This window comes from Sarcophilus harrisii, chromosome 2 (genome assembly GCF_902635505.1).
Source record: "Sarcophilus harrisii chromosome 2, mSarHar1.11, whole genome shotgun sequence".
Lineage (NCBI taxonomy): Eukaryota > Metazoa > Chordata > Mammalia > Dasyuromorphia > Dasyuridae > Sarcophilus > Sarcophilus harrisii.
The window spans coordinates 161,677,879-161,749,967 of record NC_045427.1 but is presented as its reverse complement, the minus strand read 5'-3'; the positions used below and the strand labels follow the sequence as shown (position 1 = coordinate 161,749,967).

At 34.4% G+C, this 72,089-nt stretch overlaps 1 protein-coding gene and 1 long non-coding RNA gene across 13 annotated transcripts in view; one reads left to right on the top strand and one right to left on the bottom strand.

The window, feature by feature from the left end:
* Window positions 1–34,199: 34,199 nt before the first annotated feature.
* Window positions 34,200–66,948, bottom strand: MKKS (McKusick-Kaufman syndrome). Of its 12 annotated transcripts, none has more exons than XM_031951093.1 (8): window positions 66,841–66,948; window positions 66,239–66,488; window positions 64,820–64,914; window positions 54,110–54,347; window positions 47,016–48,444; window positions 41,260–41,435; window positions 40,183–40,293; window positions 34,200–34,953 (listed from the first exon to the last, which is right to left on the bottom strand). In XM_031951093.1, exons 5-8 carry the CDS (start codon window positions 48,001–48,003, stop codon window positions 34,516–34,518), a joined length of 1,713 nt encoding a protein of 570 aa, XP_031806953.1. In that variant the 5' UTR covers window positions 48,004–48,444; window positions 54,110–54,347; window positions 64,820–64,914; window positions 66,239–66,488; window positions 66,841–66,948; the 3' UTR covers window positions 34,200–34,515. The 12 variants fall into 12 exon arrangements, with proteins under 12 accessions (XP_031806953.1, XP_031806959.1, XP_031806957.1 ...); XM_031951099.1 differs by having other exon boundaries at window positions 66,394–66,488; XM_031951097.1 differs by lacking the exon at window positions 66,239–66,488 and adding an exon at window positions 56,316–56,418 and having other exon boundaries at window positions 66,841–66,946.
* A 4,202-nt stretch (window positions 66,949–71,150) lies between these two features.
* The window catches only part of LOC116421467, a 23,789-nt gene continuing 22,850 nt past the window's right edge, over window positions 71,151–72,089 (top strand). Inside the window, exon 1 of the long non-coding RNA XR_004231827.1 lies at window positions 71,151–72,089. This exon is cut by the window's right edge and continues 13 nt beyond it. This is a non-coding gene — a long non-coding RNA (uncharacterized LOC116421467).

Genomic DNA, 72,089 nt, shown 5'->3' with positions numbered 1-72,089 from the left:
TATGGTTTATAAGATCACAAAGAGTTGGACATGGCTGAAGGACTAAATAATCATATGTAAATAAATAAAATATATGCATGCGTATAATGAAATATTTTATATATGTATGTATACATATTTACAATATAAACTTGTACATATTTGTTTGCTTTTAGATTGTGAGCTCCTTGAGAACAATCTTTTGCCTCTATTTGTATCTTTAATGCTTAGCACTTTACCTGGTACATCATAGGCATTTAATAAATGGTTTTTTGTCTGACTGACTAGTTCATAACTGTAAACTTCTTGAGGGCAGGGATCATGTATTTTTTCCTCTTTTTTGCATCCTTAGTTCTTAGCATAACTCCTGGTATGTAGATACTTAATAAATGATTATTGACGGACTCAAAGGTCCCACAGTTTTTAGAATACAGCCAAAAAGCAACTGGTAATACATCATTTTTGGTATTATTCCCACTGATAAAATTATATCTATTTCTAATGTGGAACCATTTAACAAAGCCTAAGATTCGTGTTGTGAGAATATTCTTTTCTGGGACTTCAGCAGCTGTGGTTGAAAGAAAAGATCAGAGTAGCAGGGTAGCAACAGAAAATGCCATTTCAAGGTTTTATCTTCAGAGTTTGCTTCCTCGGGTGATGGTTGTGAGAATTAGCTGGAAACGATCTGCGGATCCATATATATCCCATTGGATTGAAATTTCTTAGAGAACTATTTTTCTTTTTTCTTATTTGTATCCCCAGCAATTAACACTGTGCCTGGCACATTTTGTTGCTTCATTTTACAGAAAATTTACTGAGGCAAACAGGGTTAAATGACTTGCCTAGGGTGATTCAGCTGGGTCATGCATCGATAATCTGGAAGGTACTGCTATCCCTTAGTGTTTGAATGGAAATAGTTGTCAAGGTAGTAGAGGTAGTTTGACTTGCCTTTCACATGTGTCATCTCTCTGTGTCTGTTTATTTCTGTTCTCTTTCTCTCACTTGCCTCATAAATGGCAGAAGGTAGGAATGGCAAAGAAATAAGACTTTCTCCCCCGTATTAGCAGTGAATTTGAAGAAGACTTGAATTTAAATGTTATAAGAAAGCAATTGCTTTTTTTTAATTCTGTAGTAAATGAAATTGAATTTTGAAATGCTATAAATACATTTTTCATGATACCTTTTATATGCATAAGTTTAGAAGTCCTTTGAGGGAGTACGAAAACAGTGTGATTAAATGAAAAATATTGAAAGAATCTTTCCTGTATGTGAGGTTTGTCTAAAAAAACCAAACTTATGCAGGGATTATCAGATTAATCCTGCAATTTCATACCTATTGAGAAGGCTTCTATTCTTCATTTTCATATTTATCAAACATTTTCAGCCACCTGGAAGGTGAATATGAATTCTCATATGAATTCAGGACTTGCTGGGTGAGGATGTGATTAATATGAACAAATGCTGGAGGGCTAACCAAGCTGGAGCTCAATGCTCTAGAGATACATTGGGAGAGAAGACTAGGTACTATTGTTACTTATTAGGAGTATAGGACTCAGGCCTGAGGGAAGAAGAATGCTATTGGTAAAAGACATTCCCTTGCTGCATCAAAGACAAAGTCATTTCTCATTCTTGACATCATTAAACTCAGACATATTAATGTGGGTTTTTATCTTTGCCATGTTAACTACCATCATTTTGTCACCAAAGACATAAAAACCATTAGAGCATTCACTCACTCCCTCCCACTGTAAATTGCAAGTTGCCTTTTCGTGAGAACTAAAATACCAAACTGTCACGCTTCATACCTTATTTTAACCATTTACCAGAAAAACACTTGGGCTTCCCAAACCTTTAATACACTATTTTCAGATTCAAATGCTAGGCAGCAGAATGAGAGTATGCCTGATATTAGGAAATACTGTGCTCCTGAACTGTTTTATGCAAATCAAGATTTTGTCAATTAAGTTATATGCAAAATCTTCTGATTTTAATTTAAATCAGACAAATTTAAAATTTGTCTTTATTAGTTATTTTAAGTGTGTCTTATGGATATAGTTTACATCATATTTGTTTCTAAAGATATCTTTCTCCTTTGTAATGAAGTTGTTTTTTTAAAAGCGGTTTGACAAAACTAATAAATTCATTGACTTTGGGTGACAATATGTATTTTACATCATGTAATTCTTCATCTGGCAATGAATCATGTTGGAAAATGCATCAAAACTGTGATATTGTAGAAAGGACACTAAATTTGGAGTTGGGGGAAAGGAACCCAAGTACAAAACCTCTACTTATCATCTCTGTGATCTCAAATAAATCACTTTAACTAACTTTCTGGGCCTAAGTTTCCCCATCTGTTAAATGAGAGAAATTGGTAGATGATTTCAGAGATCTCTTCTAGTTCTAAGTCTATGATCCTATAATCTGTTTTGTGGGTTGAAGTTTTACAACCTATAATTGTAAACAATTGAGGCTAATTTTGCCTCATCATGAAAATCTGTCTCTTTTAAGAGAAAGAATATATAATTTCACCTTGAATTTTAGATGTTCTTAAAGAGAGGCATACCTATCAAGTAATCAATGTGACTTCTTTAATAACACATGGATTGTATTTAATAGGTTAATCACACTCACTATTTGCCACGATTTCTTTAGTATCAGATACTCCTGCTCATTTTAGCACTGATATCGTCTATGAACCTGATATTTCCTAAGGAGCTGGTAGAGGGGGAAGCTCTGAAAAGACTTTTTTGTCTGAAATTCTCAGAAAGTGCTTAGAGATAAGCATTTTTAAATTTTGTGACCATTACAGCTACTAAAAATGTACATAATCACTTTAAATGACCAGAAGTTAATCATCTGCCAGCTATAGTTCTGCCTATAGGAATGACCCCGAGAAAGAAATTAAAGAATTTAGAGTAAACAATTATTGCACCATAAAAGACAACTTCAAAAGGTCTTTGCCATCCTTTTGGAGGGATTTAACCTATTAGGGTTCAGTACTGTACTATGGAAGAAACATGAAAGAGATGGAAAACATATTTTCTTAAGGATTTTAACTTGTTTTTTTGAATTGATGGATCCAAAACTAAGGGAATGGTTGCCACATGAGGCCTAGAAAATAATCATTAGGACTAGATTGAGAAAACCAGCAGAAACTTCCTCATTTGGTTTTTATGGCTTTCCAATTTACCATTTCTTTTCAATAATAGGTTATAATTCTTGAACTCCTTTCAATTAGAAAGTAACAAGAAAATATCTGAGGGAATGAATGTATTTCCCCCAGGTTTTCTTCTCTCATCCCAAGAAAAACATAGAGAAAGAATGGGGAAAAAGGAATTCTTAGGAGGTAAAACCATAAGATTTGAAGACAGGCCTTTGGAGAGTCACATAAGGCAGCAAGAACATTGGGTATTAGGATGTGCCAAGACATCCAGAACCACCCACCACTAACTACATTAATACATGAGAATTAAAAGGAAGGAAAAATAAAAGTGAGCCAGCTGTAAACTGCTTTGGAGTATGAATCAGCTTTGGGAATAATTAACTTACCTCCCAGATGCTGCTTCTAGGCCCTCCCACTCCTAACATTGCTTTTTGCCCTTCCACCCCCTCCTGCTTTTCTTTTCCTTTTCCACAATAAAATCAACTCCCCTGCCCAGTTCAGCTCACTTATTCCCTATGGCTGTTTAATTTTGCACAGCCTCTCTCCCTGTTGATTTACCCCAGAAGGCTCTGAGCCTCCTGCCAGTAGTGACAGTCTCCATTCCAAACACTGTTTGCAAGAAGAGCTGGGTTAATTTGGCCTCTGCATGCATGCTTTTGTTTGCCTTCTTTTCCTTAAAGCTTTATAGTTCAACTCCTTCCTTTCCTTTCAAAAGTTTTCTCTATTTTAGTAATGACACTGGAACTAGATGGTAACCCATAACTCTTCTTCAAAAAAGGAAATATGCATGATCAGTAGCCAGAGGGATGTAGGTTAGACTTAAGGGAGCATTTCTTGCAAGCTGTGATTCAATCATTTTAGCCATGTCCAACTCTTTATGATCCTTTTAAGGGTATTCTTGCAAAGATACCGGAGTAGTTTTCCATCTTGCAGATGGGGAAACTGAGGCAAATAGGCTTAAGCAATATGTCCATGTCACAGAGCAAGTAAGTGTGTGAATATGGATTTGAACTCAGGCAGAAACCTCTTCCTGGCTCCAAGTTCAGCATTCTAGCTCCTGACATTTAGCTGTTTCCCTCTTGGGAATAAAAGTTGTTGAAAACCAAAATCAGTTACTAAAAGAAGTTGGGAAATTTGTTGTTCAGGGTATGACTAACAGAATAAGAGCAACAAGCATCTTTACTCCTAATAGTTTGAATGATGTTGTCTGGCAAAAGCAACATAATTTGGTAGAATGAGTATTTATTAAATAGTGAGTGAAGGTTCAGATCCCACCAAACATTTACTGGCTGTCTGACCATGGACAAATCATTTAATTTCAATGAGAATGAAGCTTAGCTTTTTCATTTTCAAATAATCATTGTACCTTCCTCAAGTAATCATTGTACTTTTCTCAAGATATAATTTGAAATCCTCTAAATATAACACTTTGGAAAGTTTAAAGTGTTTACATAAATGTTATTATTATTAACAACAATAATAATTTTAGCACTTGCCTTGCTTTCATCTTAAGCTAACAATAGCCTCTAAAATAGCATTTATATTGCATTTAAAGGTTTGCAGAACACATTACATACATTATCTCATTTGAGCCTTGATATTGCCCTGAGAGGTAATTCTTACAGGTATTGTTGTTAGCCCTTCCTTTTCAGGAAAGGAAACTCTTTCTCAGAAAGGTTAGATGTTACAACACTAGTGAATATATCAGAGATGGAAATTTCTCTGAAATCTTTACTGAATCCAGAGCTAGTACTCTTCCTACCTTAGTACATACTTAATTGAATTTAATTCTATTGTTGGCATATTTAAGGAAAAGAGAAAGAGAATAAATATTTGTGTACTATGTACCTACAATGTTAAGTAATAAAGAAAAACAATATTCTCATTTGATCTTCACATCCACCCAGCAACGTAGGCACTGTTATTATCTCCATTTTATAGTTGAGGAAACTGAGGAAAAGACCAGTTAAGTGACACCGTTAAGTAGGTATCTGAAGTGGGATTTTAAATCAGGTTTTCCTGATGCCATGCCCAGAGCTGTATCCACTGTTCCACCTAGCTTATGCCTTACTAATCAAAGTTCTTTTCGGTTTCCTTGTTATTTTTTCTCAGTCTCCTTTAGAGGCTGAATAGCAAAGTGGTTCAGAATTTTATTGGGCCCATAATGGTTAATGGACATTACAGCTATATAATGCTCACAATTTAACATATTTTTTTAAAATAGTTGGGGCAAAATCTAGATGGAACAGAAAGATTCCTAAGTTTAGATTCTGATATCTGATAACCTGGCTTTGAATTTCTGTGTGACTTTGAGCAAGTCACTTAGGTGCCTCAGTTTCCTCAATGTTATATGCTATATAATAATTTGGTAAAATGGTTGAGTGGGCCTAGAGGATCCCCAAGGAGCACAGAAGAATGGAAAGAATGCAGGCTTTGATGCCAAAGAAAGAGGTTTTCAAATCTCAACTTTGTTATTTACTACCTGTTGGGCGAGTTTCTTCAGCAATCTGGACTCCCTTTCCTCATCTGTAAAATGAGGGAGGTAGCTTAGATGACCCCTTCTAATTTAAATTTCTAATCCAATGAAGCAAAGTGAAGGATGGCATTTTGCTGAGTGCCAGAGACAGAGCCAATTATTTCAAGACTCAGAAGGGTGTGAATTCTATGGCAGTAGTGAGAGGGAGAAAACTCAGTTATACAGTTACAAAGTGTTGAGGAAAAAAATACTTTAGTTAGTGGCTTTTTGGCAGATCCACAGAAACTAAGATATTAAGTTCTCTTAGAACAAGTAGCAATGAGGAAGATGGCAGAGGCAGTCCAGGCTGATGTACTACAAAGACTCCAAAGACAGCAGAGATGTAAACGCTGATGGTATTATCAGGCAACTCAGCAGTCTTTCATAACTTGCTGTCAAAACTGGTTTGCCTTGTGCTTTTATGTTTTCATTTGATAGGGAGCAGCAAGAGTTAGCTTGAAGGAATCAAAACTGCCCTTTACCTTGTTTCTCACTATCTACTGCAAAGAGCACTACAAGCATTATTATTTGTCAGTGTTAGGAAAGACTGATCCCTTTGCCACATGTGGACCACCTTCACTTCCCCAACTGCTATTCAAAAAAATAAAAATAAAATAAACTTCACAAATGCTTTGGAATTCAAGACTTCAAGGGAACAAGCTGACCTACCTCTTCACAAGACCTCTAGATGAACTCAAAGTCAAGGGGTGAGTTTCCCCTTTTAATCGCACAATTTCCTGCCTCTCCCCTTGCATTTGAACAAAATCCATGGGAAAAGCTACTCCATTGTTTTGGGGTTGCCCTAGCACCATTCTGGGCTTGACTGTCTTACTTTTTTAACTGGGGGAAGGGTGAGAAGAAGAGAAGAAAAAATCCTGAAGGGCTGGAAATTCATACATGTAAGCTGCAGGGAAAGAGATGGGAATAACATTTGTCTAATTTCCCTGTGTCACAAAAACTATATTTGAACTCTTTCTTTTTCCTCTCTTAGAGGGTTCTTTTTAAAAATCTCTTGATCCATACTATTAATTTGGTTTGATGCTTTGTCACATTGGAATTTTAGCCATTTGGGACCTCTCTCATCCTTTACTTGCTCTCAATTCAGGATTGACTGGAGTCTTAGAAATCAATATTTCATAGGGATTTTCTGTTGCTTGTGAAGTATCTTATAGCCTCTCTTCATAGATGCTTAAGAAACAAAGAAAGTGTATTTAACCTTTCAGGAAATCTCAACTCTGTTACATTTTAAATTCAAAGCTCAGGACATGGGCCTGAGAAATATACTAGAAATTAGCCTTTTGGTGGGGGCTGGAAAAGTGTCCAGTATCCTTTTGATTTACTGGATTTTCACCCAATCTGGAATTCTAGAAGCAGAGACATTATATTCTAGAGGTTATTAATGAAAATCAAATGGTAAAACATATGACAAACCTTGAACCAAGAACCTTAAGACAATTTACAATCATGTCTGATTTAAGTCCTTGGTTTCCCTAGGGAATGAAAGTATCTTCTAGATCCATTTTAAAGAAGGGAAATAATCACAGCAAAATAATTATTTTGGCTGTGGGCAAAAGTCAAAGGTAAAAGTAATCCCTAAAGTCATGACTTTTCAATTAATCAGAGAAACTCACTATCTAGGAGAATTATTTCCTTTTTGTTTTTAAAATAAGATTTAGTAGCATATGATGACTTCCAGCTACTTGCTGGGAACATTCAAAGTAAAATGGAGAACTGAAGAATCAATATAAGTCAGGACAAATTATAAAGTCAATAGTTTTGTTTGGTTATCTGGGTTTGGAAGAAAGCAAAGGAAAGGTCACTATTATCTGTACAAATAATTTATGAAACAAGTTTTCTTTCCCTTTTAAATTAAATTTAATTTTCAATTCTGAATTTTCCCCTTACCATCTTCCCCTCTTTCTATCTTTTGAGAAAACAAGGAAAAAACAAAACCAAACCTGTCACAAACAGTGGCAGGTGGTAGAACAATGGATAGAGCAGTATGCTGGGAGTCAGGAAGCCTGAAGTCTTGCTTCTCACACTCACTACACTGGTGTTCCTGGACAAGTTATTTAACCTTCTTATAACCTGGTTTCCTTATCCCTCAAATGAAGGAGATGAAATAAATGGCCCCTGAGTTTCCTTCCAACTATGGCTGAGGGAAAGCTTTTTGTTGTTTAGATGCTGAGTCATTCCAGTCTTGTCTGACTCTTTGTTACTCCATTTACAAGTTCCTAGAGTGGTTTTCCATTTCTTTCTCCAGCTCATTTTACAGATGAGGAAATTGAGGCAAATAGGTTTAAGTGACTCTTCCTGAGTTCTGATCCAGCACCTTATCTGCTGCCCCATGGAGGAGTCCTGTAGAAAAGTAATCTCTCTCAATGAGTTTCCTTCCTCATTATAAGGCAAGACTAGGTTATAGCAAACTTTCAGTTCTGAAACTTTTCTTCTGGTTTTTGAGCTCCTCATGTGGTTCACTTTATCGAGGCTTTATCAGCTGCTCTACCCTCCCCACTGTTACCCTTACAATTCAGCTACTCTCCAATTCACAAACTATAATCAAATCAATACCACCATTGTTACTGGAAAAGATATGTCAAACCATTCTCCTGTGTTCCACTTACATTTCTATGATTTTCTAAGATAAAATGCCCTTCCTTGCTATCTCTTCCCTTATACAAATTGTCTTTCTTTAAAATTTTCTTTACTCCTACTTCTTTCTTTAGGGTCTTCTTCCCTATATACATTGTATATATATTTTTAAACTATTTTCTTTATTCCTACTACTTTCTTTACCCCTACTATTTTCTTTGGTGTCTTCTTTCCTATGTAAATTACCTTTTCTACTTTCTTTACTCCTATTACTTTCTTTGATGTCTCCTTCCCGATATAAATTGTCTTTATTTTCTTAAGTATTACTTTCTTTATTCCTACTACTTTCTTTGGTGTCTCCTTCCCTATATAAATTGCTTTACCGCTTTCTTTATTCTTATTACTTTCTTTTACCTTTTTTACTCCTCCTACTTTCTTCAGTATCTCCTGCTCTGTATAAATTATCTTTCTTTCCTACTTCCTTTATTCTTACTACTTGCTTTACTCCTACTACTTTCTTTGGCATCTCCTCTCCTGTATAAATTGTCTTTACTACTTTCTTTATTCCTTGAAAGCAGTGACTGTTTCTGCTTTTGTATTTATATCCCTATAGCTTAGTAGTTAGACTTTAATAAATGTGTTTTCATTCATTCCTTCATTTCTTCATTCTTTTTATAAGGACCCTCTTGGTTACAATTTATTGTCCTATCACAAATAAAGAAAACTGAAGCTTAGAAAGATTGTCATTTTTTGAGTAAAGATTCCTTGGTTCAAAAAATTACTATTTGACCAAAAGAAGCAGCATTGTACAGTGGGAAGCAAACAGAACTAGATGTCAAAAGATCTGAGTTCAAATTCTGAATCTGCTACTTATAATCAATATGACCTTAGACAAATCACTTAAATTTGATGAGTTTAAAGCTTTAAGACACTATACAAGATAGAGACTTTTACAGTAATTGAATGAAGTACATAACAGTAAATCTGAATGAAGATTGAGATTACTGCATAGAAAGCAGTAAATGTAAAATTTAGGTTAATGCAGATAAATTTAATTTGACCTTGAAAAAAGGGAAAGAAACAAATACACATTTAGTGAGTACCTACTATTGCCAGGCACTGTTTTAAGCATTTTACAAACTGTTTCTTGCTTGATCCTCACTATAAAATGGCTTGCCCAGGGTCACCCAACTAATATCTGAGGTCATATTTGAACTCAGATCTTCCTGACTCCAGACTCAATATTCTATCTATTACAGTCATGCTTCTTCTTTAGAGCAAGTCAGAAGCAAAAATGATGGACAAACTTGTTATTAAGAAATAGTAGTAGTGATGAAAAATGAAGGATTTTCTTTTCATTTCCATTTTCCAGTGTTGACAGTTCTATTTTCAATGTTGGGCTATACAGTTCTATGCTTCCACCTCCAGATATTTAAGATAATTTCTAAGAGATTGGAGAAATGTTGAAAAAATGTTTTATTTTTTCTTATGAATACGATTATCCTCTCACATAAACACCCCTACTACAGTGAACATTTATAAAGTACCTATTGCATGCAAAACATTGCATTAAGTCTAAATAAATATAAATCCATTCAAAGCTCTTTTCTTTTTTTTAAATAACTTTTTATTGACAGAACCCATGCCAGGGTAATTTTTTTACAACATTATCCCTTGCACTCACTTCTGTTCCAATTTTCCCCCTTCCTCCCTCCACCCTCTCCCCCAGATGACAAACAGTCCTAGACATGTTAAAGAGGTTACAGTATATCTTAGATACAATATTTGTGTGCAGAACCGAACAGTTCTCTTGTTGCTCAGGGAGAATTGGATTCAGAAAGTATAAATAACCCGGGAGGAAAAACAAAAATGCAAGCAGCTTACATTCATTTCCTAGTGTTCTTTCTTTGGGTGTAGCTGCTTCTGTCCAGCCTTGATCAATAAAAACTGAGTTAGATCTTCCCTTTGTCGAAGAAATCCGTTTATATCAGAATACATCCTCATACAGTATTGTTGTTGAGGTATATAATGATCTCCTGGTTCTGCTCATTTCACTCAGCATCAGTTCATGTAAGTCTCGCCAATCCTCTCTGTATTCATCCTGCTTCAAAGCTCTTTTCATAAAGAGCACTTTAAGGATGAAAAGGACAGAAAAAAATGCTTTTATGTAAAGTAAGAGATTTATATTAATTATTACAGAATGTAAAATATTGCTGCTATTATAAACATTTTATTACTTAATCAGAGTGACACTTTGATACCCAATCTAAGGGAGGATTTTTCTTTATTTTAATATATGCTAACATATGTATAAAAAGAAATACAGTTTCCAAACAGGATTGAGACAGCTCTGAGGGAAAACAAAAGATATGTGGTTTAAAGCTTAAAGACTCAAGTCCTTTACTAAAACTATATAATATGTTGCCTCATTTGTATGGGAAACAGTTACAATGTTACATCAAACAGGGAAAATCTTTTATTATTAAAAACTAGAGGAATAGAGTGAGAAGAATTAATTTCAAGGGAATCAAAGATATAGGGAACTATGTTGAAAACTTGTGGGCTGCAAAGCATTATGGTATGTTTGCTTATTTCTATGGACATGTTTTATGAAACTAAAAACATAAGATATGTAAACTGAGTATGAGGTATGTTTTTTTTAAAAGGACTATCAACTTCATATTGCACGTTTGGAAACTGTGACTTCTGAAGTGAAACGCTAATGGGCTCTCCTAAGCACATGAATTTTCCTCGTGTATTTCTCTGTCACAGTTCTATAAGTGTAGCCAATTCACCATAGGTATTGTGCACATTGGTAGAAGAGTGTGATCCAAGATTATTATTTTGTCTATTTATTATTATGTAATTTTATTACTTGTGCATTTTAAGTATTTCGTTATCTATTACTCTTTTGTCTTATTATTAAGTAAATGATAATGTTTAAAATCTAAAAATGTTATTATGGTCAACCACTTGTAGAAATATCACACTCTGAAAAAGTTGTTCCCTTAGAAATTTGACAGAAGCACTTAGCACACAGAGAGCTTCAGTTGATTGTTTCCTAACCTATCAGACAATGGATTTTATTGGCCAAGAGCTCCAGTGACAGCTAATGCCCTTCAGTGCCACAGAACTGGATAAAGGTCCATTGCCCTTTGCTTCCATCTCTGGCCTGAGAAGGAAAAGCAGAGGGGTATTTGCAGTTACCTTGGTTATCTTGAGGAGCTGGCCTGAAGGGTGTCTTTGAGCTATGTTGTTATAAGGTATACTCTAATTGGGTAGTGCAACATCTGAATGAATAAGTAGCTTTCTGAGCTGGTCTGTATGGCCTGGAGATGGCCAGTTTGATAAACTTTGCAATTCTCTGGTTAACTTAAAGAGTTGCTATTCATATTAAAGACTAACAAATGCTTAATAACCGACAATAAAGCACTTAGCATAGCACAGTGTCTGACACATAGTCGGAGTTATACAAATGTCAGTTATTATTGTTGTTTTTATTATTAATTATATCTCTTACTATAAATCTTACCAGGATTGTGTTAAGTGCACAAATCACAAATCAAAGAACCTAAAGTCTGAGGGCCAAAAACTCATTGCAATAACCAAGGAGATCAGGGAAGCTTTTCTGATAGAAGAAACATTTGAACTGTTCTCCAGAAAATAAATAAGAATTCATTAAGTAAAAAAAGCCAGAAGTCAGTAAAGATGAAGAGACTTCTGCTATGTGTGCTTGTTTCCCAAGGATTCCAGATACTTATTCCCCTAGTAATCTATGAAGTATAAAGAAAAACCCCAAAAATGATAATTTTATAAAACATATAGTGATGGTTAGTGCAAAATGCTGGCTACATGAGCCATTGTGTAGAGTTGGAGAAGCACTACTATTCAACTGAAAGAGTAGGGAAGACTATCCCATTCAGAGAACATGACTAAAGTGATAAAGAAAGAGAGTAATCTAAGGACTTGGAGCATTTAGAAATGATACAGAAAAGAAGAATAAAAGTAAGAGTAGGTGAAAGAAAGTGGGAAAAATGCCCAAAAGTTTGGAGCCAAGATGATGAATTAGCATATAGGAAAAGAAAATAAATATTTGGTCTAGTGAGAAACCTGCCATGATCTGGCTAAGGAATTAACCCTGAAGTGAGAGGATCTGAATCCAGGGCTTGAATTCTAAGGGTTTTCTACACAGCAATCCCAGTCTGAGATTACTAGACCATAAAAAATTAGTAAATTACTAGAGTCTTTGAAAAAGAAAATTATGTATTCATGAATACAAAAGTACCCAGAACCTTTGGTGAGAGTGGTGAAGAGAGTGATTAGTGGGTCTGTGACAGAAAAAAAGAGCTTTTGGGGGGACTGGGAAGGGTCTGAGGAAAAGAATAGAAATGTGAGAGTGCATAATAATCTAGTTTGGTTGGAGCCCAGAGGTAAAGAAGGAAATAATGTGAAATAGGAGTAGAAAGGTAGGAAGGTGCCAGATTGTGGGCAACCTTAAATGCTAGTTAGGCTGAAATTTTTCACTCTCCAAAATACAGCACCCAATCGGGTTTTGTTTTTATACATAACAGAGAAAGAAATATGAGCTAGGTAAGGGGAGAATAATAGCCTTATTTCTTTAGTTTATGCTTTGTTCTTAACTCTCAAAAGTGATCTTCAAAAAGCACAAGTCTGATCATATCACCTCTCAGCAAACTCCAGTGACACCCTATCAATTCTGGGATCAAATCAAAAATCCTTTTGTTTTGTTATGTTTTGGGACATTGAAAGCTCTTCATAATCTCCCCACAGCCACTATTCTAGTCTTTTTTTACATCTTATGCTACTAGATACTATGGGACCCAGAGGCGCTAGCTTCCTTGCCTTGATGTTCCTTGAACAAGACATTCTCTCTCCCAACTTGAGGAATTTTCACTGCCTGCCTGTTATGCTTAGAAAGCTCTCTTTCTTCTTCTTCACCTCCTGGTTTCCTTCATGTCTCAGCTAAAATCCCACCTTCTACAGGAAACTTTCCCCAATTCTCCTTAATTTTAGTGCCTGCATTCTGTTTGGTGACTTCAACATTTATTCTTTATAGCTCAATTGTCCATAGTTGTTTGCATGTTTTCTTCCCCCATTAAATATATATATATATATATATATATATATATATATATATATATATACCCTAAGCTTAGCCAGTATCTGATACTGAGGAGGAACTTAATAAATATTTGTTAATTGACTGACCAGCTCAGATCTGTTTGCATGCTAAGTCAGAACTGATTTTGGGTATATCTAATACTCAGGTGGGGTTTTTTTCTGTCATAGGACTTAGATCTTCAGCCAGACAGTGGGGATGAAAAATAAGGATTAATAGTTATGTAGGATTTCTATCTGGCTTGTCACTACTGAGATATTTATGACAAAAAGTCATCAGCCTACCTTTATCAATAAGATATTCTAGCCACCATATCCTAGAGTAGCAGCAGTAGCACTTTTGGTCACATGCTCTAATCAGTAAAATATTTTTGCTCAGGAACCCCTACATATGTATATTTACTTATTTGTAAATTATACATACACAAAAAGTATAAAATGTAAAAGTATGAGTTAAAGATGAAATTTTATCCCAGAGTCTGGGAAATCACTAGAATTTATTAAATAGTAAGTGATATGGTCAGTCCTGTGCTTTGATAAAGATATTAAATCACTTTGGCAGCCACATGGAGGATGGATTGGAGAGGGGAAAGACTTATGATAGAGAGGTCAATTAGGAGGTTTTTGCAATAGTCTAGAGAAAGATGATGAGGAAATGAAGAAGGACGTTATTTGTGTGCATAGAGAGTTGGCAGAAAGATGTTTCAGAGGTAGAAATGACTCAATTTGACAATTGATAATATATATGGGGTAAGAATGAGGAATTGAAAATGACCGTAAGATGTTTGTGGCAGCCCTTTTTGTAGTGGCTAAAAACTGGAAACTGAATGGATGTCCATCAGTTGGAGAATGGTTGAATAAATTGTGGTATATGAAAATTATGGAATATTACTGTTCTGTAAGAAATGACCAACAGGATAATTTCAGAAAGGCCTGGAGAGACTTACATGAACTGATGCTGAGTGAAATGAGCAGGACCAGGAGATCATTATATACTTCAACAACAATACTATATGATGACCAGTTCTGATGGATCAGGCCATCCTCAGCAACGAGATCAACCAGTCATTTCTAATGGAGCAGTAATGAACTGAACTAGCTATGCCCAGAAAAAGAACTCTGGGAGATGACTAAAAACCATTACATTGAATTCCCAATCCCTATATTTATGCACACCTGCATTTTTGATTTCCTTCACAAGCTAATTGTACAATATTTCAGAGTCTGATTCTTTTTCTACAGAAAAATAACGTTTTGGTCAGGTATACTTATTGTGTATCTAATTTATATTTTAATATATTTAACATCTACTGGTCATCCTGCCATCTAGGGGAGGGGGTGGGGGGAGGGTAAGAGGTGAAAAATTGGAACAAGAGGTTTGGCAATTGTTAATGCTGTAAAGTTACCCATGTATATATCCTGTAAATAAAGGGCTATTAAATAAATTTTTTAAAAAAATGACCGTAAGGCTTCAAACTTGGGGGACAGAAAGGATCATGGTACTGTCCGGGGAAATAGGAGTGGACATCTAGGAAGAAAAATGTACCTACCTAATTACCGGAGCAATATTTACCTGAGATTCTATGTCTGACTGTAACAACCTCCTTCACAAAGATCCAGACCCAATAAAGGTAGTATGATGTTATCAACAAATCACTAGAAGTCCTAAAGTATCAGAAGTGAGACATGTTCTTCCATACATGTAAGATTCTATATCTTGTCATGTATGATAGACTGAGCAATCTATTTATCTAGTTTATTATTGGAATGTCCTATGATAAATTATCTTTCTATGCTATTTTATTGAATATCAATATATTAAATTTAAACAAATTGTGCCCTCTACTTTGTTAGAGAAAAGGTAATTACATTTGTGGGGGCTTGTGAGGTATAGATTCTGACTGGTTATAGAACCTGGAAAAGTTATTCTGGGGCTTCCCTTTAAATAACAGGGGAATGAATGTCTTGGTTTCTACATGGGCCAGAGGCTTGGATTTAATTTAGTAGGAAGTCATTGAAAATTTTTGAACAGAGCAATGACATGGCCAGATATTTTGTTTTAAAAAAAAAGAATATTGTGACAATATGTGGGATGAATTGCAAGAGGACAAAAATAGAGGCAAGAAGAACTATAAGGAGACTATTAGAATAGGAAGATTATGAACAACTAGGCAGATGGTAATGAGATTCTGTACTGAGGAGGAGAGCAATGGGGACGACAATGGGAATGGGAAAAAAAAGAGAAGTAAAGTCTGAATCTCCAAGTAGAGGCTAGATATAAAAAGTGAGGGAGAGGAAAGAATCCAATATAAGAATGGCTATGTGGGAGAGTAAATGATTGGGCTACCAGTAGAAAAAAAGGTGAATTATAAATAGGCACAGATTAAGGAGAAAAAATAAGAAGCTACTTCCTTCTTTGGTCCTCCCGACCAAACCAAGAATTTTTCTTAATTAATTTCCTTTCTTTCTTTCTTTCTTTCTTTCTTTCTTTCTTTCTTTCTTTCTTTTCACTTTGCACAATACATAGGCCTCAATCAAAATAGGTTCTGTTAAAGGCCTTATTTTTAAAATGCTCCCTCTGAGTTCAGGGACCATCTCCATTCATCTGGATCTCCATCTGGCCTCTAGACCCAGATAACTCTGCAGGAGAAAATGAGGCAAGTTTCCTTGCCCAGCCCTCCCTCACTTAAATCCAATTTACTTGCAAATCATGGCATCTCCTCCCTGATGTCATGGTCTTCTTCTAGAATAAAGGACAAACAATAGTAATAAAGAACAACAAGCATATAATATAAATCTATTGTCAGAATGATCATATTCTGCCACAGCCAAGAGAGTCTGTCCATTCAAAACAGAATATTTTTGTTAAGGATGCATTGTAGAAAACGGTTTGAGTCTTTAGGAAAAAGATGATTTGAGAACAGAGAATATGATCCAGTATCAATATACTGGATATATTGATGCAATTATCCATGCATCAATATGAAATGGATTGCATTTAATGCAATTAATTATAATTGGTATTTGTCATCTTAAATTAATTCTATATGAATAATTATCAGAAATGAATGTTTCCTGTTACCAGGTGTTATAACTGAGTAAGCATCAGAGTTAAACTAACTACCACATATATTTAATAGAATAATTCTTAGTGAGATGGTTTAAGGTGGTGATATTGACATTTCAGTTGTAGCTATAGTAGGGACCTCTATCTAAATCCATCCAAAGAAATTCTTGTATGTCCTTAATGTGTTCAGCCAGGTAGTGACCACTGCCTGACCCTTGTCCCTGGAATGCCATTACTTGTAACAGTCAAAAACCCAAAATACTGGACCCTTAAACAACTGATTATTATGACCTATCTGGCTCCCAAGACTATATGCCTAAGTGTTATCTAAACTGATTTCAAGAAAAAGGAATTACCTTAAATAGTTTGATGAAACCTCTAGCCAAATTGAGCCTTTAAATTTTTCTTTCAGGTAGTTGCTTCCCAAGGATCTGGGGGGGTGGCTTGGGGAGGGAAGGAAGCAAGACTTTTTCCTTTTGCTGGAAGAGTGAACTTCCTTATATCATTATTATCACCTTTACTGAAGTTCTTTTTGCTTCTATTTATATCCTGATACTGTCATGATTCAAACCCAAACCCTCTTATCTCTCTCATGGTTAATAGTGGTGAAGGGTAAAAGTCTCAGTTGTCTCTGGATCCTGTGATTAGTTAGTTATATCATTCAAGAATGGATCAATAAGGTATTTTTTAAAACATTGACAGAGGATTTTTTTTTGCCTTTTAAATTAGAATATTTACTCCAGGCTAACCTGCTCAGGCTTGGGCTTTTTGAGCAGTCCCTCTAAATTCAAGGAGGTTCTCTGATCAAGAATCTTCTTCTTAGCACCCTCCAAGGGATTATTGATGATTTTTATGGTTAGAACTGGCATCTGATATTTTCTCTTAAAACCAGAGTTTTCCTTCTATCACCAAAAGAAGGACATCTAAGAAAGAAAGCTATTTCTTTATCAAATGCTCACTGAATTGAATTATAGCACACAGTAAATTAATGAGGCAAAAAAGCAAGATCCATGTGAGAAGGGTTTTTTTACATCTGAAAAGCACTGCCACCTAATGGTTTGAACATTGGTTTGAGACTCAAGAGAAAGAGTTAATTCTCAAGTCATGGAAATGACGTCACTTAAGCTTCTTTGGTGTTAACTGATTTCTTTATATAATACAAAAATGTGTTTCTCTAGTAAGCAAATTAGTTCCAAAACATGAACTCTAAGAATACTACTCCTATTTCAGCTTTCAAGGTGCAAAAGCTCACCTTATTCAGTTGCTTCCAAGAGAATAATCCCTGTTATTTTCTTTACTGCAAAGTGTATATACAAGACTATCTTTGTCCTTAAAAGAGAAGCAAATTAATGCCTTTCAGAAATCGTTTACACTGTATCCCATCCTCTGAAACACTGATTAAAGAATCAGTTCAATCTGGTAAAATGTTTTATCTACTGTGAGAGAAATACTATATAAAATATTCATTTAAATTTCATTAGGTTATAAGAAGTGGAAGAGAGAGAAGATGGATTTTTCTGAAAACCAATTGTTAAGACATCGGACCTCCATCAAGCCAATCACTTTGAAAATCATGATCTCATGAGCAAAAAAGCAAAAAGGAAAGGGAAAAAAAGAAAAAGAAAGAAAAGAAATAAAAAGAGGGATACCTCCCTCTCGGAAAATAGTTATCCCTAGCTCATATATTTCATTTCATAAATCAAGTTTCCTCAGGGCTTCATTCACATAGTTGTATGTAAAAAATAGGACAGCAGATTAGAAGCATTAATGACATACTAACAATTATGAAAAAGTTCCAGGTGACAGTACCAGGTAATAGGAAGAAAACAAACAAACAAATAAAAAACTGTGAAAGGTGATATAAAAGAATGAGTCCCACACCTCAACTCCAATTAATGATATCTTATAATACAATGATGCTTTTATCACACGAGAATACCTCTTTCAGTTGTAGAATTAATCCACCAAAGATGCTAAGTAAATGTAAAGAATTCTCAAGAATTTTTATTTACTCAGTCAACTGAAAGGCATAAAATAGATATGAACAACCTAGTTAAACAAGTTGGGAAGGACTGAAGTGATCTGAGCCATTGCAGGAAATTAAGTGATGAAATATGCCAGGATGGAAACATACTGGTTTGAAAGAACTAAACACTTCACTGGGCCTTTGTGTATCAGAGGAGATTCCATCAGAAGCATCCTAGCACCTGCATCGAGTCAAACCATGGAAGTGCTTTGAAAAGTCTCAGACTTCGGTCAATACCAAAGGGCAGCAAGGTGGGGAGATGGAGTGGTGGGGATGGTGAGAGTCTGTTGACAATGTTATCAGAGAAACCAGGCTAACACCAAACTGCATCCATCCAGGAAATAAGATAAAATGAACTAGATAGATTGAGGGAAAATAGCTTTAGGAGTTGACAAGAGTCCTGACTTTGAAGACCCATCAAGGAAATACATACACTTTGGGAAAACTTTATTTTGGGGAAAATTTATAAGGGCTATACAAAAAGAGAGAAGCACTTTTATGCAACCAAAAATTGTGAGTTACCCCTTTGCCATATGTTCTCTCTAAGCTTGAGTCCCCTTCTCTCTGGATCTTTTATTTATGTCCCAAACTTTGTAAATAATGTTTTTGTATCAACTATTTTTGCTGTACCACTTTAGTAAATACTCGCTAATTGATATTAATTAATAACTGATATAGGAACCTGCTGGTGAGGACTTATTAGTGACAGTACTAGAAAAACACCCCATAGACTCCTCAAAAGGTACTACCAGAATTCTGAGAAAAGAGATAGGCAGCCATCCTCTGAAGACCCATACTACCCATAAGAGTTGGAATTAATAAGTACCCCTGGAAGGGTTGCTTTAGTGGAAAAGAGAAATCTAAAACCACAACGCTATGAAACTATTAGTAGGACCAAATAGCCAGTATACTGCTATAGCCCAGGACTTTTAAAATTTTTTCCACTCATGATTCCTTTTTTTTTCTTTTTTTGTTGAGGTAATTGGAGTTAAGTGATTTGTAGAGGCTCACACAGCTATGAAGTGTTAAGTGTCTGAAATCAGATTTGAACTCAGGTCCTCCTGACTTCAGGGCCAGTGCTCAATAGAGTACCTTCCTTCCTTTTTTCTTCTCTCCCTCCCTTCTTCCCTCTGAAGGGTATCATATCCTTACCTACAGATGCTCTTAAAAGCATTCTTTTCTTTTCTTTTGTACCTCTGAACCCTCCCAATATATTTTGGGATTTACTAATTAGATTTGTTTCTTAAGGACTATACCTTAAACCAAAACCAATCTGACTCTCACTGATTGACCACTAATAGGTCCCAGGTTAAGCCCCATTTGGTCATTTCTTGGGTTTTAATTGACTCAGATTGAATGTAAATAGTAATCACTTTTGTTTTAGCCAGAAATCCTGAGGATCTTCCCCTCCCAGATTTATTTATTTAGCTTTTTTTTTTTTGACTAGGTGAAAAAGGAGATTCTTTGCCTGAATGACTATCTAGCCTTAATCACTGACTGGGGGCAGCCTCAGTCAAACTTAGCCTTATCTTAAAAAGGCCAAGGTTTCCCACTACATTCAAGGCCATCTTCAGTCATCCTGATCTATGTCTGGTCACAGGACCCAGATGGTTCTGGAGGAAAAGTGAGACAGGTGACCTTGCATAGTCCTCCCTCACTCAAATAGCATTGACTAGTATGTCATAACATCCCCTTCTTGATATCATGGTCTTTTTTGAGAATGAAGGATAAAAAACAACAACAGCAATTCACAGAATTGACCAGGATGTCAAGTAATTAATTGGTTAATTAGCCATCTGGGGTGGGGTGTAATATGGTATATAGTTTGGCCACCAGATGGTGCTTGTATTACACATAAGTAATGTGCCCCCTTCTTGGGCCCACTTTCCCCCTCCCCAAGTCTCAAAATAAAAGGAAATAAATGAATGAAGTATTCATTAAGCACTAGCTTTGTGCAAATAGAAAAATAAGTCAGTTTCTGTTTTCAAGAAACTCACATTCTAAAGAGGGACATGATATACAGATTTTAGCAATAAGTTAAATTGAAAAATCCATTATCCTAAAGACTAGACAGCAGAGCAGATGGTAATACTTCTTTAATGTCATTTCCACTGATTAAATCATATCAGTTTCTCATAGTGAACCATTCCATAGTGCAAAAGACTTTGGTGGCAAGAATTTTATTTCCTCTGTCTTCAAAACCTGTGTCTATAACATCTAAAGGAACAACTGTCAGGTTGCCCCCTCCACAGGGAGGGCTTTCCAGAATGAAGGCTGAGAGCACTGGGCTAGAAGTATTGCAATCCCCAAGTATTCCGTTCAGGGCCCTGGGCTTTCTCTATAAGGATCTAAGGGGGGGATGTTGTTCAGGGTGAGAATGGTGACTTAACTTGCCTGGCATATAGTGCCTCCTGTCTCTCCCTGAAGCCTTGTTGCTTTAGGTAGTCTGGCTTGCTTGTTTTGTGTGTGGCAGTTGGTAGGAGTTGCTTCCATGAATGATTGTTGGTAGCAATTGGTCAGCAGTTGTTGCCATTGGTGACAAGTAAGAAGGAACTCCTCCCTACCATGATTACTCGTTTCAGATGGCTTGGAGGCAGAACAAGAAGCAGTTCTGGCAGTTTTTGAGAGGTAGAGGACACTTCTTGGGATTAGGGTCTGTGGTTGTCTCCATCAGAGGGGAGATGGTGCTCAAAGTAGTGGAAGTGAGGTGACTTGCTTGGCAGATGCTACTTTCTGTCTCACCCTCAAGATGTCTTGCTTTAACTAGCCTTGCTAGGTTATTTGCCTTGTGCAAACGGGCCCTCTGAAGAATTCAGGAGCAAGATCAGAAATATGTTCAAAGTTACCAAAATGGGGAATCCTTTTCATCTCCATTGCAAGCCCACTCTTTAACTTTTAGAAATTACTCTTCTTATTCCTTACTATTCTTATTCCTTACTATTTTTATTCCTTATTCTCCTCATTCATATGATTTGACAGTGTTCTTTTTAGGTCATATAATTTCTTGAAATTATTTAAGGTAACAAAATAAAGTAGCACAGGAAATAACTAACAAACAATGCCATAAAACTGTAACCAGTCTTCAAATAGAAAAGTCAGGGATCTTTTTACTTTGGATAAACTTCTCTTCATTGCCCCCCACTTCTTCCATACCTCTTCCCAGCCTATAGAAGGATGAAAAAATAAGGAAAAAATTTAAGAAAGCATTGAGATTTCTTTGGCGGCTCCTCTAATCATCTAGGAAGGTAGGGTTATTGGGTTTTGAAATCATTGTGACTGTGGATCAGGCTAAATTTACCTCATCTTCATCAGAACTGAATCTGGTTTAGGCTACACTATTTCCAGTTTGTATATTTTGTATGTTGTTTGTTTGTTATAGAGGCCACCGTGTTTGTTAATTGTGTTTTTCTTTTGTGCTACATGTCCTATTCTCTTATGTCTTATTAAAATCAAAATTCTGAGCAGTAATAAACTTGTACCCACCCTCTTTAAGATTATGTTATTGAATATGAATTCTGAACTTAAATTACTCTTACATGAATAAAGGAGATTCTTTAAGCCTGGCCATTTAAGCAGTTCTGAATCTAGTCTAAACCATGTTTCTCCAACTTGACCATAAGAATACTATGAGATAATTTTACCAAAAGCTTACTAAAATTTATAGCACTCTTTTCACCTATGATTTTAAGAATATTGTCAAATAAATAAATGTTAGGCTATGGCTTATTCTTGGTGAAGCTATGTTGGCTCTAAAGCATCTATCTATGCCTTGGAAACTCCTGCTTTCCACCAATACAGATGTAAATTTCTTTATAATTTATATTCTTAAGAAGTTATTTTAGGGAGAGGGTTTAAGTAGCTAACATTTATTTATTTATTATCTTAAAAAAAAACTTTTTTATTTTTATACACATTGCCTTATGAATCATTTTGGGAGAGAAAAATCAGAGCAAAAGAGAAAAGCCATGGGAGAGGAAAAAAAACAGAAAAAAAGAAGGAAACATAGTATGTGTTGATTTACATTTAACTCCATGGTTCTTTTTCTGGATGCAGATGGCATTTTCTGCCCAAAGTCTATTGGAATTGTAGCTAATATTTATATAGCACTTTTTAGTTTATGAAGATATTTATTAAGATTCATATCATGCCATTTGATCCTCAAACAATCCTATAACGTAGTTACAATTATTATCCTCTTTTTAGAGGTGGGAAATATGAAACAGAGAGGTCAGATGACCTGCCATGGGTCACAGAGTTAATATGTGTCAAAGGCATGATTTGAAACCAAATCTTTCTTGGATTCTAAGATTGGCCCTCCATCCTGTATGCAATGCTACCTCTTCTCATAAGAACAACATTTCTGAACATCTGGATTTTTAGCAAATCATTATATAATATTTAAAATGCCCAACTCCATCTCCCTATTCAAAGAAATATTGTGATGATGACTCCTTAGTCCACAGGAAGAATCATTTTGTAAAATGATGAATAACTTCCTTGATTAATCATATTTACTTTATTAATGTTTTATTTCAAATTTTTAAAAATATACTTAGCTATAATCTACCTCTCAATACCATATTCAGACCAGGATCTCAATGCCAGTTGAAGAAAAATCAGACACTTGGAATTACTAGAATTTTAAAAAACCTTTTGAAAATATTAGAGCAATAGCTTCACTTTCCAGTCTCCTTTGTCAATATTTACACAAGAGAGTAGAATCGTTGTTTCTGATTGTTAGAAAAATAATAATACTTATATAGAGATATTGGAATAAATGTTCTTTGAATGATTTTTAGCCTACATGTTAGGCTATGAAACAATGACCATAACATTTAGCAATGTAAAAGAAAGAGAATTTCTAATATTAAATAAGTAAAACTTGCCATTTAAATTACCTGCTACTTTAAAGCAAATCTGGATATTTGTTTACTTTGCACTCTCATTTTATTGACCTTATTTGAGTTATTAGTTGATAATTTTCTATACCAATTTCTATTTCTTCCTTGATAATAACAGAGAAAATTCCATTAAATTCTATTAGTTATTAAAAGTCTATTATGAAAGATCTTGGCATAATATTTGATACTTCTGTTGAGTTAATTTTAAGATGCTAACAGAGAAACCAATCATCAGGAAAGAGTTCACTATATGCCAGGCACTGTGCTAGGTGATAGATCATTCCTTTTCTTCTGATCATATCCAAATCTCACTTCTATAGTATGATCCTCAAAACTCTATCTTTACTCCTCCACTATCCCAAAGGAAAGTAAGGGAATTCCTCTACTCAGGCATAAACCAGCTAGATGCTACAGTGAATACAGTCTTGGGCTTGGAATCTGTAGGACAATACACTTACCAGCTGTATGAACCTGGGCAAGTCACTAAACTTGTTTGCCTTAGTTTCTCATCGATAAAATATGATGGAAAAGGAAATGGAAAATCACTGAAATATTTTTGCCAGAGTAAAAAAGAGTTAGATATGACTAAAATGAATCAGTAACATTCAGGCATAAACTTTCCTCAAATTCACAGATCTAAAAAATAATTTCTTTCTTGCTCTTCTAACATTTGTTATGGACTTTTAAAATCTAGGTCATGTATTTGAACTTATCTTGGTGAAGGCATGAAGCATTGGTCTAAAAGCAACTTTCTGCAAGACTATTGTCCAGTTTTCCCTTCAGTTGTTGTCAGTTAATGAATCGTTCTCTCAGTAATTGAGGTCTTATGGATTTATTAAACTACTGTGCTTTTTTGCTTCTATATATTTGAGTACATTATCTATTGCAGGGATTATTGTTTTTAGCCAAAACTAAGTCATTTTATGATTCATTTGTGGTGGTTGTGAAGATATTCTTTTTTGGGGGGTTACTTTTTGGGCATCTCTTGAGCCATAATATTTCTTCATAGTGTTTGGAATCTTCTAATATTTCTTGACTCAGTTTCTGATTTGGGTTTTTGTTCCAGCTCCAGGCTAGATTTTCGGACAGGATGGTCAAACCTTATTAGGTCCTGACCTCTATTTCTTGGGCTTTTGTTTATTTCCATCTCTCATACTATGTTTGCACAGTGCTAGCAAGGTTCAGTGTCCCCAGTTAGAATTCCATTGTTTATTGTCCTAGATCTGAGTGTTGCTATAGGTTTCTACTTCTCAAATGTCTTTCCTGATTGGAATAATATTATGAATTTATGGACTTTTAATCTGAGACTGTGCAGCTCACACAGTTAGGGTTTGCATATTCTTGCTGTCTTTATATGGAGAATTTTTATATGCCGAACATGCAGGTAAAGATAAAGATTCTTACTGATATTTTTCTTTGAATTTCTAATTAATCAAAGTGTTACTTTATTTTATCACTATTGAAGTCTATATGGAAAATTATGCTTTTCTATTATGTTTCATGTTTTTGTGTTAACTGAAAATCTAGTTGGGTTTCTTTACAACTTTTTTCTTATTCCTACTGGTTGTTAACTTTATGCTATGTTATTTTAACTACTCTTAATTAGTTTAGTTGTGCTCTTCTGGTCTTCTCTCCATTCACTTTCTTATCCCCAAATTTTTCACACTTTTTCAAAGCACCCCCCTTTTTCTTTTGTCTTAGAGCTGCCCTGATGAATGGGCCTGGCCTAATTCACAAACCTTAATTTATTCTGAAAGTGGAATATCACTGAATTAATTTTTCCCCTAAAGACAATGTTGTAAAATCGCACTAGCCACACAGATTATAGGACTGCCCTGGACCAGCAAATGAACAGTGCATTAGGAGAACAAAGTTGCAGAAGAAACCTCATCTCCCTGAGAAATTTTAAAAGCTAGGTATTTGAAATTGAGAAACCAGATGGAGCAGCAGAGTCAGTGCTTGGCCTGGAGTCAGGAAGCCCTCAGTTCAAATTCAGCCTCAGATGCTTACTATCTAGATGATCTGAGCAAGTCAGATCGATATCTGTAAAATAAGCTGGAGAAAAACATGACAAACTACTTCAGTATCTTTGCCAAGGAAACCCCAGATGAGGTCATGAAGAATCAGATATGACTGTTATGACTAAACAATTTGAAATTGCAACAACAAATGATATAGGCTTGCTCTGGGACTTAAATAGACATAGAAGCAGGGAGGAATAGCAAGGAGTATTCAAGATAAAGGGCTGGTATATCGGTCCTTTATTTATTTTTTTTCTGTAAGAATTTCCCATGAACAAAGAAGGGAGAAAAGGAGCCTACCAGACCTCAAAATATACCTCAAAGCAGTAAACCTCAAAACCAGATAATAATGGTTAGAAAACTTAAAAGTTCATCAGTGGAAAGATTGGTACATGATGCCCGGATGAAATTTGAAAAGTAGCATAGTGTTAAATACAACCAGGAGCTTCAACTACTGGGTTAAGGCTTGAGAGTCAAATGTTTCCTTTCCAATCTCAGCTATACTGAATTTAAGCAAAAAATTTTACTCAAGTAATCAATATTATCCTTTTTACTTTCTGGGATCTTCTTTGTCCTTATTTAGCCATGAATTTTTCATCTATCCATAGAAAAACAACTTTTTCCTTTTTTTTCTCTGACATGACCTTTTTATATACCTAGGTTATTTACCTATTTTAAGCTTATCTTAGTATCTTGTTCGAGGTATTGCCTAAACCTAATTTCTGCCCTACTTCTGTTCAGTTTTCCCAGTAGTTTTTGTGAAATACACTGGAATGAGTGCTTATTTCAGTCTTTATCAAACACTGTTACTGGGTTCATTTGCTTTGGGTTGCTGATATTAAGTTTGTTCCACTGACCAAACTTTCTGTTTCTTACTAGTACCTAGTTGTTTTAAAGATTACTGCTTCTCAATTTGAGACCTGTTCTTGCTAGGTCCACTTTTTTCCCTTTTCCCATTATTTCCCTTGAAATTTGTGATCTTTTGTTCCTCCAGGTTAATTTTATTATTTTTTCTAGTTCTGTAAAGTAATCCTTTGTTAATTTGATTAGCATTGCACTAAGTAAATTAACTTAGATAATTTTACTTGTGTTATATGGGTTTGTTCTACACTCAAGCAATTAATATTCTCCAATTATTTAGGTTTTTATTTCTATAAATATCCTTTTGTTTTTTGTATTTATGTAGTTTATTGGTAATATAATGAAATGCTGGTGATTTATGTGAATTAATTTTATATTCTTAAACTTTATTATTGTTTCAATAATTTTTTGTTGCCTTGGTTTTTTTACGTATACCATTACACAATCTGCAAAAATAATAATTTTATTTATTCTTTGCCTATGTTTATTCCTTCAATTTCTTCTTGATTTCTAGCATTTCTGGCACTATATAAAATAGAAGCGGTGACAATGGATATATACATATATATGTGTTGTATATATATACATATATAGAGAAATTCAGGTATTGAAGGAATTTCGGGTATAAATCCAACTGAGTCATAATATATAATATAATATGTGCCTGTGGTCTCTGTCTTAATATTTTCTTGAAATTTTTTGTATCAATGTTCATCAGGCATATTGTGCTATGGTTTTCTGTTTTCACTTTGTCCTTATAGTCTGGGCAATTTTCTTTCATGATTTCTTGGAATATGATGTTCAGGCTATTTTTTTTGGGTCATGACTTTTAGGTAGTCAGATGATTTTTAAATTATCTCTTCATCTATTTCTCAGATTAGTCATTTTTTATATGAGATGCATTATTTTTTCTGTAACTCATTTTTCCCATTTTTTTCCTCTACTGCTTTAATTTTATTTATATCTCTTTTTAAATCTTACATCATTTCTTCTCATTTCTTGCTATTCAGCTCCTACTATATGTTTCACAGACATCTCACTATGGCTAAAGTAGAATCAATTATCTTCTCCTATCCAAACCTACCTGTCTACTTTCCCATTTCTGTTAAGAAGACATCATTCTCAAAATCTTCAAGGTTTATAATCCTATAATCATCCTTGAATCATCTATAATACCTCAGCCTTATGCCATATTCAATCTGCTATCTTGCTGATTTACAACTTCATCATGTCTTTTACATCAGAATCCTTCCCTCTTTATAGCTACCACCTCAGCTTTTAGATATAAAATTATAAAATCTTTCTAATTGATCTCCCTCTTTCTATTCTCTCTTTTTTCACACAGATGACAAAATAATCTTCTTAAGCCCTAAGTCTGAATGACATTCCAGTGCTTAAAAATCTTGAGCAACTCCTCCTTGCTTCTATGATAAACAAACTCTTTATTCCTGGCATTTGTTTAGACACAATGAGGTTCCCACCTACGCTCCCAATCTTATTATATTACTCCTCTTCAGAACTTTATGTTCCAGTCAAACTGAACATTACTTCAGTTATTTCCTGCACAAGATTCTTCATTTCTTACTCCTGCCAGAAGGTACTCCTTCATCTTTGCTTTTCATAATTATTTGTTCAAGGGTCAGCTCAAATACCCTTTCCTTTGTGAACTTTCCTGACCATTACAGCTGTCAGTGCTCACTCTCCCCTTGGTTTCTCTTGTGTCATACTTATTGGTGTATATGTTTCACCTCCATTTGCAGAATATAAGCTCCTTGAGGGAAGGGACTGTTTTATCTTATTTAATCCCTTGAGCTTAGTGCAATGCTTCATATATATATAACATATTTTTTAAATTGACTTAAATCTATAACCAAGAATTCCATCCATAATTTGCTCAGTAAGTGGTCACTGGATCTTTACTTCAAGACCTCCAGTAAGGAGCAACCCTTTACCTCTCAAAGCAACCTATCCCATTTTTGGAAAGCTCTATTAGGACAATTTTCCTTACATCAAACTTAATGTGCCTTTTTCCCAGTTTCCACCCATAAAAGACTGAAAGTGCTGCAAAAAGGGTTGATGAGACACATTTAGGGAAAAGCAAGTAACAGAATTTGGTGAAATTACAATCAAGAAAGAAAGATGGTTGTAGACAATTGGGGAAGTCCTTAAATGTCCAGCTAAAGGCTTTCATTTTATTTTACAAAGAGTTTCCCTTATTGAAGGTCACGTGATTAATGCCAGTTCTTGAATTCACATCAGCCATGATAGATTAAAAAAAAAAAAAATGAGGTAAAGCTTTATGTAGAACTATTATTCAGAGTTTCTTATAGGAATTTTTTTTTTTAAGTTTTCTGTTCTGTTGTCAGACACTCAGAAGATATAAATTTAAGTCTTGAAGGAACTTTAGAGACCATCTGGTACAACTCCCTCATTTTTCAGATAATGAGTTTGAGTACCAAAGAGATTATGTGACTTACTCAAAGTCACACAGTTGATTTGAAATCGGGTCCTTTGATTCCAATGTCAGTATTCTTTCCTCTGTATCATGATGACTATTCTGACCAATATCATCATGACCTAAAACCCTGACATTTGTCCTAATTAAATTCCTTTTAAAAAGAAATGTCATACTAGGAATAAAGAAATCATATTTCAAAATATCAGTTTTTCTAATACATAAAGTTTTCAGAGTAGAAATACCAAATTAATATTAATTTTACTAATATTATATTAAACTTAAGGAAACTATTTTATTTAATGAATTAGTTTACAGTGGAAATTGAATTCACATATCCTGTTTCATTAATTTTTATAAAATGGGCCTGACAATTTTTACTTTTCAAAGAAGTTCAGACTGGCAAAGTGTAGGCTGAATCCAGGGGAAAGCAATGGCTTTCTGAAGTACCTATAAACAGATTTATTTTTCTAGCAAGTGGAAAAACAAAAGAAAGTCAAATGTAATGTTTTCTACTTCACTGAAAATAAAAGCAATGTTTATTTTCAGAGCAGTACTCCTGAAACGTCACATTATTGTATTTCAATGGCAAGCTATTATTAAGAAAAATACTATTCACAGTAGATGTTACAGGGTCATCATTAACTGAGGTGAAACTAGTATTCTTGTTGTCTTTTCAAATACACCTTGGCCTTGCTATTTCTGATCTTTTCTCAGCTTGCTTGATATATACTAGGAAACACTTACAACGGGAGAAACAATTCCATATATTTGGAAACTCCAGATCACTACTTCAAATCTATTCTAAAAGAACATCCTCTAAATATAATGAAATTTAGTATTTTGAAATTAACCAGCAACAAAGACCTTTAAAATAAATACTTTCATATTTCTAATTTACCTTAAATGCTAACTTGATGATCAAAGATGCTACTGATTGTACTACTTTGACTCACAAATTAAAGATTTAATTGTTGGTCTACTTGGTCATCTGAAGTAAAAATTTTTTATCAGAACAATCTGTATTTGCTTCAGTTTTAATTACAGGTTTCAGTACTTAGATCAATAATATATTACTTCATGATGCATGCAAACAAAGAAAACATGGAAAGACAAATTAATTTACAATAATAGCTCATTTTTATTTTGTGGTAAGGAATATTTAAAAAAACAAATAACCAAAGCAACTTCTCTTTATATTGACCAAGACAAAAGCAAAAGGAGACTCTAAAAGAACTAGAATTTATATTCTAAAAACATTTTGCTCATGTGCTAGAAATGTTTGAATATAAAGATTTCTGTTATTTAGGCTATAGTTTTCTGCAAAGATGATGTCACATAATAAAAATGGTATATATAGAAAAGACAGGTGGAATACAAAGCAAGGTTATTCTACTGATTAATTCTGCAAGGTGATAGAAATTTTACTTTTATTATAGTCAGTAAACAAAAAGCCTTTAAATTTGCCAACTGACTTTTTTCAAGATTTTAATATTATCAAATGAAAATAGAATCTTATTGGAGCTACTCACTAATCTGTTACATACATAAAATGCATAGACTAAAACAAAAAAAAACTGGCTGTGTAGAAGATTGTGAAGTGCTGCAACTAAGTACAAATTGTAATCAGTTTGCTTACAAAATTCCACCCTTTTTCTTGTAACTAAAGAAAAGGTACTCACTTCAAACCATTCATTTGAATTTATAGTGTTCATAATAAATGATGAATAGATGTAAAATGATGCTAATTTTTTTTTAATTTAAATTTTTTTAAGATTAATGAATCATTTGGAGAGAATTCATAAATAGCCCAATTACATTTAGCATTCAGGAGAATAGAGAGATTATGCCCACTATAACCTAAATTCCGTCTAAGAGGACTTCAAAGTTAAATTAATAGTTCAATATATTTCTCTCTTTCAAACAAAATTTAAGAATTAAAATTTATTACATCAGACTGCTATTTGGGGGAGTGGGGAAATAAGGGTGGAGAAAATTTGGAACACAATGTCTTACAAAAATGAATACTGAAAACTTTCTTTACATGTATTTGAAAATGCTGAGGATAAAAAAATTTTTTTTTAAATAATTTACACTCCTCCCCTCCAAAAAAAACCAAAAAACTAGATTAACATTTAGTTAACACATTACAATAAAGAAAATATAATAAAAATGTGAGTGCCTGCATTTTTGCTCAATCTAACAGATAACAGTAGAAAAGTATTACTAAAAGGCAAAATAAAAAGTATCATAACTTCTAAAAAATGTAAAAATATAGGTTTCATATATTTACTGTATACTGTTGTTATGAAAGTTTCGTAATCTTTAGAGCACAAATGTGACATCCAAAGGAAACAGCAATATAGGTTTGAAATGACTTGATAGTAAAATCTGACATTGAGAAATTCTTTAAAACCTGATGGTATTTCTCTTTGGGTGAGGATTTAAAATATAGGAAAATTAAGCCACATGTGTGTCTATCAGGTCAGATAGTAAAAGCTTTTAAAAATTATCAAATTCATTAATGTTTGTAGCTATTTTGGAGTGAGAAATTAGTAATGTGAAACCTTCCCTTGGTTTGCAAAGAATATGCTTTTTTTTGCTTGTATATATAAATTGTTTTGAAAGGATTCTAATCGCTATCCAGTAGATTTTAGATAATTATTTGTGCCAAATATAAGGACATTAGCAGAAAAAAATGAGGTCGTTTACCTGAAGGAAAAACACCACACATTAAATACAAATTTTTAACAATTTTGAAAATTGTTTTAACACTTTACAATTTAATTCCCAGTTAAAAACATTATGCCTCTTTAAATATAGATGTATTTATGTATGTATATTCCTGTAACTTGCCAAGAATAAGAACCTACTCAAGATGAATTCTTAATTTAATGGTATACTATAGGTATGTTTACTCTTTCCTTCAAAGCCTAAATGAAGAGTTTGTTAAATCAAACAGACATTAATTGTAATTTTTTTTTTTTTTTTTTTTTTTTTACACATCACATCCAGGACCATCTCCAGTTTTCCTATATACATTCTACCACTAGACCTAGATGGCTCCAGAGGAGAAAGTAAGATTGCGTAGAGTGTATAGTCCTGCCACCTTCCTGATGTTATGGTCATCTTTGGGAATAAAGAATAAACAATAACAAGGTTGAGACACTACTGGATTTGAAAGATGTGGCCTTGAGGAAAGAATCTGAATGAATTATGATAGAATAATATAGAGTAAATGGAAATTTTTAACCATTTGAAAAAATTATCCAAGATATCGGCTATTTAAAACAATCCCTTTTCACCAGGGCTAGAGATAAGCATTATTTTGACAACTGAAATACTGTTCTGAAATGTCTAGTATCCTTGATTTCTCCATAGATTATATTTTTCTGAAATGATTAGCTTAGTTAATTGGACTCCCCCATGGAACTAAAGATTATGTAACCCTATTTTATATGTAATACTCTCTAACAATATATGTGCCATCAAACAATGTGATTTTGTTTTAAGAATTCCCTAAAGAATCGCTTTCCCCCCCTTTAAGATGGTATATTTGTGAAGTTTTAGGTAGTGTGCAACATATTGTTTATTAAGCTTTGCATTACATTCCTACCTTGTGGAACTACCTTGATTATATAATTAAAACCACCCAAGGGAAATAATAGTTTTAGTAATGGGCAATTTAAGCAAAAAGTTATGTGGGGAGAAGTATGGCTTCCCAAAAGGCTAACAATTTAATAAGTCTAACATGAAAAGGTTCATTACAAATCACAAGTAGAAATATTTGATGAATATAGTATAAACATACTCTGCACAAAATTATCAGGGCTAATGTAATATTTACTTATTGCAACTAATCACAATGACACTATGTCTAAATTCTACCATAAAATCGTGAAGTAGCTTTGTAATATTATTTAGCTGATGGCAGTAATTTATAAGATTGTTCTTTTGGAATTAACCTCCCCTGTAATCCTGTTTTAATCCAGCATTGTGTTATCTAACAATCTATTTAGGACATTAGGTTGAGCATATATACCTGTGAAAAATGGTCATTTTAATTTATTACCGAGACCTCAGAAGCTGTTGCTATATCACCAGCTTTTGATGAGTAAGATTTCAGCCTCAATAGGCCATCCTTTGGTTCAATGATCTTAATAAATGATTCCTAATATCCTAAATGAGGAATCTGTTTTTAAGGCAATCATTTTTTGTCGTTGAGAATTCCCTGGAGCTTGATAATGACAATAGAATATTGGGCAAAGTGGACCATAGCATGGTAATTCCTGTTTTTTTTAATGATGCTTAATACTTTTTCTAAAAGTGATCCCAAAATGACTTGCCTCTACGTGGTTTACATGAGAAACATGAAATTCATGGGGGAAAGAAGTTCATCTTCATTGGAAGGACAGAGAAAATACAAAGATAAAGCTGTCAAGCACTGAAATGGTCTTTTGTGAGAATTTTTTCATTTGTGACAAAGAACCAAAAAGAACTCCTTTTTTAAGAAATTATTTCCCCTCCTTTCTTTTTTAACTTTTGATAATAAAGGGGACAAGCATTTTGTGAAACGTTTAAGCTTAGCTAATTTTTCAAGAAACATAATGGCAATTTGTGGAGATCAAAAACACTTCTGAGTACTTTTAATTCTCTTTCTCTTTAATCGGTTTATGGCCCAAAGCCAATTTTATTTTTTTTGAGTAAAGTTTTTTAAGATTCAGTCCCACTTATTCACAGTTAGAAATCTGATCTTTAAATCTTTGTGAACACAAACTCAACCAAAACTATAAAATGTTGTTCTATACTTTATATACCTTGATGAGAATAGAGCATTTCTTCTAATTGCTCAATGGATTTACCTGTACTATGTGACAATTTCTTTTCTTTACATTCTTTGTAAAACATCACTATAGGTTGTGTAATGAAAGTTTCTTTATATTAAAAATAAATATTTGCCAATTTCTTACGCTTTTTTAAATAAGAAATTGGTGAATGCTTATTTTTAATATAAATTTTTTAACTTGTTTATAATCTTTTCTCAAGTTCCACAGGAATGTCAATTCTCAATTTCCTTTCTGTGTTCCTGTCATTCTTTCAGTCACTACTTCTACTCTTTAACTGCTAAGGCATTAAAAAATAATGTTTCACATGAAGCCAATCTCTGAGTGATTGCACATAATTACTCTTTCCAACATCTGCTCATCATTATAAGTTTTCCAAGTCAGAATTGTAATACAAAACAAGATCAAGTATGATCTTGTATTAAAGTCACCACCTCCATGCATTTATTTTCAGTTAACTAATGTTTGAATAGTTACAGACTAGTCAGTGTAGACAGATTTCATATTTTTATAGGTTAGAGAAGAATGTTATTGCTTGGGGTAAATTTTAATATTTTAAATGTACAGAATTAGTAATACATGATAAATATCTATAATACTCATGTCAAAACTGGAATGAGAACAAGGCAATGCTTTTCTCTATTTCATATTTATTGAAAGATAAATAAGGAAATATTCAGAATAAAGTAAGATGTTATATAGTAGCTGCTAAATTTACATAATTATTAAAGTTCCTTTAACAATACTCTATAGGCTTACTGTTGGGTGAATACCTCCACTTAAGTTATAATTTCACTTACTTTAAATAGTCTAATCAAATGAGTTGGTTAACTCAAAAAAAGAGTTAATATTCATAAGAGTAGAAAATAGTCAGTTACTATGTTCAATATTTTTTTCTACCTTGAGAATTTTTTCACATAAACTTTTCAAAATGCACTTGAAATTCAGATCAATTTTTATCTTCAATGATGTATGACAGATCCAAAATCAGACTGGCTGTCTCCACAGCAACTTGCAGGCCGTGAAGCTTTGCAGTAAAACAGTCCAAAGTCAGATGGTCAGTTGAGTTTGTGACTTGTTGGATAGAAGCATTTTGTAGAGAAAAAGAATGAATGCTTGGTAAGAAGCACCAATTTAGGTCTTCTTGGTTACCAAGGAGTCCACAACCACATTTTAAAACCAAATCTTGCCATTTCACATTTGCGGGAAAATCTGGTTGAATTGACCAAAAGTGTCCATATTTCCTATCGATAAGAATTTTACCCTTATCATGTTCTAGAGAGCAAGCAACAGATTGTAGTGCACTGCAAAATGCATCAGCAACTATTTTGTATTCTATTTCGGTACAGTCATTGACTTTGAGGACACATTCTGGAACACTGGCAACCTGAAACGAAATATAGACATTGTTGAAAGATACATGCAGTTAAATAACTTTTAAAAGACTGAACAGTCTCATAAGTTTTTCAAAAATTGTTGAGTATTTCTTTTGAAAATCTCATTAAAGAAACTTCTGTTATTGATGAATCCAAATGACTGGAATATATTACTAAGAAAATTGTGTGGGTCAGTCTATAACAGTTTTGTTGCCTAGTAATGCATGTAGATCAAAGGCATGCACAGGAAACTAGCCAGACCTCAAACTGCAAGAGTGGAGATGGGTTAGTGAAGATTTGTCACTATCATTGGGAGAAAAATCAAATACATTTATCTTTGCCAGAAGTGTTATTTTCATAGAAAAAGGACAGTGTGTCATAACAATATATTTTTTATATTTTATTTGATGCATTTATTTTAATATAAAATTCTATAAGGGGTAATGTCAATATTTTTGAACTGATTAAGTGCAATGATTTATCAAAAATTAAATCCCCAAGATTTGATAGTTCAAAGGTAAAAACAGAGATGCACATTTACAGAAAGCAGTTCTGGGAGACAAGAATGTCTGGGATTCAAACCACAAAGTCTGTGAGCTGTAGAATATTTTTTTAATGCTACAAGTTGCAAACAAAGTGCTGATGTTTGTAATGTGAAGTGTTGTCACCTGGAAATTCTTTATATTGATGAAATCATAGGTCTAGTCCCTAACTCATCATTATTTTCCACTTTTATTTCTTAAATTTTTGGTGTGTCGCATGTATAAAGAAGAAATCCGAGTTGGACCGGTGGCAAAATTTCAAAAATATTCAGGGAACTATTTTCAAGGAAAGATTCCTTAAAATTCCAAGATTTTGAAAGATGATCACTACCCTAAAAACAGCCACAAGCAAGATAATCTTGGTCAGTATACGTTCAAAATATACTTGAAAATATAAAAACAGATGAGCAAGTCTTCATAAGTTATCACCATAGTAGACCATATTTAGTAATACAATTGATTTAGTAATATAGAGAATATCAAATGCCTCTATGTTTATGGTTCTTAATACCTAAAACACTACATAGTCTTTTCACTGATATTGAGTTATACTTTTTCAGACAAAGCCAGTATATGGTTTTGTTCTGTATGACTATGTTTATTTTGTTATGGGCGATGAGTTTTCATTTTTCTTCTTTTGGGGGGGAGGAAATAGTGACAGTGATAACAAAAAGGGAAGACAAAAAGGGGTGTCAATAAATCATTTAAAGAGGAAATTGAAAAGGGTAGGAGGAAGTTCAGAAAAAGAAAACCAGGGTCATGTTGGAACTACCACATTATATCTGAATTATACAAAAACAAAAACAAAAACAAAAACAAAAAAAAAGCAAAAGTGATCATAGCGTAAAAAGACAAATAGTAGGTAACAGAGGTTGTTCATAGTTTCTTATCCAATTCCCTTTTTTGTTTTTCTTTGCATATTAAAATATTTGTTGATATTTATTAAATTCATAACAAAATTATTTAATTTTTTTTTCTAAGGAGATCTGGTCTCTCATAAGACATAAGCATAGCAACCTAGAGAGGAAAAAAACAAATGGATAAAAAATGTATGTTACCCAAATTATGACATGTAGTTATTTTCAGTCAGGCCAACCCTCTGTAGAGCTGGGATAAATACACAGATGAAAAATGAATAGGTTCTGGAATTAAGTTAAGAAAAAAAATGGAACAAATTTGGGAAGTTGAACAGAGCTTTTAATTATCTCAAAACTGTTCACTGACATTAAAAAATATACATGTGTGTATACACACACACACACATATATATATATGCATATATCTATCTATAGAATAATAGTCTTCTGATGATGTTTTATGGTTACAGTTCCTAGACTGCAATGATTTTAAGTGAATCAAATGGCAGGAGAGCCAAAAGCCAATGAAGTAGAGCAGAGAAAACATACATAGGCTGCAATAACATATTATGCCACTTTTCACAAGAAAATTGTTGATGAAATATATCTTTTCTTTTTTTCTTTAACCTCACATTTAATTAATTTATTATTTAATAGCCTTTTATTTACAGGTTAAATGTATGGGTAACTTTACAGCATTGACAATTGCCAAACCTCTTGTTCCAATTTTTCCCCTCTTTCCCTCACCCCCTCCCCCAGATGGCAAGATGACTAGTAGATGTTAAATATATTAAAATATAAATTAGATACACAATAAGTATACATGACCAAACTGTTATTTTGCTGTACAAAAAGAATCAGACTCTGAAATATTGTACAATTAGCCTGGGAAGGAAATCAAAAATGCAGGTGGGCAAAAATATGGGGATTGGGAATTCAATGTAATGGTTCTTCGTCATCTCCCAGAGTTCTTTTGCTGGGTGTAGCTGGTTCAGTTCATTACTGCTCCATTGGAAATGATTTGGTTGATCACATTGCTGAGGATGGCCAAGTCCATCAGAATTGGTCATCATATAGTATTGTTGTTGAAGTATATAATGATCTCTTGACCCTGCTTGTTTCACTCAGCATCAGTTCATGTAAGTCTCTCCACGCCTTTCTGAAATCCTCCTGCTGGTCATTTCTTACCGGACAATAATATTCCATAATATTCATATATCACAATTTATTCAGCCATTCTCCAACTGATGGGCATCCACTCATTTTTTAGTTTCTAGCCACTACAAAGAGGGCTGCCACAAACATTCGTGCACATACAGCTCCCTTTCCCTTCTTTATGTTCTCTTTGGGATATAAGCCCAGTAGTAACACTGCTGGATCAGAGGGTATGCACAGTTTGATAACTTTTTGAGCATAGTTCCAAACTACTCTCCAGAATGGCTGGATTCGTTCACAACTCCATCAACAATGTATCAGTGTCCTAGTTTTCCCACATTCCCTCCAACAATCATCATTATTTTATCCTGTCATCTTAGCCAATCTGACAGGTGTGTAGTGGTATCTTTGATGAAATATATCAAGGATACACATGATTAGGAAAGGGAGGTGAGCTGGTCATATATTAAGAACAAGTATAGCCATAGTATCTATGAAATGTAAAAAGATAGAAAAGAAGCTAGCAAATAGATGTTTTTTGGAAAATATACGAATGAAAATTAACAATAATGCAGGATAAAAAGATATGCATGAATCTACATTGGTGGAAGAAAGTTGGAAGAATAGTGACATTTCCCCTATTTCTAGGCACTTGAACGCTCATGAGCTGTGCCCTTCTCATTTGTGTAGGTTAGTTATTAATTTCATAATTCCATTTACTTAATATCTAGTAGCATTTACAAAAAGAAATTTCCTTCAAAGATTTATACGTTTTCAAGAACAAGTATATAAACATTTCTTCCACCACTCAGGGGGAAAAGGAAGATGGACCACATACTCTTCCTTATACTACTTTGGTCTTTGGAAAATGGATTAACCGATTCTTGTTTATAGAAAATTGCAATCAGAATCACTTCAGTGGAGGAACAGAGATCACAGAAGCTGGGCCCACAAGATAAATAGCTGAAAGGTGGCACAGAGCCATCCTAGGAAGGCTACATGATAAGATGGAAAAAAAACAAACAAACCTGGAACTGAAGGCAGAATCCAGGTCTATGACTTATTAACTTGGTCAAATGATACTGCCTCTCTAAACCTTATTTTCTTCATAATTTGAGAAGGCTAGATTACATGATTTATAGGTTCTCTTTAAACACAAAATCTATGATCTTTGAATTAGGTATCAGCATTAAATGTATAGGGACTTAGTAATTTGTAAAATGTCCCTAACATTCCATATATCTTTTCCTTGAAAAAAAAAAAAAAAAGAGTTAGAAAGACTGGTTCAAATTCTGATGTCAATTTGGACATGTCATTTAATTCCTCAGGGATCCATCTTTTCACCTGTAAAATGAGGAGCTTGGCCTTATATCCTCCAAGATCCTTTCACATTCTACATCTGTGATCCTGTGATCCAATCTAATCACCTCAATGAAAAGACTGGGATTCAGAAAGGCTCAGGGTTTTCTTCAAAGTCATAAGAGAAAAAAGCAGGAGAGGGGATCCAAGTCTTAAAATTCCCATTACAATGTTCTTCCTATAATACTACAATAGCATGTTGTTTTAAAGAGGCTTATTGATGAGATGAACCAAATCAGTTTCAATTGTTCAATAATGAAGAGTATCAGCTATACCCAGCAAAAGAACTATGAAAAATGAGTGTAAAGCACAATATAGCATTTCCATTCTTTCTGTTATTGTCCGCTTGCATTTTTGTTTTCTTTCTCAGATTATTTTTATCTTATTTCTAAATCCGATTTTTCTTGTGCAGCAAGATAACTGTATAAATATGTACACATATATTGCTTTAACATATACTTTAACATATTTAACATGTATTGGTCTACCTGCCATCTAGGGGAGGGGGTGGAGGGGAAGGAGGGGAAAAGTTGGAACAAGTTTTGCAAGGATCAATGCTGAAAAATTACCCATGCATATGTCTTGTAAATAAAAAGCTGTAATAATAATTTTTAAAAATTATAAATATTGATAGAGTTTAAGTAATGGCAAGGCAAATTAGGAACAGAATTAAAGCAAAGAATCAGCTGGGATAGTACAGATATGTATCTATGTGAGGGTGTGTGTGTGTGTATGTATACATCTACATATGTATATATAAATACATCCTTTCTTAACTATAACCTATTTGGGGATAGTAGGGAAGATGAAAAGGGGGAAAAAAGAATTAAAGTAGAAAAAGTTGCCCAGCAGAGAACAAAAGAAGAATTTATGGGGAAATGAAAAAAAGATGGACATTCATGATTATAATTTCTTCTACTAATATATTTACTTTATTGAAGTTGTATTTGTTGTTATATATTTTGAATCCTCCCTGATTTTCTGCTGGGCACATGATAATGTTCTATTTTGTTTTGTATTCCTTTTGTTTTTTTCTTATTCTGTTTCTTTAAATGAAATAAGTTTGAAAAAAATATATTGATAGACAATCAACACAAACAAAAAAAAATAAAATTTCTAACTTTTATGAAAAAAAATAAAGAGGCTTGTTGCATGGAGAACCTACTCAAGTGATTTGGTTATTCACTAAAAGAGAAGATTGTGATAATTCAGCTGTTTGAGGAAATTTACTCTTGAGGTTGAAACTGAATCCACAACCTATATATATATATATATATATATAATATAAATGTGGCTAATCTCACAAAATGAGTTAAACCTTACTTACCTTATTTCTTAAAAAACAGGCCAAGTGGGTTTCAGTACAGCCACCTCCCAGCAAAGCCAAAGGTTCCCTGATTGTTAACTGTAAGACATGCTGTGCTGTTTGACATGCAAGCTGAAAAACAGAAATGCATCTAGCAAAGTCAGATGTTGCTATCACATCCATAAAGGAAAAAAAAAACTTTCAAAGGAACACACGACACTCAATAATCCAACTTTAATTTTCAAGGAACAAGAATAAAGTGTTGGCATGGTTCAAATGCCAACTGAAATGGTTCTGGCCAACAAATAAGAGAAGATTCTAACGCGTGCATACTTGTTTTGGGGCACTGGAATACTCATCTCTTCCATAATAGGTAACATGGTACAGCAGAAAAGGACCTTTCTTAGAATCAATAGGTCTGGATTTGAATCCTGTCTCTCATGCTAACTATCTGTGTGAGTATAAAGTCACTTCCAGGCTATGACTCCAGTTTCCTCATCTGTAAAGTGAGTTTAATACTTGTACAATGTACTTCACACAAGGCTATTGTGGGGACAGTACTTGGCAATTTTTAAATACAACTAGACTGTAATCTTCTGGACAACAGTATTCTATAGAAAATATGGATCAGATTCATTTCGAGAAGAAACAGCTTCTTTGAAACTTTGAAGTAGCCATTAAAATGGAGACTGGATCTGTGTTTTCATTGGCACAGGAAACCTTTGGATGAGGAATCTGTTACTACCAATGCAGAGTAGCCTCTTCTCTGAAACTTATTATCTTTAGTGAATAGGTGATATAGTCCATATGTATTGGAGGCAGCACCTCCTGATTCTAAGGCCAGTTCTCTACTCACTTCACTGGACTGATTCTCAGTAATCTTGTGATAACAAAGAAAATTAAAGTCTTATAGAAAATAAGGATACATGTGAACAGACTGATTTTAAGTAACTTTGTCTCTGCAATTTTTGTTCTTCGATGACAACTGATAACATTGTGAAGAAATAGTTCATCAAAGGATAAAAACACCATAGTGGCCATCTCATTTCCCTATTTAAATTCTGTACTTAGATGGGGAATTCAAGACTTTTGCCTCACCTTCAGTTCATTCCAGGAAGTCTCATTTCTGTTACAGAGAAGCAAACTGCAGACACTTGAATCATTAGGAATTAAATGAAAGTAGTGTTTTGAACCAAAATTCGCAGTGCACAAATCCTTCACATATCCATAACTTGTAGATGAGATAAAATTCAGGGAACCAATAGGTTGTGCACCTATTCAACAAAACATTTTAAATTGAGTACATTTTTCTAACAAATTAAGTAACAAATACTTTAAATTAAATAAGAATAAACAAATTAACACTTTATATATATGGGTTAAGGGAAAGCAGGGAAGAGACTAACACTGTGAATTATTAAATCTGAATTATATATTATTATAAAAGAATGCAGTTTCATTTGTTATTATTTATTAGGATTCAGGATTTTGGTAGACATTGGATTAGATAGCCTCACATACTTTAAAATTAAATAAATTATTAATGAGTTAATGAGTTCCTTTGGAGATCCGAGTTTGATGACTAATCTTACTGAGAGAAATTAATAGGGACAAGGCAAAGAGGGCTAGATTTAGAGTCAGAAGTCCTGATTCAAATCTCAGCTGTTACTTGCTTTTTCTGTGATCTTAAACAAGTAATTTCTACTCTTAAATCCTCAAATTCTTCATCCGTAAAATTGTGGTGTTGTATTAGGTGATCTTTGCAAGTCCTTTCCAGGTTTAATCTATGATTCTGTGATCCTCTCATATTCTTGATTAAATTATGACTTTTACTTTCAGCTAGCTCAGCTGGTTGGACTATGGTGTCCATGGAACTATTTGAGGACAGTTAGTTTTGTCCCATTCCATGGCCATATTATATATTTACTATAATTTTGCTCAGTAATTTTTTAAAAAGTTATTCATTGGACAGTAGTAAGCTTCAGTCCAACTCCATTCAAAGAAAACAAAAGGACAATAGTTCCTAACTTAAGAAGCATTTCTTTCTACTGGAAAGATATAACATTCAGATAAGTAAACGCAAAGTAAACTCAATGCTAATAAATGGAGAATCAGAGAATGCTTCACAGACAGAGAAGAAAATGAACCTGAGCTGAACTCTTTAGGGTAAGCCCTTTAGGAAGAACAGAGGAGGAATTACATTCCAGAGATAAATAAGGAAACAGTGTTATATAAGGAGACAAGAATTAAAAGATCAGATTCAAAGAATAGCTAATAGCTCACATAAGGAAATAAAGACATCTGAGGTTCTTTATTACAATATTCTCTGTTCTCCCTCTACCCTACTGACCAGTTCTGTCTCCTTTGATGATTATTATTCTAGTATAGGCCTCTAACTTATTATATGCTCTTACTAAGGCACTGTCCTATTCTCTTTTCTCTGCACACAATCTTAGTGACCTTATCTCCCATGGGTTTAATTATGATTTCTATGTGTAGCATTCTCACTTCTATACAATCAGCCCTAATCTTGCTCTTTAACTGTCATTCTGCTTCACTAATTGTGAACTTGACATGCATGCATCATATATATCTTGAATGGAACATGTTCAATTTAGAACTCATTAATTTTTCCTTCAAACCCACCCCTTTTCCCAAACAACTCTATTTCTTTCCAGTGAACTATACTTCTAATCACTCAGTTTGTAATTATTAACTCCTTTCCACCCAATTAGTTGTCAAGTCTTGTTGATTTTACCACAACAGCTCTTCTTTCTCTCTAGTCACATAGATACTCCATTTTAATTCAGATCCCTTCACTTACCTCCTAGAACACTACTGAAACTTCCTAAATGGTCTTCCTGTCTTAAGTTTCTCCTTTTTTCCAACACATCCAACATATATCTGAAAACTTATTTTCCTGAAGCACTAGTATGTTATTATTTCTATTCAATAAACTCTTGTGGTATTGATTTTGACCTTTGGGCCAATGGCATGACTGAATATACAAAGTTAATATAGAAATGACACCTATGTTGGCAAATAATCTTTTACTGTCTCTTAAAATAACATCCAATTTAATTTTTTGGTGTTATTCAATGCTTTCCACATTTGACACTCTTAATCATAGTTAGGCATAGAACTAACCACTTATATTTTCCTGCTTAAAATATTTCAGTTTCCTATTGTCTCTAGTCCCTGTAACATCTACAAACTATTTAGTCTGGCTTTAAGAGGTAGGGTAAAAGGCTAAGAAATGGTTACAAACTTCTTAAAAGCATATTTAAGTCACTTAGCATAAAATGGCTGCATTCTAGTTTATCATCCATGATTCAGTGGAGATCCAGTGGACAATTTTGATTGTAAAAATGCACTTCGGGATTGATGTTTTTCTACCACTCTCAATCATTTTAGAAACTTATGAATGGACAGCAAGATCACATGATAATCTGATGGCATGCCCTACACAAATTCTTGTTAGAACTCTCATCAACCTATACCAAGTAGATGAGACTCTAAAACTAGCATAAGGGGCTACTAAAACAGTTTGCTCATCAGCAGCATCAGGAGCTCTGCCCTAATAACCTGAAAGTTTCATTCAGGGCACTGGGTTAATATGAAGGTCAAATCAAGAGCCCTTTAGACCATCTGGAGGGGTCTATTCTAGGTGCAATTAATCAGTACTCTCTGCTCTGAGGACCATCAAACATGGACTCCCCATCTTTGGAACCAGACAACTCTGCTTTTTTTTTAATGCCTACAGTTCCCCAGAAAAAACATCAGCCTCCTCTATGTTATGGCCTCATCATAATCAAGAGGATACCTATTTACAAAAAGATAAGGATAGTTTTATCTTCTATCATCACTGCTCATAATAGCAGCAATGATTTTTAGATTATACCCTATATGGAACTATGATCTTGCCCAGATATTGGTTATGACAAATAACTAAAATATGATCATTTCTATGTAAATCTAGAAACACTTTCTGGACTATGATCTAAACATATCCCTCTATAATTAACCGGATGTATTTCCACATGTGTTGCTCACCATATAGATGGATTCCTGTTGTTCTCAACACTGGCAGATTCCTACTTTCCCCCAGAAATATGTTAACTCTATTAATTCCAGGTTGTGTACTTTAATTAGCTTACACAGTTACAGGATCCAACTCATCTCAGTTTCTTTGGTGTACTGTATTATGGTCAAGTGTGCAAACTTTTTCTTCAAGCTTCATGGTGGAAACCAAGTTATTTAACACCTATTTAGGAGATTCCACCAACACCCATCAATGAATGTCTATGGTTAACTTCACCCTAATCCACAACTCTCCAGTTGTCTATACCATCATCAATTCATAAAGTCTATACTTGTAATGTGATTTTGGCATTTGAATATAGAATTACTTAAGGAGGTCAGATCCTTCCCACTCTCCATATAATTAACCTTTCTTCTCTTCTAACTATTGGGAATGAAGCTGGACTCTCAGATTTAAACTTAATGGCTAGTCTCTGCCATCCTATCTGATGGGACTATCAATTCCCTACCTTAGCCAATGTCTTTTTTTTTTTTTTGATCTGCAATAGAGCACATTGTCAGAGAATTAGTATAGAACCTGCACAGTGGTATGTTCTTTATGGGCAAGCAGTGTTTTTGCCTCTTTTTTTTATCCCCAGTGCCTGGCATTATAATAAGCACTTAATACATGCTTCTTAATAGTTCCTCATCTACAATCAATCTAGCTCCTTACATCTTTACATTCCTTCCCCATCTCTGCTTCAACAGAAACCCTCTATTCCTTCAAGAGGCTCAAACATTAGTTCTATATTAAGTCTTTCCTGAATCCCTCAAACTAATCACCTTATATTTAAACCTCCTTTTATGTATTTTCTTTGTATTTATTTTTAATTTACTTATATGTTTACTTGTTTTCCTACTAAATGTGGCATGGATTGTTTAATTCTTTTTATTTATATTCCCAACGTCTAGCAGAATGCCTGGTGGTTAACTGGCATAATATATTCTTGTTGCCTGATTCTTTGTTGGAGACAACATAAATATGTAACTTTGTCAAAATTATTCATAAATATAATTCGGAAGAGAGGGTACTAGCAATTGGGAAGGTCATCAATAAGATTCCACATAGGAGGGGACACGAGCTGAGTTTTGAAGGAAACCGGGTATTCTAATAAAAGTAGATTATCACATGGAGAAGATACAGAACATAATGTTGTGAGGAACAGGGAAAAAAAATAAGTTTGACTGGGCCAGTGTGTAAGAGTATGATGTACAAGGCCAGAAAAGTATGTTAGAGCTAAATAGTTGTGTTTTAAATGCTATACTGCAGACTTTTTAACTGATTTTATAGTTAACAAGAGAACAAGAGTATTAAGCAATGGAAGTGACCAAAACTTTAGGAAAATGACTGACAAATGTGTGTAAAGGAATATTGTAATGTAGTAAAGAGATTTGTAGCACAGAGAATAATTAGGTTACTGTCATAGTCTGAAGTGATGAAAGCCTGAATATTGGGGTCCTCAAATTACGGCCCACGGCCAGATGCCACAGCTGAGGATGTTTATCCTTTTCACCCAGGGCTATGAAGTTTCTTTATTTAAAGGCCCACAAAACAAAGTTTTTGTTTTTACTATAGTCCGGCCCTCCAACAGTCTGAAGGACAGTGAACTGGCCCCCTATTTAAAAAGTTTGAGGACCCCTGATTAAGATGAAGACTGTAAGGAAAGAAGGCAATACATATGATGTAGATAGAATCAACTGACTGGCTATATGGGGTGTTACCAGGCTCATTAGTTTTACCTAATCCTATAGGCAACAGAGCCACTAAAGGTTCTTTAATAGGAAGAATGACATGATTAGACTTGAGCTTTAAAATTATACTGGCAGTTGGGTTAAATATAAGAAAGCAAAATATAGCAATAAACCTAGAAAATCTGTGTAACTGTCTAGGTAAGAGATGATAGATGAGGGCCAAGAATGCTGACAAGATGAATGTAAAGAAATAACAGACACAAGGGATGATGTGGATTTGGAATTAATAAGACTTGGCAACTGACTGGATATAGGTGCCAAGGAAAGAAGAGTTAATGATACTGGGGTCACTTCAAAGTATGCTGATATTTTTCACAGAAAGAGATTGTCTGGAGAATGAAAGGGCTTTACAAAGATAACGAATTCCTAAATGGATATTTTAGCCTACCTTTTAGGCATTTGTTCAAGTTATCACCACTTAGGTATTCAATGCAGTGTAGATGTGAAATGGGGAATGAAAAGGGGAGTTTTGAGAAATGTTAAAAAGTCCTACTTTACAAGCTTAGTTCCAACAAAGCTGATACGATCATGCAATAAATTATGAATTATTTTGGACATGTTAGCCTTTTCATTGATCTGTACAACCAGAGTTGGAATAACTACTCTCTATAGGTATACATAAATGCTCTCAAAGTTTGATTACATTTAGGGCAAAATATGAAATGCCATTCAAAAAGCATTAAGTAATATGCAACTGGGACTGTGTCAAATATGTGTGTATACATGCATATACATTTATCTCTATGTATGTGAAATGGGGAGAAGGTAGGAGAGAGAAGGAAGGAAAGATGGCAGAGAGGAAACCTTCTACTTTCTTTCTTCATTATCACTGATTTACTATTCATTTAGTGTCTAGGTTGATGTGAAAAAACTTTTGCTGTAGAACAATGTACTTACTTAATCTACCACAAGGACAATTTCAAAATATGCCAACAGTGGACAATACCCCAAATGGGAAAATCTTAATTTGCTAAAAAATAAATAAATAAATAAATAAAATAAAATTTCTAACTCAGTATTACCTGTCATTTCACCCAGGGGTTCCATCAGAGATATGCCAACTCTGTCTATGGTAATAATGTGATGCTGATGGAGATATTGCTTCAAAGCTGGATGTATAACTTTTTGGCACACCACAACATTTACATGATCATTAATGAGCTGGTTTCCCAAGTTAAGTAGCTGGTCCAAGATTGCATTTTCAAGAGAAACTCCATAACTGATCACTAGTGTTCCTTCTCCAGGGTCAGAAATATCTCCAGACAAAGATATACAAAAAAGTGCCACCTTCAGGGCATCTGAGGGTAATTTTTTGATAGGACACTTTATCAATTGTACTTCTGGCATTTCAATGACTATTCCAGGCAATACAGTAGAATCCATAACTCTTTCATCTTTTAAAGGTATAATTATACTTTTCCCCAAAATAGCATGATCTGTAGCCTTTTCTGGAATTGTAAGCAAAAATGCTTTCAGAATCAAAGTACTGATATGATCAGCTTCTTTTTTGTTGAGTAGGCAAGCAGGCTTGCTTGTTAATATGCTTTGCACCAAACATAGGAGAGTCTTCAAATTGCTAAAATCTACAGAGATTCGGCAGCCACAGATCTCAGAGTTGAGATAGTCAATGCAGAGACTCAAAAGATGCTTACTTATTTTAATGACAGTAGCACTTGACAAGTTTAATCTCTGAAAATGTTCAACCAAATTAAAACAGAGAATGGCTGTGAATAAGCCACAGTCACTAAAACGTGATACGTGATTTTGCACAGAGGTTGTCAAAATCTTTAATATAGGATGGATGACAGAAAGGTTACTGAATAAGGATGATGATGATGATGTGGTACAAACGGAACCTCCAACACCATTGTGTAGCTGCTTCAGTCTACCAGAAGGGCCATAGCAAGAGCTCACAATTTCTCTTAATACAGAGATTGATTTAGTAATAATATCTTTTGTCAGTAGTTCGTAGGTACATAGTGAAGGTTTTTTAGCTTTAACACGAGACATCTTACTTTGGGCTATATATAGGTAGTAAAGATAAGTTTTATTTTCTTAATCATACTTTTTAGACAATGTGTTTCAGGTATTTTAAAGTAATAAAATTAATTCATGAAGGATCTTTCAGAAAATGAAGTACAATTGCCATGCAATTTTAAACAGTTTATACTTTTGAAATTTATCAGATCATGCTGACTGAACACATTAATACTTCCACAGATGCTTTTACTTAATTTCTTTTATATTCTTTTGTCTATATTCAATTTGAGATTTGGCAGAGTGTTTTGCAGCTATCTGTAAAAAATATGTGCTAAAATGGACACCTATAAAAGTTAATCCAGCTACAAGGAGCCAGTTCCTTCTAATCCAGCTGGTTTGTTTCATCTCTTGTTCTGATGCCAAAGAGTAATCCAAGTTTCAAAGACAATTCTTTTGGTAAGAGACTTCCTTCTGTAAGAAACAAAAACAGTTAAGATATCCGAGTCAGACTAAGTGATCTCTGAGGTTTCTTCCCCAACTTAAAAATTCACATATATTTTGCAAATTATAATTTTTAATGTTATTTCTAACAGCCTGTGTCCTCTGAATAAGTTACAAAGAAGTTCAAACTGGTACTTGTAGCAACTTAAGTCTCTAGAAATTCAGATATATAACTTAACCTAGATTTTAAATCCTTGTATTTTTTACATTTTTGAGAATATTTACATTTAAATGATTTTGGAAAGCAAAACAACATGAATTATAAGTGCATAAAGGAAATTAGAATATGGTAAGTGATCTACAAATGCATTTCACCTCAAAATGAAACATGCTATTCACTTGAGATACTTACAGTATTTATGTCTTATATATAGCCATCACAACAGAACAACTTTTGACATCCTTAATTTTATAGCCACTACTAGTTTATACTTACAATAAATGTATATATATGCATATGTGTGTATATATAATGTACATATATACACATTAAAAACCTTTGCATTCTAACAATGCAAGAAAAAATATGAATAAAATCACACTTAATTTAAAGCAGAATTTTCAGAAGAAATTTCAATTGTGATTAGTAATTTTCAGTTTTGAAGTCTTGTCCAAGGAAACATGTTTAAAATCTGGAGTTATTAATAACACACATAAGAATGCCAATGATGTGCTAGGTGGCAGAGAATGAACATAGGCTCTGACTTGATCTTTGATCTCAGTTTCTCTGATCTTTTAAACTTTATAAAATTTCAAATAAATGCACAAGTTGAAACAAAGTACCAATTTTCTTAACTATAGTAGTAAATTATATATTAGGAGGAATGAAATTCCTCTTAAAATAATGCTATGTAACCAGAGTAAGAGTATCTGATAGTACTGGTAAAGCTTAGTACTATGGATATACTTACCATTTTATACCTTCTAGTTATTTTGAGAAATGTATTAACCCTGTGACTCTATAAAGGAAATAGTAAATTGTGTGTAGATGCACTGAAGTCAATGGCAAAAATTTAAGTATAAATTAGAGTGAATATCTGAAAAAAGCTACTATTATATAAGTCACTGGGGCAAAGTAAGTTAAAGGAAGTATATAGTCTTTTCTTGAACTGTTTGTAGGGGCAGCTAGATGGTGCAGTGGATAGAGCACTAGCCCTGAAGTCAGGAGGACCTGAGTTCAAATGTGACTTCAGACACTTAACACTTTCCAGCTGAGTGATCCTGAGCAAGTCACTTAACCCCAATTGCCTCAGCAAAACAAACAAACAAAAAAACTGTTTGTAATCAGAGGAAAAAACCTGTTTACCTAATAGTCAACTACCCCTTCTAAGGAGAAAGATAATTGCACATCTCTATGGCTATGCTTAGGATTGTCATCATTATTTTGGTTTTTGTAAAATCAAAAGAAAATGTTTAGTTGAAATTTTGGTTTTATATTTATGCAATAAATATATCAACAAAATGATGTAATATAAATATCATGATACTACATTTAGAAGCCTTTTTCTATTTCTATCATCAATAAGACCAATACAACAATTATTAAGTTACCAGTATATGCATGATGCTGTAGTCAGTTAGTATAGCAGGAGGCTGTGAAGATGAATACAAAACAATCCTTGTCCTCAAAAAGCTTATAATGCAATGCAAATAAATGGGCATAAGAATAACAAAGAGAGAAAAAGACAAGTGAATAATAACTACAGTGTAAAACAATTAAGACACAAAGTTTTACAAGTATTCAAAGGAAGAAGAAATCATTCCTTATGGTGGAAGCTTTATAATGGAGATTTGAGATGTCAGAAGTTGTATAGAAATGTGGCAAAAGCATTAGTTACAAAATGGTAGAAAAATTTGTCACTGAATGACAGGACTTTTTATTCACTAGACTGTTTTCTGAGCTAAGGGTTAGTAGTGAAAGCTGTGAGACATTCACATGAGGAAAACTGACAATAGAGCCTGTAGGGTGGATTAGGGAACAGGGATGTGGGCAGCACAAAAAGAATGCCATGGCAATAATATAGAAAAAAGAGTAAGGGCAGGCAGCTCCATGCAAATTACAGACCTAATCTAAAGAAAATGAATAATAATAATAATATCTTGAAGTCTTGTTTTAAAGACAGAACAAAATATTAACAGCTACCATTCAATCTCTTGTTCCTTTGTTCTAAAAATAATGCAAGGACAGGGTTTGGAGTGAGGTGACGTTGTCTTTATTTTTCCAATATTCCAACCTTGAATTCCTATCCAACTCTATCCAACTTATTCACTCACACTCTTATGTTGCTGGAGAAATTCATACTAGCTTGCTAATTGGATTTGCTAAAATTATGTTCATCAAGGCATTCACTGAAGGTTTTCTCTGACAGAAACTGAAAATATTACATGCTTCACATTTCCTACAATATTTCAAAAGAATAAGAGACTATACACTACTTATTTCCCTCTAGTCCTCTATTCTACACTTTAAAAATTATTCTTTACTGTCCCTTTGTTTCAGTTTCTGATGAGGACGTGTCCATTCTTATCAAGGCAAACTCACACTTTTTCCTCTTAGAACCTTCTGTTTCTATGAATATTATCACCTCCTTATTCCCTTCTCTCCTACCTTCAACCTCTCCTTATCCTGTGGTTTCATTCCTAGTGCCTATAAACACACTAATTTCTTCCCTATTCATAGAAAACCTTCACTTGACTTTGCTAAGCTGTTAAGCTAGTTTAGCATTTTAAGCGGGTTCTTTTTTCACAGCCAAACTTTTAGAGAAGTTTTTCCATTTTCTTACCTCTCATTTTTTTCAATCACTTGTAATTTGGCTTCTAACCCTACTCCATGAATAAAGCTGCTTTTTCTAAAAGTTAATAACAATCTCAACTACTAAAAGTCAATAGTCTTTTTTTTTATCTACCTGATGACTTTGCAGTTTTTCCAATTTGACCACCTCTTTGTCCTGCCCACTCTTCTCCTTCCACTTCTATTTCATAGCTTTCCCTTGGTTTGCTTTTTCTTTTATCATTTCTTCTCATCAGCCAAGTTATTATCCTTTTCCCTTAAGGTTTTGAAGTGGGCTTTCTTCTCTTCTCTCTCTACTTCATCACTTTTGGTTAATTCAGCAGTTCTCTGGGATTCAGTTATCATTTAAGATCAGATAATTCTAACTTTATATATCTATTTCTAATCTCCTGAATTTCAGTCCTGAAATTTGAGATTTCCATCTGATTTTACTGTTGGCATCTCAAATCCAACATGAAATCACTGTTTCCCTCAAAACAAAAAATTTATAAAAACTTCTGAGGGCACTGCCATTCTTTCAGGCACCACTGTTTGCCAACTTGAACTTATTCTTGACTTTTCCTTTTTCTCATCCTCCATATCCAACCATTTGCTAAATTTTATTGATTTTCTTCCACAATATCACTCTCCTCTATCATTTTATGGGTATGCTGCATCCCTATGATAGAGGCACTGCTTGAGGGTAGAGTCTGTTTTCATATCTCTTATTTCTATTGCTTAACATATGGCATATGGCAAATGTTTGGGGTATACTTGCTGAAATGAATATAACAATTAGGAAAACTAACTTTTATACAGTAGTTTATGGTATCACAGAACATTTTCCCCATAACAACTCTGCGAAATGGACAGTGGGCAAGTATTACCATCCCTGTTATATAAAGACATATGAAACTATCTTTTGAGCAGCTAGATGGCACATTAGATAGATAGCATGTGTGGTCTACAGTCAGGAAGATTCATTCAGCTGTGCGACTCTGGGCAAGTCACTTTACTCTGTTTACCTCAGTTTCCTCATCCGTAACATGAGCTAGAGAAGAAAATGGCAAACCACTTCAACATCTTTGCCAAGAAAGGCCCAAATGGGATCTTGACTGCAAAACAATTTTTGATTATAAACATGCTATATTACGCTTCTCTCAACGTAACACAAAATCTCTTGGTATTATTCTACCCACTTTTAATTCAGAAAGGTGGCTCCCAGTATATTTAGGGACACACTTGGAAATTTTAGTTGCCCAAATAATAATTAAAAATCCAAAGAATTTCTCTTTTGATCTCCAATCTCTATTTCAAACTAACATTTAAATGACTGCTTCACAGACATCTTAAATTCAACATGTTCAAAACTGGACTCATCTTTTCCTTAAGTACTTGCTTCTTCTGAATATTCCTATTCCTGTGGAGAGTAACACCAACTTCCCAGTCAGCTGAGCTCAGAACAATGATAACAGACTTCACTTTTCATTTTCTCTTATCCTCCACCTCCAACCTCTTGCTAATTCCCGTACATTCTACTTTGGAAATCTCCTGTAAACAACCTTCTCTCCTTTGAAACTGCCATCACCCTGAGGTAAGCCCTCCTTACTTCATGAGCTGACAACTTCAATATTTGCTACTGACCCACATGCTACAATTTTCTCCCATTGCAGTCCATCCTCTGTACTCAACTATCAAAATGATCTTAAAGCACATGTCTGTCCATATTATACCCCTATTGAATAAAGTTTAGTGGCTCCTATAAACCTTGCAGGATCAAATAAAAAATCCTCTCTTGAGCTTTCCTTTTATAATCTGGGCACCTTCTCATCCTTTCCTGTGTTCTTATATATTTACTCCCTTCCACAGACTCTGTGATCTACTGACATCTTTGTTGTTCATCAGACAAGGCAACGCATTTTCATCCATTGCCCCTCATGCCTGGAATTTTCTTCCTCTTCATTTTTGTCTAGTGGCTTTCTTCAAGTCTCAGTTATTTGTGTGTAGTCTCCACCTTACAGTGTAAGCATCTTGAGAGCAGGGACTATCTGTTTATGTGAGGGAAAGGGATGGGAGAAGAGGGGGAGTTATATTTCCATTGCTTAGCATAATGCCTAGCATTTTGTCATTTTTCATTCTTGTCCAATTCTCTGCAACCCCATTTTGGGATAATCTTGGCAGAGGTACTAAGGTGACTTGATATTTCCTTCTTCAACTTGTTTTAAAAAGGGGAAAACTGAGGCAAAGGGGGTAAAAAGTGACTTGTCATTGTCACAAAGCTAATAAATGTCCAAGGCAAGATTTTAACTCTTCCTGACTTTAGGTCTGGCACTCTATGCATATATATATATATATATATATATATATATATATATATATATATATATATATATGTATTATATATATGCATGTATACCACCTAGCTGCCCTGCCTGTCATATAATAGATGCCTAATAAATTATTGACTTGATTTAAATCTCTCTGAAATTATGCTATGTAGTACTCACTTGTAATTCTTATCCAATCTGCCTTTATGGCATTACTTTTCAAAAAGTTCTAATGAATAACAAAATTATTAAAGGGATAGTAGCCTATGTGGTCTGGTTGACTTTGCAAAAATAAGAGTGAAGATCTTAAAAAAAGAAACTGCAGCTATGCCTGACTCACTATACTACTGAAACCTAACACTACATTTTCAGATATACACAGATGAGACAGTTACCTTCTGTAAACACACAAAAATTATATAAAAATCTGCCAGTATTTCAATTAAAAACAGATGATTTGCCCAAATTTTTTCTGTATACATTCTCTTTTCTCTTCATTAGTACATATTTGTTTAGTTGCTATAGCTAAACCACTTACCTAAGCATTGCATGACTGCTATTTGACTTGGTTTTGGTTCTTCTGAGTAATCATATGTGTCACAATTCCAGATTCTGGAATACTGTCCTCGTTAGCATTAGGAGTTTGGAAAATTGGATTGTTCTTAATACTCTTCCACCCTATGTGAATCAGTCCGATAGAAGGTATCATAACAAGAAGAACTTTGTAGTCTCTCCAAAAGGTCTTAAGACTCATAGCAACTTTGGCAACAATGTACCTATATAAAAAGTTAATTATTTTAAATAACATCCTCCCCAAATTGCTTTTGTAAACTACAAAATGAAATAGCACTGCTCAAAACAGTAAAATCTGAATGTCAAGCATCTTTAATTACTGTGTATCACACCATTAATTAACAAAAAGAAATGTATAGGCAGAAAGCAGAGGCAGGAAGCTTGGCAAACTCATAAAGTAATAATTGAAAATAAGTTCTGTTCAGCTTTCATTAAAGAACATTAATTATTATACCTGCTAGGAAAATTATAATATCAACATTAGGAAACAGATTTAGATAAAGAACTCTATTTATATGACTATAACTTTTTGAGTAATATTGAAGTTGGATCGTTTTATGACTTAAGTCTTTAACAAAAATAATCTGGCTACTAAAATTGACTAGGCATTTATTATTTGGGCTCTGAACTAAAGAAAGCAGAATACTTAAGAGGCAATCCAGAAGTTAGCAATGACAAAGCCTAAAGATTTAGGGGCAGGGGGAGGGGGAAACCCATAAAGGCCAAAGGAATCAGGGAAATAATTAGCCCAAAGAAAAAGTTGAACTACTGTTTCCACTGAGATCAATGCAACAAGACATAGGCTTGAACTTTGAGCAGAACTGTTTAATTTTTTAAAATAATTTTACATTATAAAGACAGACATATCATTCAAGGATATTGTAGAATATTGTGCATATGAGGCACTCAAATTTTTTATTCATTAATTCACTCAAATTTAAGACAGGATTTTTTAAAATAATAAAAGATGATTAGGTACATTTAGGCGTCATCCTGTCCTATAACAACAAGAATAGTTTAGATAAGCAGTTCTCAAATGTTGTGGTCTTAGAATTGGTCTTAAGGCCCTTGTACAGTTTTGAAAATTACTGAGGAATTTCCAAAGAGCCTCTCTTTCTGTGGCTTGTTTTATCAATAGTTAAAAATGAAAATGTCTTTAGTACTAATTAAATAGTTGTGACTTTGCAGACACTTTGAAAGGGTCTCAGTGTCCTCCTTAGACAATATTGAGAATCACTGGTCTTGATGATCTTTAAAGATTTGTCTTTGCATTTCTGTTAAAAAAAAAAAAAAGTTTTGTTCAGATTCTGAAAATTCTAAAGTAGTAGATGAGCAGCAATCTACCTCAAGCTTTATTTTAACTAATATTCACTATTAAATAAAAAAAAAGGCCAATGTAAAAAAAACAAAACAAAACAAAACTGAAGTTTTGGTTCAAATTATAAATTGAGTGTTTCTACATAAGAAAAAAATCTTTTGTTGGCATTATTGTTAGAAAAGATTAGAGATTACCAAGTTGTCTCTTTTCTTCTAAAGTTTAATTGTATTAGCAGTGTCCCTAGTAGTTTTTAATCATTTCCTATTTCTTCTGCCAACACTTATACTAGAGATGTGCTTAAGATTTTAGCAAATATTTAAATATTATTTGTGAGGATTCAATACCATCTTCTATAAGGTCCAAATTCCACTCTTGCAATTACGGTTGCAAAATTTAACTAGTTAGCCAAATTTTCCTGTCCTAAAGTTCCAATGGTATCTAATATGCTTTGTGCATTATCTTTTACCAATTCTTTGTTTTACACCAACTGATAGTTTCTAGTTTCACCAGTGAGATAAGCTAGAGACTATATTCATTTTACTCTAACATATCAACTATGAGAGTAATAATACTGCAGGTAGAGTAAGAGATGTACTCTGTATTAGCTAAGTAAATGGAGAGTTGAGGTTATGGATAACTTAAAGGCAAGTATTCCATATAGATTCTTGTATTTTCTAAATAACTGTAGCACTTTTGTCTATAAAAGATTCAATAATGCTAATGATTACCACCGTTCCTTATGTCCAACTTCAATACTTTAAGCAACACTATCAACTATCTAATATACTATGTATCTTCAACTCATCTAAATCTAGGCAAGTAATAAATAGCATGTTTCAAGTAGTAACCTAACTTTTAAAATTCGGTCTTTTTTTCCATTCAACTTTTCCAACCTGCTCTACTTTAGTATCTGTCATCTTCTGCTTGGAAAACATCAGAGTTCTCTTGAAGGAAAACTTGAAAAAAAAAGAAAATTATGTTTATTTCTGAAATTACTATTTTGTAGTTAATTAAAAATTTTTTTTAAAAGAGAAAGTATTTTGGAAAAAGTTAAAATTCATTCTGGAATAGTAATATTTAAAATAACATAACATGCAATAGATCTACATGGCAATTTCTTAACTGAGAAGCACTTTATATAAAATAAATGGAATTGAAATTGGAATTACAATTCTCCTCTTGGAGAACAAATGAAGAAGCTGTCTAAGAATTCTTAATAATACAATTTTCCATTACTTTATTTTGAAGTACCATGATTCAGGGAAGTGCTTCTGTTCACTATTTGCCAAGTACCAGTGAAGTATAAAATTTACTATTTAATAAAGTATGTATTTTATTTTGATGATTATTTTAATATTTATTCAACAACATATATTCCAATCATCTTTGACTTACTACCTCTTAAACAGTTGGGATGAGAGAACAGATAATTACTTTCTAAATATCTCTAATGTCCTCTGTAAGCTTTGGATGACAGCTGAATCTATTTTCATGGTATTTTATATTTTCAAAGGCAATCTATACATATCTCATTTAATCTTCATAACAATCCTATGGATTTTACTCAGAGTTAAGAGAAATATAATAATCTTTATTCTAACCAATAAAGTAGAAACAAATTGCCATTTTTGTTAAGAAGTACTCATTTTTTGACCAGCAGGATAATTTCAGAAAGGCCTGGAGAAACTTACAGAAACCAATGCTGAGTGAAATGAGGAGGACCAGGACATCATTATATACTTCAACAACAATACTAGATGATGACCAGTTCTGATGGACTTGGCCTTCAGCAATGAGATGAATCAAATCAATTCTAATGGAGCAGTAATGAACTGGACCAGCTACACCCAGCAAAACAACTCTGGGAGATGACTAAGAATCATTACATTGAATTCCCAATCCCTATATTTTTGCCCGCCTGCATTTTTTTATTTCCTTCACAGGCTAATTGTACAATATTTCAGAGTTTGATTTTTTTTTTTTTTTGTACAGCAAAATAACGGTTTGGACATGTATACTTATTTTATATCCAATTTATACTTTAATATATTTAACATGTATTGGTCATCCTGCCATCTAAGAGAAGGGGTGGGGGAAGGAGGGGAAAAATTGGAACAAAAGATTGGCAATTGTCAATGCTATAAAATTACCCATGCATATAACTTGTAAATAAAAAGCTATTAAAAATTAAAAAAAAAAAAAAAAGAAAATTAAAAAATTAAAAAAAAAAAAAGTACTTATTTTTTAAAACCTATTGATATTTGGGGCAGCTAGGTGATGCAGTGGATAGAGCACCAGCCCTGAAGTCAGAGGACCTGAGTTCAATTCTGGTCTCAGACAGGTAACACCTCCTAGCTGTGTGTCCTGGGCACACTGGGCAAGTCACTTAACCCAAATTGCCTTAGCCAAAAAAAAAAAAAAAAAAAAAAAAAAAAAAAACCCAAAATAGAATAAAACTACTGATATTTCATTACTTAACTTTTAATACATGTTTTCACATGTATTTCATATTTTAATCGGAAAAGACAAAGAAATGACATACCCATTTTCCTAGAAAATTTATAAAAGGCTCAAAAAAGTGTTATACAGGGTATTCTAATTCAGATCAGAAACATAGCAAATTATGATTACAGAATTTGCTGGAGGCATTGAGAGATTACAAATAAATCATCAGGTCTGCCTGAATTAAAGTTGGCCAAATTGTCTCTTACTTTGTATTCAAAATAATTTATTAATTTCATTTAATCTTCAGAATAACTGGGTGAATACTTCCTACTTATTATTACCTTATTCCTCTCTGACCCATATCAATTGTTACTTCATTTTTGCAGAATTTGGGTTTGGTCTGTATTCAGGAAAATACTGTCAATCAGTTGACAGTTGAACTGTAATTAGAACCTTAGTTCTCCAGCTTTTAAAAAGGTAAGGTTTTTCCCATTATACTTATCTAGAGTCAAAAGACTGAATACTGTTTCTCACTGGTGTACCCTAATTTATAACAGAGATCAAAGAAAGGGAAAAAAAGGACCCATTTGTATAAATATTTTGATATTTATAGCAGCTCTTTCTGTGCTGGCAGAAAACTGGAAATTAAGGAAATGATCATCAATTCAGTTGTGAAAGACTTAGCTAGGATGAAGACAATGATCCAAGAGAATTCCAAAGGACCCATGATTAAAAAAAAATGCTTCCTATTTTCAAAGAAAACTAATGAATACTTACTGTAGATTGAAGAATACTTTTTTACCTTATTTTTCTTGTTTTTTCTTAATGTGTATTTTCTTTTGCAACATGACTAATAAGGAAATGCTTTGTATGACTTCACACAGAAAACCACTAATTTTTTGCTTGCCTTTTCAAAGGGTGAAGAAGGGGGCAGGAAGGAGAAGGGAAATTAGAACTCAAAATTTTTTCAACTTACTTTTTCCTATGTATTTTGGAAATATTTAATGCAATAAATAAAAAAGATATTTAAAAAAGAATTTTTAGTTATAAAAATGCTCAGGCAGATGATAAAAGAACACTCAGATCATGGCCTTCACTGGAAACTATAGACAAAAGCTTAACAAAATCAGGGACTGACATCTGACATGAGCTCCCCTTTTCACCTGATCTTCTTTTATCTCTGACAAATAAGGGATTAGCTAATGGTGATCTACAAATGAGTCCCATTATTTTTAAGCCAAAGTCAGTAGGTCTATTTAATTTATGGTTTACCAGTAGTTCCATCACCTCAAATCCTGTGTTTTTGGTCTTGCTGATACTTGGTTAAGTAATATACCTGAACTAATTTTAATTTTCTCTAGCCTGTTTGACTTCACTCAGTCTGTTATTTTTTTCTCATTTCAATTACTTGATTCCAGCTTTTAGAGTTCTTACTTTTTTTTAATGTGATGTCTATTAGAAGGAAACATTACAAAGGGGCACATAGATCACAATTACTAAAAAACAACCATGACTATGGAAATTCCTTTTTTCCATCTATATTTATTTCCTAGATTACTTCTTTTTCCAATCATCACCTGTGGCTGTGACTTCTAAATGAAGCAGCTTAATCTACTATATTTGGAATAATGTGAAGACTACTTGAGGACTCAAGCAAATACTAGTAAAAAAGTTTTTAATTGCTATGAAATTACTTCAAGTGCAATTTTATAAAATAGTCATAGTACACCAAGGCCAAAACTGTCTCTTTACTTAATAAGATATATCAAGGCATTTAAAATCAACTTAGAAGATTTTGGGTTAAAATGGAAGACGACTAGACATTTTCTCTAATTCACAAGGCCTCTCAAACCTCTGGAAAATATAAATTATAAACATATATGGCCATAAAAATGAACATATACGTATATACCTAGCATACATACACATATATTTCCCCCCAGGATATACATGCATTTTTATGTTATGTGTGTATATATACCTACATATATTTAAATCAGGTTTTTTCTGTTCTGGTTCTCTTTAATGCTATTTTTATTTGTTCTGCAAATATACATATACACATAAAATGTGATAATTATGTTACTTCCACCATAGACTTTTCAGTAAAAAGGCTTCTCTTGAATCCCTAAACTGTAACACATTTACTCAGAACCCTATTTTCTACCAAATCTCGCATTCTAACAGTGCTGTACAACAGGATCCTCCCAGACTTATGTTCTGACAGATAACCTCTTACCTCCTACGCTCACTTCAGTACCTCACTCCATCATTCTGAAGTAACAAATAACAGACCTCAAATTTCTCCCCCAAGCTCTCAGCCTCTGCCTGATATCTCTCTCATGAGGTAGAGGAAAACAGGAAGTTTTCTTTGCCAAAGACAGCACTTCTGATGCAGGGCAGAATGGCAGAGTGTATTTGAGGGGGAAAGCTGTTCAACAGGCCTGATGGAAAGAATCAAACTAAGGTCAAATCTGCTCTTTCAGAAGCCATTTGGGATAGAGACTGAGACTTAAGAAAAGTGAATTCCCAAACACATGATGCATCTTGAACAATTTTGAGGTCCAGGCCTTAGGGGAGCTATCATTTAAAAAAAAGACAGAAAGTGAGCAATAAGGGAATTCATAGGGGAAAAAAAAGACAAATTATGGAAGCTCTAAGAAGAAAGAAAAGCTCATTAAAAATTTTGAGCACAAGAAAATAAACAGAGGACATAATAGAAGGGAAGATGTTTTCCAGATCATCTAAAACGAAGACAGATACTTCTGAACAAATATTACAAGACAAAAGAAAAATTAATCAGTACTTGATGAAGTAGAGGATCATGTGAATTCTAAAAAGATCACAGAACCACAGCAGGATGCTTCCAAATGCTTCAAAGGCAGAAATAGAATACATGAAAACAGAATGCATGAACATGAACAGCAGACTAGAAACACTTGAATTCAAGGCAAATTTCACAAAGAAACAAGGAACTAGAAATGTAGGTCAATCTGGAATAAGAGAAGTAAAAAACAATAATGTTAATTCATATTTTTTTTTTTAACAAGCAAAAGATAGTCATCTTATCCCCTCCAGATAGGTAATTTATTTTTTCACATGTAAATTAACTTTTTAAATATACATATCTTTATGAATCATGTTGGGAGAGAAAAATCAAAACAAAAGGAAGAACCCATGACAGAAGGAAAAAAAAAAAGGCAGAAAAAAATTAACATATATTGATTTACATTCAATCTCTTTTTTTTCCTAGATACAGATGGCATTTTTCTATGCAAAGTTTATTGGGATTGCCTAGGACCACTGAATTGCTAAAATGATCCAAGAGTTTCATAATTAACAATGGCACAATCTTGCTGTTACCGTGTACAATATATTCCTGATTCTGCTTGTTTCACTCAGCATCAGTTCCTGTAAAATTTTCCAGACCTTTCTAAAATCAGCTTGTTCATTTTTTTACAGAACATTTTTTACAGAAATATTACAGTAATATTTTATTACATTCATATATCACAATTTATTCAGTCATTCCCCAATTGATAAGCATCTACTCATTTTTCAATTCTTTACCACTACTATAAGAGCTACTATAAACATGGGCTCTTTCCCCCCCATTTTATGATTTCCTTGGGATAGACCGAGTAATGGCACTAAAACATTGTAATCTCATAGGCAAGATATGCAGAGCAACTTACGGACTATAGATCTCCCAGAACACAAGTCAAAACACTTGAACAAGATAATGCAATAAATAATACAAGAATAATGACCAGGTAGATAGAAAGAATCAATAGATCACACCTCCAGGAAACAAATCAAAAAAGCCTAAGCAGAAAAATCCTAAAGACTAAGTGGTTAAATTTAGCAATTCCAATGCCAAACAAATTCTTCAACTGACCAGGAACAAGAACTTTAAATGTAAAAGAAAAAATAACTGAATAGCACAAGACTTTTTTTTTTTTAAATTAGGGGTAGTGCAAGTGATGCAGTAGATATAGTACTGGGCCTGGAATCCAGAACATTAGCTGAATTCAGATATTTCTTCAGACACTTAATAGTTATTTGATCAATAGTTATTTGATCCTAAGCAAGTTATTTTACCCTGCTTGCCTTAAGTTTCTTCATCTATAAAGTGAGCTGGAGATGGAAATGGCAAACCACTTCAATATCTTTTCCAAATAAACCCCAAATGGGGTCATGAGACTCAACTGAATTCTGTCCCTTCAGAAAATGTACAAAGGGATGGAATAATGAATTCCAAGGAGCAAAATGCGCTAAAAATATAGCACACCTCATAATAACATCAACTAAGACATTCCAGCTGGCCTTTCCCATAGTTCATCTACAGAGAATGGAAAGTATTTTCAGAATCTAGAGTTTATGGGGTTTCTTATCTGCTATACTTAAGCTGATGTCCAACTGTTCTCCATTGCTCCCCCCCAAAATTGTAAGGTACCTATCTTTATCCCTGCTTACACTTTAATAGGTATTTTGATTAAGATATTCTCTAGCTCTTGTACTTAAGATGCTTTAATTGAGAACAGACCAATTTTTAAAATGTTAACTGATTCTTTTTTTAAATTGGAATGCCAGGTTTCAGTTATTTGCAATCTTAAGTTTTTCTGAATTTTATTTTTTGACATTCTTTTTGATCACAAATTTTTTTTTAACAGTAGTTGAGAAGGAATATTTTTTGTTTGTAAACCAAAATAAGAGTTATCTTTGTTTCTGTAAACTAATTTCATCTTTGCAAATTAGTTTACTAGCTTACAAACAGCTGAATGTGAAGATGTCCACTACTCAGTCAAATCCTACCAATCATCTCTACTACATACTATTCTTGGCAATCTTCATTATTGTTACACAGCCACTCTTCAGTCTTTCAATAGTAGAGCTAAGCCAAGTGTTTGTTCTTACTGGACATAAAGAGATGGAATTACAAATCACATTACAAGTATTCAGAATATTTTTTAAAATTACTTTTGCAAAGGTAGCATGCAAATAAAAAGAATAATGGATTTGAAATCTGAGTCACTTATTCAAGTCTCTCTTCAACAATGACCACTTCTGTGACTTTAGTCAAGTCACATTCTCTCTGAATCTTATAAAATACGTAATCTAGAATAGATGACCTCCATGATCTCTAAAACTCTAAATCTGTGATCTTCCAATCCTATTTTCCTTTGTAGTACCAATAGATAATCAACGATGAAATTATATTTATAAATTTAAAAATTATCAACTAGTGAAAAAAAAAAAATCCCAGTTCTGCAAATGTACTAATTTGTTATTGAGATTTTTTTCCTCATTAAACAATTTCCATCTCTACTTCATTTTACAGCTCCATTATTGAAAGTCATGTTCCTCTTCCTTTTTTAGAATCATTTAAGAGTGGCTGATGTGTCTTGAAATAAATGGAGGTTGAGGAAAGGTGTAAGATTATGGAACAACAAACATTATGCATGCACACACACATGTATATAAAAATAAAATCTGCTCCAGAAAGGAGACAGCTGAAGGTGTCTTAAAAGGTAATATTGATTTAGATCAAAAATCCTGGTTACCATGATAAGCATTTGATAAAGTTTGCTGGTTGATTGGCCTAGTGCAGTTCTTTACCTGAGGTCTGTGATTTTGAATGGAACAAAAAAAAAAAAAAAAAAATTAACTTTTATTTCAACATAACTGGTTTTTGGTTTTTTATTTTTTGAAACCTTAGGTATTTTGTTTTATGCATTTTAAAACATTTTTCTTAAAAGGAGTACATAGACCACTGCTAATGCCAAAGGTGGCCAGGACTTTTTTAAGTCTAGGAACTAATTCTGTGGAGTGAATTCAAGCTAGAGAAGATACTAAAGGACCTATTCAATTCAATATGACCTAAATTAATCTCTATTCTAGAAGCCCTCTAAACTTTTAGGGAACTCAAGACTTACACTATGGCAGGACCTGGGATTTTTATCACAGCCGCAAAATATTTTCACGATTATGATGCTCAAGCTGCGTTTTAACAACCTGTTACATAACCCTTCCAATTCATTCCATATTGAAGTAGATTCCAAAACTGACTTGGGCCTATTTTTTAGAGAACGGATATTGAGTATTACTTGTCACTGTGAAATATCAGCTAGAGAAAAAGTGTTAATTAGTTAACAGAAGTTACATGGGACTAAATGAGGCAGTTTCTAAGTAATTGTAACTAACCTTATATGATGACGGAGGTTTACAATACACTTTACATGTGCTCTCTCGTTTGGTCTTTACAACTCTTACAAAGTAGGTTTTTATTATTATCTCTATTTTGTGCGTTAGGGCACTGAAGCTGAGAGAAAGAAGGTGATTTATTGAGATTGACATAGCTAGTTGTCTGAAGCAGGTTGACTTCTTCCTGTCTCCAAATTCAGCACTCTACTACACTACCTAGCTTGCCAAAGTTGAAATCAATTCCTCACCTCTTAAAATTTTCAATAAATTAATGATGTTGGGAAAATCTTACACATGGTCTCCCTTCCTACCAAAAGTATACAGTTTATACACCAGAGCTTCACAACATGCCTCAATTATAGTATACATTTTATTTAAAATGGGGTTTCCCTTAGACACCATTATCAAGTATGAGGACAAAATTCAAAAACTCTGTTTCCAGTACATTGGACAGATGGCTATATATGGGTGTATGAGGTTACAAACCACAGCTTAAGAAGCTGAGATATACAAAACTGTGTATTATTTTTGTTTTGAGATTTTCAAAACAATCTAAGATATTATTTATAATCTTAAAGTAAATGGTAGGAATTGTTGCTGTGACTAAAAGAACACTGTATAAGTTATTTAAGTCCCTTATGTAAGACAGGGAATTCCAACATTTGAAGAATAAAAGATTAATGGGTACATGTCTTCTTAGTCACATACCTTATTTACAGTAGATGTCTGGTTCACTGAATTTCAAGTTGGATATGTCAAGATGAAAGAATAAGATATCTATAATCTTCAGTCAAAAAAGATTCCTGAAAGAAGGCAACAAAGAAAGAATGTATTTTATATATTATTGTTTTCATAATAAAGCAGTTATTTGAAGCTTGAGCTTGGGTAATGATTAATTTAATGTCAGAATCCTTCTATGAAAAAATAAAAGCAGCTCTGAATATTTCCAAATTATGTCCACTCATAACAAATATAAATGTAATACTATGAATATACTTGGAGCTTTCCTTTTTGACAGGTCTTTTATACTGTCCACCAAAACTAATCTGAACTGTTAGCATTCAATATTCCCAAGATTTGATTATACCTTCTCCTCCTTCCCCGTCAAAAAAAAGGTACCTATCACTGCTCTGGGTCTCAAGTTTCTTTATCTGTAAATCAAGGGGATTAAACTCAAGTGAAGAGCCCTTCAAGTTCTAATACTGTATAATTATGAAAACATTTGTCTTTATAAAATGGCTGTCATTTCTTGGTATTTTGATTAAATATGAATGAAAAAAAAATTAAATAGACCTGTTTGTGTGGATTGTATTTAGTGGGTTGACCAATTTCCAATAATTCTGCAATGCATTTGAAAATGCAGGGAAAAAAACTTTTACCCAAATGTTTTGATTCAAAACTAAAAGTACTGATTTTCAAATTAAGGTTTCTCCTATTTCATTCTCTTCTTCACACTCCAGTCATAACATGTGTTTTGGAGTCTACAACACAATTAGCAGCTGCAATAGCTTTTTCTGGGATCCTTAAAAACAAGACACAATCTGAAAAATAAATTCTTTAGTAACTGCATTCTGGGTCTCAATTTTGTGGCCTCTGAATATATCTCTCACTACTGTGAAATTATATTACTTCAAGATTCTTACAAATTAAGTTGTTCTCATTTTGATTCTCCTGGTTTACAATCAATCTAGTTAAACAGCTTCAAAAGATGCAAAATGGTTTAAGAAAAATTAGCCATATAGGTTGTACAAACAGTCCTACTAAGAATGATCCATTTTAAAGAAAGGAAAAACAAAAATATCATCCTCCTTGGCCTCACAAATAGTTAACTACAATGTAAATTCCTAGAGTAGGGTTAGTTCAAATATATAGTTTGCTCTCCTAAACATGATGTCTTTATAAAGCAAAATGGCTGTATATAGAGAATGAAAATTAACTGCAACTACAGAGTTCACTATGTTTTATTTATGTTTTTTTGAGAGGGAGGGGAAAATCTCTGAATTTTCTACATGACTCCGTGCAAGGGAGCACAATAAATGTGTTGTATAAATGAAAAAAAAAAAACAAAACAAAACTCTTGTTACTTTCCCTTCAGTCTTTTATATTTAAAATAAAAATTTTGCGGACCGAGAGTTCCTTGCAGAACTGATCCGGAGAATCTGTGGCAGACACAGGAATGCGGGGTCCAATTCATGTTCTGACACACAGCTCAACCATTTTTATGTACAGCTTCAAGTTCTGGGTACGAGAGGAGCACTTCCAAACTAGTAAGCTGGCAGTACCGGGAGGCCAAAAAGACCCGAGTTCAAATTCCGCTTCTAATACTTTCCGTGTGACCTCAGGCAAATCATTTAACCTTGGAACTTAACGTTTCCTCCTAGATAGAAAACAGCTGTTATTAAAAGCTTTCAGAACTTCCTTAAATGTTTATTAACTCCCAAAGCAAACAGTACAGCGCCAGCTGCAGCGTGTACCCATCTCGGCGGCCTAGGTCACGTAAAAGACACACAAGGAAGGTTCGCCCTAGTTGGGGACATTGTCGGGCCTTCCCGGGAGTGCGCTGCTCCGCCCCTCCCCCTCCCGGCATCCTTCAGTCTCCGCCAGGAACTGGGAGCCAGTTGCCGAGGAATCCCCGGAGGCAGCCTTAATCCCTGCACAAAGATACTTCTCTGGCCAGCTCCAGGACCCGTCTCCGTGCTTTTTTCTCTCTTTCGCTCTCCCTCTCTCACCTGCCCACCCGCCGCTCCGCCTCCGGAGGCTGCTACCCCGACACGCCGCCAAGAAGGAAGCCCGCCTTCCAACGTCCGCCCAGGTGAGAGACGACAACGACTGAGCATGCGCCCGTTCCCGCGTGATGGCCCCGCCCCCTTCGCCTTCCGGTCCTGGATGAGATTAAGGCCAGTCTCCGGGTTTTATCCAGGTGCGCCTCAAAAATTGCCCCAGCAGTTCTGAATCCGGTATCCTGATCCGAGGAAAGCTGAAGGAGAATGGGAATACATGGAGTGGATTATATTCTCACGGATCCTTTCAAAAGAGATTCTTTTTAAATGGAAGAAGTTCAGGATAAAGTAGATTAAGATGCCAAAAATTGTCACAAGAACTATACCCAAGTGGCCTCAGACTGTTCACACTAGGCGAGTCATTGAACTAACATGTATTAAGTACTTGCTGTGTTTGTAAGTACTCTGTTCTTGTCATTATGGGTATAGAAAATGGGGAAACGGTCACTTAGCGTTAAGATCTCATATCCTAATAGAGAAGGCATTTAGGGAGGGAGGAACATATAATGACACAAATACACATTGCATGTGTCACTATATGGGTACCTATGTCAGTAAGCATTTATACATTCTGTTAGATGTTAATAGGATTCAAGTGAATTCAAGACCTGAATTCAATTTTTTTAGTCTCGTGATATATGCAGAGTAGATGTATGACGATCCTAGAAGGGAAGATACAAGGCGTTTTGCAGAAGAAGGTAAGACTTATGATATATAGATATATAATATCTATATTCACATATACATATATGCGGATTGTGGGTAGCTAGGAAATCATCTTCATGAGTTCAAATCTCACCTCAGACGCTGTGTGACTGCCTCAGTTTTCTAATCTGTAAAATGAGCTGGAGGGCTTAGCAAACTATTCCATTTCTCTGCCAAGAAAACCCCCAATGGAGTCACAAAGTGAAAAAACTGAAGAGAAAAAAAAAAGTGAATTGTGTTTGTGTGTAGAGACCAGCGAAAGAATGTCTACTTTCATGAAGTCAAGTGGGAACATCTTAGAAGGAAATTGTTTGCTTTAAAATTGACCTTACTAGTAGAACTTTTTTTACAACTCCTGTTGCTAATTTTTCTGAACCATTTTGAAGCCATATATACATATGTGTTTATGCACCTTCTGCAAATACATATATATTCTTCACTTATAAAAAAATATGCATATCTTCTTCAAACATATATCACACAAACATATGTATTTCCAATCAATGGTTCAGAAATCCTGGAGCTACTCTTAAATGCCCTCTGTTTCCTCGAAAATCCAGAGCAATGGAAATTGAGGTAGAAATCCCTCAAAAGTGTGGGCAGAAAGGGCTTCGTATATCCAATTAACCGGGTTGGTTTCAGGCAGAGCGAATAAATTTCTTCTCCTATCACATGGGGTTTCATGGACCACAGTTCTCTTTTATTGTCCTGACTCAGTTTCCCTAATTATCCTGACTCAGTCCTGCCTCGGTTTCCCTGCTTCTCAGTTCTGCAAAACCTCCCCTCCGTCTTTAACAGAATCCTTGATAGAACATCAGAATGCCTCTCCCCATCCCAAGCTATTAGAATATCAGATACCGTCTTATCCAGATGCCTCTCCCCAGGTCCGGGTGCCTCCCCCTGCTTACGTCATCCCTTCTCCCACCCTGTCAGAGTCCCATTCCGTACCCTGACTCCGCCCCTGCCTCAGTCTACCCTCTGCTTCTGAGCCACCTGTATCTGTGTCATTGGGAACTGATTGTTGGCTGGATTCTTGGAGATTTCATTCAGCCCTGGAACTAAACCATGGATCCATTTGATCCCAGTATATCTCTCTATTTAATAAATTATTAAATACACTCTAATCTCTTTCTTGCTCAGTTTCTCAGCATTACAGAAGGACTGAAGAACTAATAAATTGGTGCCTTTGGCTTCGGGGCTGTTTTCTTTTCCCTACCACCTAGGCAGTCTTATAGCATTTTTTTCTCCCGGCTAGCATTGCTCCATTTAAAAAAAAAAAAAAAAAAAAAAAAAGGTATGTAGGGGCAGCTCGGTGGTGCAGTGGATAGAGCACCAGCTCGGAAGTCAGGCGATGAGTTCAAATCGGACCTAAGAGGAACACTTCCTGGCTGTGTAACCCTGGGCAAGTCACTTAGCCCCACTTGCCTCAGCAACCATATACTGAGTAACTTTATCAGGCCCCCGCCTTTATTTCCCAGCAGTTGGTGACTTAGAATATTTTAAACTCCCGCACTCTCGTTTTCTCTCCCGGAAGATTTCATAGTACCTCGGGACGTTGAAAATTGCCTTTAAGATGCTGACGGCCCGCGGAGAGCCACGTGACCTAACTGCTGGCGGCGCTTCCCACCGGAAGTCCGGGGAGAGCGCTCATTACCATCTTTGTTTTGGTTTGGCTTCGGCTGCCATGTTTAGTACGGGCAAGGAGGATAAAGTAAAGGCCCGCCCTTTACGCGTGTGCTTGGCGCCCATTTTGTTTTGGGGCACAGTTCTCTGTACAGCTATGGAAGGTCCCACTTTCCGTCGCTGCGTTAAGTTCTGGCAAAGCTCTCGGAGGTCGCCTGAGATCGAGGCCAGACTCGGCTCGGGAGCCGGGCTGGCGAGGCTGGGTCTTCCGAGTTCCTCCGAGGCTCGGCCGAGCGTCCGGCGTTTCTCTAGTTTGGGCTTTCACAGCCAAGGGCTAAATGATGGGAGAGGGAAAAAGTTAAAGCTCCTCTGCCCCTCCCCTTCTCCCCCATCTCCACGGTTTCTTAGGTAAGAAGTTTCTGCTTCGTGCGTCACCCCTTCTTGCTGCCCGCGGGCTTCGGCGGCCCGGCTGCAGGTGGGCGTTCCCAGACCCGCCCTAGCGCGCATTTAGCTTCTGGCAACGAAATACCCGAACCGCTAATTCGGGAATCAGAGCTGGTCTCTTGGAGGCGGTGGGAAAAGAAGGGAAGGGAAAGCGCGAATTTACACATATATTTACACATATATGTAAATATGTGTACGCATATATGTAAATATGTGTACGCATATATGTTCATTATATCTTTAATATTAAGCTAAAGTATAATTTACAAATTGCTCAAATGCACCTAATTTGGCCAAAATTCTAAGATATTTTGACTTTATATACCTTGACTTGAATTAAAGATATGTGTTTAAATTGGATTTAGAGCAATGTATTTACAACTATAGTAAGAAAAGTACTCTGAATCAAAATAGCATTTACTGTATCCACTGTATCACTGGGCTTGTGAGAAATAATTTAGAAATATATCGTGAAAAAAAAAAAAGAAATATTATCGTATTTGACATTGGGCCAGTTGGATCAAATACGAGCCTAATAACATCCTTGGGAGGAAAGTGCGAGCATTGCCCCCATTGAAAACTGAGGCAGATAGGTGAAATGACTTGGAACTGGGTCATACAGCTAATGAGTGCCTGAAGCTGCTCTTGAACTCTTTATTACTTTATTATTATTATTATTTTATTATCTTTATTACTCCAAGTTTTTAATGCCCTATGTCGAGATTTCGGAGGAAATGATGAGAAGAGTTGACTGAAATTGTGGAACCACTATCTGTCCAGCACAGAAAACTTCTCCAATGGGTGCGACTACCTGTGGCAATATATACAAGTATATTCCCTGCCTCAATATTATCTGATTTGGGAGTGCTGTAAAAAACAGTTTAAACAGTTTATATAGGTAAATCCTACCATTTTTTGCGGTAAAGGGGACTAAATTATTTCCTTGATTTTCTTGAAACTCAGAAAAAAAATTTAAGTACATAAAATAAAATATATAAGATTATCATAGAATCCAATTTTATTGAAATAAAATTTTCTTTATTACCTTCCCATACCAACAAAGGAACACCCCATCAGTTTTCTCATGTGTAAAATTAAGGAACTGGACAAAATGACCCTTAAGAATTCTTGCAATTCTGTTCTTTGTTTTATGGAGCAGATTCTCTTTGCATAAATATACCCCTGAATAGAGAGAGACCTTGGCCTATGGATTTAGTGCTAATGTGTTAGAGAGGCACCATGGAGTAGTAGGTAGATACTGAATAGTTTTTTTAAAGGAGTATACTTCCATGAGTGAATGAACGAATAAAAAATTATTAAGAGGGTTGACTGTGTTCTGAGTGCTGGATGCTAAAGGATTTGTACTGTTACAAAATTTAAATTTTAATGTTCAGTTTTGACCCCGTTTGAGGTTTTCTTGGTAAAAATACTGGTTTCCTGTTTCCTTCTCCAGCTTATTTTACGGATGAGGAAACTGAGGCAAGCAGGGTTAAGTGACTTGCCCAAGATCACATAGTTAGAATCTGAATCCAAATTTGAATTCAGGGAGATGAGCCTAGCTCTGGGCCTGGTACTCCATCCATTGCATCACCTTGCTGCCCTTGAACAACAACAAAAAATTAGAAGTAATCTCAGAGGGAAGGCACAGAGATAAAGGAATAAACCAGATGAGGATTCATGCAGATGGTAGAATTTTAGCTGAGACTTGAAGGAAGCTGAGAGAAGCTGTAGAGCAGAAATGAGGAGACCCTTCCAGGGTGGGAGGGGGCAGTAAAGCCAGTGAAAATACACAGAGTTGGAAGGTGGAGGTGGTATCTTGTTTGAGAAGCAGCAAAAGTCTGTGTCATTTAATGACAGTAATGTAAAGGGGAGTAAGATGTAAGAAAAGTGGAAAAATAGAAATGAACCAAATTACAAGTTAGTTTGAAAATCAAAATGCAGGATTTTGCATTTGATCCTGCTAATAGGGAGTTGCTGGAGCTTTCCTGAAGGAGAAGAGTGATGGTGTCAGAGTTGTGTTTTAGGAAGATCAATCTGACAGCTGAATGAAGGGCAGATGGGAGCAGAGACTTGAGGCAGACCAGTCCAGTTGCAGGCTCTTGGTAAGAATGTCCACTGAGGGCCCAGAACCTGTCCTGGGAGTTGCTTGCAGTAGAGATGACAGTCCTGGTAACTGAGGAGGTGATGCTCAGTGAGCCAGAATGGGGCCTTGAGCATAATGGCCCAGGGACTGGGAGGGCAGTGTCAGTCTGGACAGAAATAGAGAAGTTTAGGAAAAGGCAGGTTTTCAGAACAGATCAACACACCTCTTCCAGAAATAATGGCAGAGCTGTTTGGATTGTGATTCTAGAACTGGAAGGAAGAAGATGACACCTGCAGGGTTATAAGACTGCTTGGCTGGACTTCAAAAGATGACTTGAAAGTAC

Bases quoted from the DNA above. Each gene is read 5' to 3' on its own strand.
- MKKS (XM_031951093.1), bottom strand. From the start codon at position 48,003: ATGTCTCGTGTTAAAGCTAAAAAACCTTCACTATGTACCTACGAACTA. The intron at 41,436-47,015 runs GTAATACTGAGT...TTTGTTGAATAG, and splicing joins ACCCCTGGGTGAAATGACAG to GTGCACAACCTATTGGTTCC. The intron at 40,294-41,259 runs GTGAGGCAAAAG...TCTGTTTTTCAG, and splicing joins CTTCCTGGAATGAACTGAAG to CTTGCATGTCAAACAGCACA.